This window comes from Ixodes scapularis, unplaced genomic scaffold, assembly GCF_016920785.2.
Source record: "Ixodes scapularis isolate PalLabHiFi unplaced genomic scaffold, ASM1692078v2 PGA_scaffold13__105_contigs__length_92229423, whole genome shotgun sequence".
Taxonomy (NCBI): domain Eukaryota; kingdom Metazoa; phylum Arthropoda; class Arachnida; order Ixodida; family Ixodidae; genus Ixodes; species Ixodes scapularis.
The window spans coordinates 48,790,250-48,862,338 of NW_024609839.1; the positions used below are offsets into that span (position 1 = coordinate 48,790,250).

The following is a 72,089-nucleotide window of genomic DNA, read 5'->3' on the forward strand; positions in this document are numbered from 1 at the left end:
TAGGCAAGGATTTCGACACACATGAGAACGACACTTCGCTGCTTTGCAAAGGTGGCCGTTCACCAGCCGAGTCTCTTTTCGGCGGTGCAAGGCCTTTGTGCTACATTTTGTCTTTACACAAATGCGACAGTGCCAGATCAAATGAGATAGATGGCTACAGTTGAGCCTGCTGCGCGCGAACTTTCCATTGTCTGTCTTACCTTGCTTTGCCGACCAACCGCCCTCACCCCTCTTCCTTTTCAAAGCCTAGCGGAGGCTTTCGTCCACTTATTTATTTATACTGTATAATCTCTCTAAGTATGTCTTAATGCGGACACACTGAATAGTGTCTTCCTTTTGTAGTATTATGTCAAAATGTCTGGAGGTGCAGTCTTATTTCTAAAACTGAAACAATGTGTGCCATGTGCGCGTTCTGTTTATTGTTTGCGGAAGTAATGGCAGATCTACACATTTCTTATTGCCATGCTTACAAACCACAGGTGCTTAAAACATTGGCGACCACACAGAACCGACAGAGAAGCGGCCGGCCATCGGCAGTCAGAAGATGGTGGTTCACAAGCCCCTCCGGTCGTAAGCGGTTGCAAGTGTGTCAACTGCCAAAATTGGTTCCTTTATCTCAGTACTCTCATATTGGGCCTACCAAAACTATCCGCAGACGTGTTAGAAGCGCACATATATGAGTGCTTCGAACATGTCTACAAACAGTTTTGGTAAGCCCAATATGAGAAGACACGAAAAAAAAAAAAAAAAAAAAACTCGTCTCAGACCGCACACTGTCTTTTGTTTGGTGTTCGAGCAGTGTTACCTGGACTTGACGGAGCGAGTCAGAAAATGTCAGGAGATGATTAGTCTGGTAACGTAAGTGAACAGTAAAATTCTTCTGCTACGAAGCGTCATTCGCAGACAAAAAGAAAACAAGAAAATACTTTATTCCGTTAACGGACCGGAATAAAGGCAGCCCTCTGGTAAATGGCGAGTACCGTGACGAAGTGATACGGGACTCAAGCTGAAACTATAATGGTCCGCTACACTTCCCGTTTGATGCGATCGACAACGGGCGCTCCCTCTGCAAATCTGAAGCTCTGCTGCCGTACAGAGCTCAAATTCTCCTATGTACACTCGGAACAAATATTACTGCGAGACTCCTGTCATCATCCGTGTGTTAATGAGTAGTTCTCACCAAAAAAACTTGGAAACCAACTTAAGATATATCATTGGTCAATAACTCTTGCCCAGTAAAACGTTGGGACATCACGTTCGATCAGCACCCGAGAATTCTATCGCTCTCACCATGGACCAAACACCGACCGCAAAAACTGGTTTTGAAAAGAAAGGCGTTATCTTATAGCCTAGATGGTAAAACAAGCCTGAACAAAATCTGTATTAATCGCCATCTTCCAGCCTGAACCATTTCCTCAACACGGTCCGGGAGGGCGTTACAGAGGAGATCGATAGAAGGTGTTGAAAATGCGGCCGAAAGATCCTATTATGACTTTACGACTAGTCGGAGGCTTTGCGTGTTTTCTCGCGTTTGGTTACATTTTCGGAGAAAACGAACGCAATATTCAGATTTACTGAATAAAACTACGCTGGAATTAACCTCTCTCATATTTTTCTATAAGTTTTTCAGATTCTCTTTAATGGGGACGAAGCAGAGGGGAATGCCTCTCTAAGCTCGTCTTGAGTGAGAAGAAATGAGAAAAAAGATACTTGTCTTGCAATAGGGACTGTAAACTCTATACAGGTGATGAATGGTAATCAATTTATACTAGTGATCAATTAACCAAATTATAACATTTCGTAATCAACTTCTGGGTGATCTAAAGGGCTCTTTAGCAATGCGAGTCTCTGAGAAACTCGTGAACAAAGTATCTCAGCTAAAACCCATTTTTCCTAAGTGAGCCCCGCTTATGTTAGTTTTTGGCGAAACGCGAGTCTGATTGATTAACCTACACTGCATTTCATTTTATTAATGATAGCATTAGTCGCGTGGATGCAGCACTGATGGAACCGGCTAACATTTTCCTTCCCCCTAGCTCTTAGACGTTGCATATATAATGAAACATTTCTCGCCGAAATTTGAAATTTGTCGTTGGTATTTGGCTAAAACATACACACTTGGAAATGGTATAGTCTCATGGGACTTAATTTTTTCGTGTCCTTCAGATTGAAATTTCGCGCAGGTACTCGTACTGACAAAGCGTGCTATTATCCACGCCGCGTTTAATTCCGAAAGTGGCCTTCAGTTCTTGACTTGATCAAACTGAACTGCAGATGCGCGTTTTCCCTTTTTGTTGCCTTTTTTTTCTTCTCGTTTCTGAGTCGTAGTTCGTAATCATTTACTCCGCAGTTTGATCAAGTAATGAATAGCCAACTAGACTGGTTCCCAGCACTGGTACCCTTCAGTTTTAGATTTGCTCATCGAATGTGACGATATCTGATGGCAGGTAAAGTAATTTGTGTTGGCGCCTGTTTATTAATACTCATTCTTCTATACTTTGCAGGCCGAGCTAACCGGAAATGCTCTTAACGCGAATGTGATCGACCCTTCGCTGCCTAGGAAGGACGGCCAGCCGCCAGCCAGCTACACTTCGGCAGTGCCAGACCTGCGGGCTACATTTTCCCCCAGATGAATGGAACCAACTAGTCCGATCAAATAGGGAATGGCCACAGCTCAGCCAACTACATGCGACATTTTTATTCCCTTCCCCACCTTCATTCGCCGACACACCGTGTCCGTTTTGTTAACGTGTAATTCCCAAAGCCTGCGGCGGTGATATACCGTGCAGTTGTTGGTTTTGTGGCATGCCTGCCTTTTTTCAGCACTACGTAGCAAGAGCGATGTGACTAAACCACGCTCCTTGATCGTACCCAGTTTTGTCTTTGTCGATTTTTGTGAAACTCATCGACGTAATCCTTTTTAACATGTGTTTAAAGGTGAAGTAAAAACCTTTGAATCTCGTGCTTAATAGAGAAGGATCGCTTTAATGTTTGATTCGCGTGCATTTTTTACAATCGACTTTTTCGGGATTCTCAGTATCCAGTTGTGATGCGCGTGTTTGATCGTGATATGATTATTTTACTTTTTGAATTACGTCGCAATATCAATGCAAACCCCTGAATTTCTCTACTTCATCAGCATGATGTGTTTATGTTTGCTTGTTCCTTAAGTTTCCTTAAATTGGGCTTCTGTATTGGTGTAGTATGTATAAAAAAAAATGATACTAAAGAAAATTTGATCTTCAGTCCTAACCGAACTTGCCCATGCAGCATTCGACTCCGAATGGCAGAGAACGGACTGCGAGGACAAGGGGGCGGAGCTCTCCTTCGAAGGAGCCGATTTGCAGAGGCAACCATTGAAGATGGACCAGGAGGAGAGGACGGACGGCGGTGCGACTTCTGCCCCCAATCTTATGGTGCCCAGAGAACTAACAACACCAGGTATGCGAAGACGCACACGGGACAACACTCATCCAGCCTCGTACCCTCTTAGCACACCCTCACAGATTCATGAACGGTCCCACACGGATAGAAAACCTTTTTGTAGGCTCGGTTTTTTAGAAGGTGGAAAACGTAAGGAGTCTGATGTGGTACACAAAGTTTTTCCCACGTGGAAACTTCATTAAGTTTTAACTAGCAGCCTGCACCAAACCGAAAAATTATTCCGCATACATAGTATTTGATATCAGAAAAATGTACCATGCTGAGTTGTTTATTTATATTATAAAAATCAATTTTTTCCTTTCAGTTCCGGTTGATCGAGTAGCTTTCACAAATGCTATAATTTTCGACGCATGAAATAGCACGTAAGATGTTTGGCAGTTCCAAATGATTGAAGCTTTAGAACAGGGGTGGCCAAGCTGCGGCTCTTCGCGTGTTGAAGTGCGGCTCGCGGCTCCACCCCCCCCCCCCCCCCCCCCCATAAAAAGTGAAATGGACCGCGTTTTAAATCGAAAGACAGGTTGCAGTTTGGTAGCCTTGTGCTACTGACTGCTTTTGACTTGGATTGCTTGAAAGTTGCTCGAGTTTCGTTTACTGCACTGGACTAAAGTTTGCCTGCCCCCCCCCCCCCCCCCCCCCCTGCGGCTCTTGGAAGTTTGGGGGTTTTCGTTTGCGGCTCTCAGGCCGGGTCAGCCTGGCCACCCCTGCTTTAGAAGTTTAGCTTTAGACTGGCAAATGTCCACATCATTGTCGATATAGAACCGCGCTTTTTGCTGTTTCAAATCACTCGTAAAATAATCTCTGTGTTCCTTAGCGATTTTTCAAGTTTCTAAGGTGCACAACGATTATTCCACGAGCTTATTGAATGCTATTTTGTGTAACCTCATAATCTGTGGGTGTGTGAATGACCCTTCCAGCGTCACTTAATACACAGTCGCGATCATTATTAATGTCAACACGCTAGCACCCAGCGCTCCGTACTCGCAGCGGTATGCAGCCGCAGTGTTGTAGCCGTTACCGAAAAAAAAAGTAAAGAACTACGTTATTTGCGAAATAAAGTAAAGCGATACTGTCGCCGACAAAAAGTAACGCACGTTACTTTTGCGTTAGTTTTTATTTATAAATTGACGGTAACAGGGCTTTTGTTTTATTTTGGCGACAGCGTGTTTCGACCTTGGGATGACAAGCGGGGGTTGGGGTTTTTAGAAAGCGGAAATTTTTGCGTGGGGAAAAGACAGGCAAAATTTAGAAAATATCTAGATTTAGAGAAGTAATGACTACGGCACTACATTACTGAAAAAAGAAAGGCGCTACCGGTAACGGCATTACTTGTAACACGTTACCGCCAACACTGTGCAGCAACGGCCGCGGCGGCTTCACTTCCCTTCCGCACTTGGTTAGGAGAACGCGCAAGCCACCACAGCTGCCGCAGCATGGGGCTGCCAGAGTCAAGTCTTTAACGATCGCCTGTAGACCTTCACAAGCATCGCGAATGAACCTTTTCAACGTCTCAAATGAATGAGTACCTACTTTAGGTCGCACGGGATAATGTAGGTATCCTGGACCATGTTCATCTAGGCACTCACAATTCATGTTCAGAACATTAAAAGCAGCGCCGACCTTTCTTGCTCTGTCGTGTCATCCCAACCATAGAGATCGTACATACTAACTCTAGAGGAAGAGGTCCGCCATTTTCCCATGCATTCTGGCTGCCGCAAGCGGCGGAGCATGCAGGCACACCCTCGGGGTCACACATTGTTACCAACTGCCTCCGATTTCACAAATATAATTATGTCATCAGAGCAGCTTCATGAACTTCAACAATCCGCGAACTTACCGGTGGAAAGATATTCGCGTTCTTTTCGAAGCTTTCTTTTTGCATAGCGCGCAGATGTACGGCCTCCCGTCAAAACTGAACTAAACCAGATAAACGTCCTCGTGGGCGGAGCGCGAGTAGGCGCGCCCCAGGAATACGAAACCGAGCAAAAACCAGATTTTGGAGATTTTAACAGAAGGGAACTTAATGCAGCGTAATGAGTACACTGCTTTTTATAAGCGTTAAAATAGCTCAGAATTCAGTTTACTACGTTAAATTATCACTGTTTATATTGCTGAGTGTTTTCAGTCTTCGCGATTACCATTGGCGACTGTGGTCCTTCAGCTGGCAACATTGGTTTCTTTCTCTCGTGTTGTGTCGCTCTCTTTCGCGTCTTTCACTCGGGACCCAAAATGTCGGCGCACGGGATTCGCCACTCCTCCTCACCCACCTTTACCCCCCTGATCCCAACAGAATTGATCGAAGCAAACTCTGGCGACAAAGTGGATACCTTCGACCGTGACCGCTGCAGGATTGACACCTCTACCCAGACCAACAATTCAGGCCCACTCAAGCAGCAAACGCACCGACGGCCGGACAAGCACCCGTGCCGCTTCTGTCCTTACTCATGCTCTTCCGCAGCGGATGTCGCTGTCCACGAGAGGACACACACTGGCGAGAGGCCCTTCAGTTGCGATGCCTGCAAGAAAACGTTCGTGCGGAAGTCACACTTGACAGCTCACGATAGAATTCACACCGGAGAGAAGCCGTTCAAGTGCAACACGTGCAGCAGGGCGTTTAATCAGAAATGCAGTTTGGCGGTTCATGAAAGAACTCACACGGGAGAGAAGCCGTACAGGTGCGAGACCTGCAGTAGAGCGTTTGCGGCTTATAGCAGTTTATACTCTCATCGGAAGATACATCACAAGTGATCGAAGCAGCAACGTGCATCATAGTTGTGGAGGGTACCTAAACGAAATACTCGGGCACCGACGTATGTTCATTTCGTTTGGCGATAGACCTGCAGGAGTTCTACTCGCGAGCAGTGCAGGTTTCGAATGGTTCGAAAATATTTCAGCCTATTATGTATCCTGTAAGCACAGATGAAATTGTGAATTTACCTTAGACGAAGCGGGCCTGATTCTTTTTTGTACACGAAAAAAATAATTACCTGAAGTTTAGTATTTTTTATTCATTTAGAGTCATTTATTCATTTAGAGTCACTAATCTCGTGCTGCACCTGGAGTCTCTGGGTTCTCTGTAGGGCCACTTATGTTCCTCACCAGTTGGCCTACTGATGACCATAAATATTCTAATTAATAAAATAACTAATGTCTTTCAATAGCAGCAATCTTGGATATTGCAAAAGTTAAGAAAGTTTTAAGATCTAAAAATAAAATAATATTCCAAACTATTTAACACACCAAGCTGGAAACTAATGCTTTAGTCATAGGACAGCAACAGAGTATACATGTGTTATTAACACATGTATACTCTGTTGCATTAACATTAACACATACAGTGTTATTTCCTATCTCATTTCTTAATTATCTTCGTCCTTTTTCATTTTGACCGGTGTCAGTTGCTGAATTCCCATGACATCATTCAATGTGCTTGCTACATGAAATACTTGTATGTATGTCTTTCTTTTGCATGATTTTATTATTCTGTGTTTGTTTTTTCACGTTCATGAAAACGGTTTTGATGATTTGGGATATTCGTACTTTTAGTGCTATTTATTTGGTATTCATGTAGTTTCACTGGGATTTGTCAGGCCCTTATTTATTTGAGCTTCTTTTTGTAGTAGACGGATCATATATATTTGTTTTACTAAAGGCATAATTAACTCCACTGTGTATAATCATGTATTTAAACACTGTATCGGCATAATTCATCTAAATATGTCTTAATCTATGCTGACTGTACAGTGGTTGTCACTATTGCCTGATGCGCCAGAATCGCTGCAGGTTGAGTTCTATTCCAAAATTTCCAAAATATTTCTTTTGACATAAAAAGGATGTTTCCGGGAAAACGCGCAAACTCGTTACTGCAAAAACGACGCATAGCACAAAAAAGAAGCTTGATGCCGTAGTGGTCTGTGTCAAAGTGAAATTATTAGAGTTGAATATAATTGGATAATTAATTAATTCCGAGTTGTTAAAATGTTAAATAATAGTTTTAAAGGCATGGTTTCCATTATAGTCTTGCTCGGCATCCTCGTGAACTATTTAATACACCCACGTTACAATGGTATGAGGCATTTGAAATTATGCCTTTAAGATCAATAATTAGCGATTTATTCAGTCAAAATTACTTACCCAAATAGATTGAACGCTAAAAAATGTTTCTTTGATGGCAGGTGCAAAGGGCCAAAGCTGGCAGGGCGGTGGATGGTATACGAGCCCTCCCGGACCATGGTCCTTACCGTGACGCTGTTTACGTGCCATGTAACGAGCTTCTAGTGGTGGCATGTAAACAAAATAATGCCCGCGTTGCCTTTATTGACAAAATACATCGGAAATGGAATCCCAGAGTGCTTCCGTTAGCTTAAATTTCCATTTCTGGCGAGAAGGTAAATCGATCACTTTTACGTCAGCTTGGTCTGCTTCCCCAACAGCCTGCCATTTTGCAATGTCCCACCAGAAAAAAAGAAAAATAAAGCAACCGGAAGCTCATATAAAGGGCGCCTACTCCATCCAGAGCTGTTTTCAACGTCCGTTTAGTAGCGACTGCGACGGAGTTACCCGAACCGTGCAGTCACAACGCGCCTAATGAGGCGATAGATGGTGCAGTCGTCCGCCAAGAGCCGCATGCGTGAGGAAAGCGTAGCCGCGCGCACGGCTACGCTTGCACGCTGATTAACATTGACACGCAGCGACACATGGCGATATACATACGCTGTAAAATGTACCCTCTAAACTATACCACTGCTAATTGCCGGTGGAAAAAAAAAATTGAGCAGAAAAGCCCCCCTCCCCGGAGAACTTTTCAGCCTGCCCTCCCCCCGTGAAGATGGAAAGTCTACGCCGCTGGTCAATACTACAACCGCAGAAGGGAGTTACTCTTTCAAATTAGCCCCAAAGAAAAGAGGACATCGTATTTTTTAGACTGCCCGGGAGGTCGCCCAGAGAGCCATCAAAAGGGTGGCGCCGCTGCGCCCCCATGTGAAAAAATTTTTTTAGCTTACTAATTTAACACGGCGGTTCTCGTCAGAAAAACAAAAACAAAATAAGCGCTCGTGTTAGGCCATTATTCACATGTTTACTGACAACGTGACGTCGTAGAGAGGGGCGTATAAAAAGGCGAAGGGGACGCCGGGGGTGTTACGGCAGGAGTTCGCCTAGGGCGCTTGATAGGGCCGGCCCTGCTTTATGCCGTCACAAAAAGAATTAGACCACCTAGCCTTACATTAATTTCAATTTAGGTAGCTTACTATTTAGCTTCATATCGAAAGCAAAGAAAAAAGACTAGTTGTTTTCCCCGGCCTCAGGCTGTAATACAAATAGAAGAAAATAGAAAGTGTAAATATACCAGAGAGTTGTCAGCCAGCGCTGCGCGTCTCTCTCTTTTGTGTGGGTGTAGACTCGAGTGACTGTTTTGCGGGTGCGCTGTTCCCCCTGTACATAATTAGATCATTATCGCGTTCCACAACTGCTAGCTTTGCGCCTGCTTCACGAGTGGTAACTTTGGCACGCCCCGAGAGCTTCAAGTCGTTCTAAAAAGAGTTGATTTAGTGTTTCTCGATGACTTTCTCTAACTTTCTAATTGGAACCATACGTCTATTTTCACCAACTAAAAAGTTAATTAACGAGTTTCAATTAATTAGCCGACTTATCGCAAAGATTAGCCACCCACATAATGTCCCCCTGGCGGTATAACTCACCTGCACAAACCGCATACGGATTTTTTTTTTCTTTTGTAATAAATATGTCTGAATTTGAAACAAATCGCCCGGTATATTTCTACGCGACATATGTGTACATGGGCGCCTATGTAGTAAAACGTACATAGCTCCAACTATATTAAAATACGCCTAATTACGTTTGCTACTATACGTACTTCACTAGATCCGATATTTAGTAGCACAGATGTCGCGTGGCAATATATCAGCAGTGAAATCATAGTTTGCCTACGCTCGGTTTCATCTTCGAATATGGCATCTAATAACTGTAAAAGAGAGAAACGAGAGGAAATGTAAAATTACGTAACGGTGCTCTTGGGCTTTCACAGTAATAGACGATATGCGAAACTGCTTGGCAGTCTGGCAGCACTGTGCTCGCCGCCTTTTTTGTAACGTCAAGTGTCTCCAGTTTCGATTTCTCAGCATTTCCAGAGCATGGAAATGCTGAGAAATCGCCACGAAATTCGGTTCGGAAACGTTATTGTTTTCTGTCTTTCGATCACGCAACGCGCACAAGGGACTAGGCCGTCATGCCTTTCATCTCTGAGGACACTTTCGAATCTTTTATCGACGCGAACACGCATGGAGTCGTACGGTTTAGCGGTAGACTGCTCCACGACAATACATGCAACTCAAGGACAATTTTTTTTTTTTTTTTTTTTGGCGAAAGTATTTTTGGGTGGAAAGTTCTGTGTTGTTCTAAAGGAAACTGTGCCGTGGGCAATACTTTTCGGGCATTAGAAAGAACTCAAATTTGTTTCAGATAGCATTGACCTCAAGCACAGTTGTCGGATGTTGCGCTGTTAATGAAGGTTTGTTCAACCCTGGCAGAATAACTGCTTTGACTTTCTCAAAACTACCCCCAAGCTTCGGCACTAAGCAAAATGGTTACCTCAACTGTAGCAAAAAAGAAAAAAAAAAGAAATGGAGATTGTGAAATGAAGTTCGCACCGCCCGTATTGCTCCACTCAACGTCCGCAACGTAAGTTTTCACCGCCGCCGGCATCGAAGTTTTAGCCACTGCCATGAACCGAAGTCGAACTCCACGTTCGATGTAATCGAACGTGGCGTTCGACAAAAAACGCAGCAAAATCCCGTCTCTTTGAGTGTTGAGCAAACAGACACGTCGTCCGTGTCTGTTTTGTTTTCTATTCTACTCGAACGGGCTTTGAATATGAAGAATATTTTATCAAGGAACTCTCCTGTTTAGTTTAAGAGGTGTTTTATAAGCCTACCAACGCCAAATCAAGAGTTATGAAATTGCTGCAAAGCAATAAAATGGCTTTGTGGCTTTCCACATTATTATTATTATTTTTTTTTTAATACTTGAAGATAAAATGAGGTCTCTCTGGTGCTTTCAGCTTTTGTTGTTCACTGTTAACTATACGCATCTTCAAATATGGTGGGCGGCGGAGCTTTAAAAAAAAAAGTACTCTTTTCGCCTCGCTTAGCAGTTTTGGTCTCGTCCGCATCCAACAAACAAACTGCTCGCGCATCAAAAATAAAAAACGCAGGCCGACGGTAGAATTTGCATAAAAGAAAAACAAAGCAAAACTTCCGGAACAAACTTGGTGAAATGATTAGGGACCAGTTCAATAGTTGTAAATGGCTTCACGCCGCGCGATAACGTCCGCATGTTCCGTCGCGTTGACACCGATTGTTTTTGCAAAAGCTGCGTCTCAGCAACAAATAAAAGTAAGAAAAAACTGTGAACCCTGTTCACGTTTGCGTTCCCGTCAAACACGAAGCGAAGGTTAATCGCTGCATTCCCAGTGAAGCGCAGCAACGCAGTGGCATCGCATCTCTCGCACGAAGCGCGTTCGCTTGTTTACGCCGGGCCTTTGCCGGTCGGGTGACTGGTTTCGTTTTCTCGCTGCGAGCAAGATGGCGGACGTAGCGCTACTAAATGGCGCTCTACATTTCGCATATAATCTATTGCTGCAACGAAACTTGTAATATTGCACAAAATATCGTCCCTCATATTTTCCAGTACTTGATATAACGGAAATTGTTATTTTGCATTTTTTTTTGTACCGGAATTTTTGTGTGATTGGTTTAACAGAACTTGTGAATTGACATAAATTTATGTTAGTGAGGAACTGAAAACTTATGTTAAGTAACAGAACAATTAAAAACAGAAAACAGAGCTTTATAGAAATTTTCTGACTGGTCAGCTGCCAGACGTTTTCTGGATGGATGGATGTTGGACGGATGTTAATGGCTATACCCTCTGTAACGGGTGGTAGCTAGCGCCACCTAGCTTAAGTCTAAAAATACGAACAAGTGATACCTTCTAAGACCAATTTTCTCACCCTCACTATCACCCGGCAGTGTGGGATATCGCCAGGATGACCATCGGGGGATCCGTAAAAAAACTAAAAACAACACCCCCACCTTTTCCCCCCGGGGAGAAAGTCGCCAATTTTCCTCAGGTCAAACCTTGTCGGCGTTGCCCTAGCACCGTGACCAGCTGGGAGACAGGCTTGAGACTTTGGGCCGGAGCCACGCGAGAGAGAGTCCCAATTTTCGTATTTTCCGCCTGTCCACAGCTGTGCTAGTTAGTCGTGTATCATTCAAGTTTCCCTTGATAATTTCTATCAATCTTCAAATCACCTCTTTGTGACTCTAAACCCCCCCCCCCTTTTTTCCCCTTTTATTTAGACATACTGCAGGCCTTGAACAGGCCCCTGCAGGTGTGGGGTACATACAAACATCAAAACTATACATCTTCTCTTCCGTCATTTCATCTTCGCCAGCAAAAACCAGAGCTAGGTCAAATCCGTTATTCCTTCAGGAAGGGCAGGGCGAAGCCCCGTGTACGGAAGTGGTTATTGTGGTATTTCCTCTTCGCTAGCCGTATTTTTGAACTTACCTACTTTATTTCTGATTTCCCTAAAATCCCTGCGTAATTGGGTATCGTCAGGGTTTTGTTTGCAACGACTCCACAATCTATCTTTTGCGTAACACAATTCTAGTATTTCTTTATTTATCCAGTTATTTGCTGGTTTCCGTTGCCTTAATTTTATTTTCCTTTTGGAATCTCTGTATATGCGTCCAAATCTATCCACCATCAGTTCGTAAATTGCAACGTGGTCATGTTCGAGTAATGAGTCCCAGTCATATTCACGAATAAGGCGGTCTATACTTTTTGAATCTAAGACATATCTAAAACCATCTCCATCACTATTGTATATGGTATCGGTACTCAACACTTTTATGGTTATGAAATAATGATCAGCGACTTTCTGTTTTATAACCCCAGATATCGTTGTCAGATTACTAATTCTGATAATAGCATGATCTATACAGGTTCTTGTTACTTTGTTTCCTAAGTACTCTTCTCTGATGTAGTCACGAATCACATTCTGTAAACCATAACTGGACAATAGATCAAGAAAGTCTCCAACTTTGTACTTGCTGCGGTTCATTACATCAATGTTCAGATCACCTGTGATTATTACTTGGTCATTTTTGTTATATCTTTTTAGTAAATTTTCAAACTCGTTGTAAAACAAATTCACATCCGCACTGAGTGGTCTCTATATGGCCACAACAAGAAACGAAAACTCATTTTTGCTCACAAACATAACTATAGTCTCAGCGTGGTCTAATGATACTTCAACTTGCTCTGCTATCCAATCCTTTTTTATATAGACAAGTATCCCTCCTCCTTTTCCATTTTCTCTGCATACTGATACCGAGTGGAAACCCGGCAACTGATAAACATTTTCATCTGATGTTTTTAGATGAGTTTTAGTTATAACTAAAATATCAAGACTGTTAAATCTGCTTTCCAGGTACACATTAAGTTGATCCCAGTTTCTTTTAATGCTCCTTACGTTAATGTGAATTATGTTTAGTACTTCTTTGGTTTTTTTCTTCTTTCATCAAACGCCTGGCGTACTCGTCCCAGTGAACAAATTCGTTAAAAGAACCTATGTCACTGACATCTTCACTAATTTACCTCAATTTGTTCAGATCTGCTTCACTTTCAATCCGGATCACCGCAGCGCCTTCTTTTTGTCTGACAAAGATCTGCCCATTCTTCACCCAGATAAATTTATATTCCTTATCTCTGGCCTTGTGCTTTCTAACCCATAACAGGTTCTTCGTAGTCGCCATTAGATTTTCGTTTCGTTTAATGCCACTCGTTTTTTGATGCATAGGTCTCGTGTGTTCCTTTCCGTTTCGTTCGGTTACCTTTCGTGACGTCATTACCTTGTGAACAACAAGTTCGATGCTGTTTGGAATGGGCATGGTGGAAGCCTGAAATCATAGTGCTCTCAAAGCAACACTGCCACTACCGTGAAAATTGAAGTTCTTACATTCCTCTTATTTCCGTCGATGGAAAATCCTTTGCTGACGTCATTGTCAGCATTCGGCCAATCGTGGCAGCCGACCACAGCGACGCTTTTGATCGCTCACGTCGCCAATATTTTTTTTTTTTTACATTGTTTGCGCGCGCTTTGAGATAACAAAAGCGAAGAATTCGTCGAACTTCCCACCTCTGCAAAAGCGGATCTAAAAAAAAGCATCCCCCTCCCTCTTACAATAACCCACTTTTTTTTATTTTTTTTTTCAAGTGCACTTGTCAAACATGAATAGCCGATATCATTTTGGTGATCAGTTTGTTTTCAGTCCGTCGCCGTGTTGAAGACGATTCATGGTGTCTGAGAAATGTTTTCCGTGCAAGTTGGCTGTAGTTTGGCTGGTGTCATCCGCAGTTGCTCGACGCAAGCTGATGCTCGTTCTCGTCGATTTAATATGCTGTTCACTTTTACAAAGACAAGATATAAAACGCCGCATGGATAACCTTTCCTCGTAGGGTAAGTACTTTTTCTTTAAATTATTTCTTGGGTAGACTGTTTTATCGCACCTGGAATGAAGTTGGAACCGTGTAGTCATGGGTCGAAATAGAGCAACCAGCTTGGGCAGCTACGCGATCATGCTAAAGGCGCAAACGAAAGACCGTTCTGCAATCGGCAAAGCGAAGAAAATGCTCACTTAGGTTTTCAGTAACTACGCTCAAGCGTCCACAAAACGTTGTTCGATCAAGATGCGTTCGCGGAGCACACAGCACTGAGAGGGCCAAAAGACTGATCTGACTTCGCATCGAATTCAAGGACAACGCCGGGCTTCGAGCGCGCTAAGCTTAAAAATTGGGTTGTGTGTATGTTCATACGGCCTAGAACTTGGTCTGCCTCAACGGGCAACGAGTCTCCCAGCTGTAAATGAGACATTAGCCAGTGCAGTACAATCCCTAGCCTGGGGCCTTTAACGTGCATCACGCAGAACCCAGCATCCTGGGTTCTGCAGCGCGAGCTTTCGCTCCACGTGCTCCGCGAGCTAGTGTGCGCTAGCCCACTAGGCCACCAATAGACCGATCTCACCAAGCGTTCCACACATGCGTGACGCCGCCATAACTGTAGTTCGTCGGAGGCAGACGCCAGTTCACGTGACAGCTCATGCTGCCTCGTGGTCTGCCCGTGCAGACCTCCAGCAGGGTTGTCGCGCGTGCAGAAAGACTACAGCTCCCACGATGCATATCGGCAGCGGTGGCGTACTCAAACTAGCTGGTGAGATCGGTCTATTCCCTGCCTGCTAAGCTTCCGGTGTTGCGACAGTCCGGTACGCAACATGGAGGAGCAAACCTGTCTACTACAGTTGCCGTTTTTTCCCTTCGCTACGCTATAACCGAAGAAAACGCCGCAGCTGCGCATGCGCGCCCCCAGCCTTGTCTGCATAGTTCAAGGTCTTGTGGCGGATTACGGAGCGCTATCCGGGTGCTTAGCGGGCTGCGGAAACGGCCTACTACAATTCCAAGCTCGAACAGCCCTACGAGAAAGCAGGCTCGCGAGAGGGCCTTCCCATTGTTGCAAATATTTTGAGCTGAATGGCGCAACGTGTCACACCAGACTTGACTGTCCTGAGGGTATAAATATGGTTCCCAAATACACCTATCCGCTGTGTAAGCATCTGTCTTGTTTAGTTTGTTTGTGTTTAAATTCGGCTTCTAAGATTGTACTGAACTTTTAGTACTGCAGTTATTCAACGCGGATCTTTCTTTTTTCTTTTTTTTGTCAAGTTGATGACGCACGCTGCCACGCTCACCCTCGGACGTGTCAGTGTGTTACCCTCCTTCCCCTCAGAACTGGGAAAGGGAGGGTGAAAACTAAAAAAAAAACAGTTGAAAACGAGCGTGTTGGTTAATATATACAAAACTTGAAAGTATAAAACAGAGAGGACGAGGACGGGAACAGGACATCTTTCATTTAGCAACAACATAGAATCGCACAACGGGGGGCGGTTTTATCGTTGTGCCATTCTATGTTGTTGCTAAATGAAAGATGTCCTGTCCCCGCCCTCGTCCTCTCTGTTTTATACTTTCAAGTTTTGTAAAAAAAACAGTTCCCACTCCTTTTTTTTTTTCTTACCGCAAATAAGGCGAGGGCATTCTTTCCTCCCCATCCGCGTCGTCTCCGCGATTCCTTCAAGAGTTTGAAGCTAACAATGAGCGTCGAGTGCCTCGTGATCCAGGGACCGAAGAAGAAAGTGAACGGTGACTGCAAGTTGAGGGACGTTCACAATGCACTCCTACAATCGGACTTCAGAGGCCTTGTGACACCTGCCCTGCTGGTACAGGTAAGCGCAACCATTTTTTGATTATTATTTGGTGTTTGGTCGTTTTCATCGAGCATGATTTTCTCGACGTTGAAAGGAAATTTCTGAGTCTAAACTGCAATCCCCCTGAACTTTTTTTTTTTTTTTTTCTTTTTATGTACAGTCGGGGACAAAAGTCCCCAGGACGCGCGAGCTGCGACTGAGACGCATTGCTCTGCCATCTGCCGGCGGGTCGCCTGGTTTCGAGATCACAAAAAAGCGCATGCGCGTCCTACTGTGCCTGCAACATGTCTGTTTTCCCAGGAGATTCTGCAGCGCAAGATATGCTTGAGATAGAGTACTATGAATAAACAAACTTTTAAAGTACAAATACTTTCTAACACAATCTTTTATGACGCCTTTTCATACCGTATTTTTCTTACTATATTTTATCTAGTATGCACTGCTCCAAAGATAATCGAAAAAGCATCAGTTTTTTTTGTGTTTTTTTTTTTTGGGGGGGGGAGGGGGATAGCGACAAATGTTGGGTAAAGTCAAGTCGCCACGAAGTATTTGTTTTACTCTCGCTTACAGACTATTTATCACAAGGCACTTATTTTTATCGGTCTTGTGCCTGCCGTTAGCTCACTCAGAGTGATTATCAGATGACGTCTCGAAAGGCGATAGCGTGTTTTCACATGACGATACGCCATTTTTTGTTTCCAAATTTGGGGAATGAGAATTTTACATTCTTCAGAAATTACCAGAAAAAATACTGCTGTAAAGTACAACTTCATGATTAGAGAATGTACTTGAAGCCAAGTACAAATTTTCTAATCCTACTTGAAATTGTACTTTAAATGCCAAGTTCTTAAAATACCTCCCAGATCAGTTTTCTTTTTTCTTTTTTTTTTCAACTTTCGTTGGGGGAATTATTAAGCTTCTCGAACGGTATTCGAATCGTGAAAGACCTGCATATTCTGAGTTTTGGGAGGAAAGGCAACGCAAAGTGGTCATCTTTGCGTTGCCCTTTAGCACGCTATCCTTCAAGTACAGCACAAACTACTGGAGCACCAGATGGGCTTCAGAGCGGGCGCTCCATTTTGTTGGCCCCTTTGGGGGAGGCTGCAGTGTCTACACCTCGTGTGGTGGGTGGGAGTTCCTACGTTGGGGAGAAGCTGGGACAAACCCTTTCTTTAAATACGGCGAGTCTCCTTGAGCTTCGGAACACACACAAAAAAAGTCAGGCTTCGGTGCTAATCCCGCATTTACTGGGCCACAGTTGCGACGTGTCTGTTCGCTCCCCGCGCCTCGTAGCATGATTGTTGCAGTGGGGGCTCGTAAAAATGTTAGAGGGACTAGGACCCTCAAAAACCGCACTCCCCCCCCCCCCCCTGCTTACGCCACATTCTTCCCCCTCTTTGCAAATATCAGCGGACCTTTCAACATCTTATCTATTTTTGTGCAAGAGTGTTTGTTGACCAACAAACCTCCTACTAAAATGCGAAAGTAACGCTGCGTGTTCTTTAGGTTACCCGGTGTCTTTTCACGAGGGGTAATGTTCAATGAAAATAACAGCGTGACGACCTCATGAAAGATTGAAAACAGGATGGTGGCTCTGTTAGCAGACGCCAGAGATGTCACCACTCTGTGAGGGCCGTCCAGCAACATTCAGGCATTCTACTCTGGAGCCACACACTTAACTTTTTTACACCCTTTAAGGGTGCTACAGCACCCTTTAGGGGTGCTGCAGGGGGTTTGCACCCTTCACTTAGCCGTCTAGCACCCTATTTCTTGCAGGGTTAGCACCCCTCACGACGAGCGCGAGGGTGCTTTTGCGCGAGCACCCTTCCGATTCATTGTGAGGGGTGCTGAGAGCTGGAAGGGTGTTGGAACGGTGCTCAGTTATTGGGTCAAGGGTGTTCTTTATTTTTAACAGCATAATTTAGAAAAAAAAGGAAGCGATAGATATCTGTATGTCGTCTTCAGTTTATATAACTAGGCTCAGCGTACATTAAATTAATTGATGAAGCACAGTATATTTTTTTATTCATTTTATTTTTTTTTATGGCTAATCAACCAAAATCTGTATACTCCGAAAATCCGATCGGCATCTATTTCAAATTACGACCAGCAAAAATAAAGCTCAATCAATCAATCAATCAACTAGTATTTACTGCAGAGTTAAAGGACACATGCAAAGGAAAAAAACATTTTTTTTAAACGGCTTAGATGGAAAAAGGACGCCATAAAACGATTTTACAACGAAGAAAAAAAATTTTTTGAGCTATATTTACGGCGCAAAACGAATTTGTAGTTGGCGCCCGCGGGCACCGCGGAAAAGTGGTCTGTATTTATCACGTGACTGGTCTTTAATTATCACGTGGTGCTTGCGCTCTTTCGGAAGCTTCCTATGGCCTCTAAAAGTAACTTATTCATCTTTGTTTGAAGTATAACAAAAAACCAAGACGAATAACTAACTTTTAGAGCCCAAAGGAAACTCCTGAAAAAGCGCAAGCAGACGTGATAGACCTGTGCGCCGGTCAGACGACGGCGGCGGCGCCCCGAAGCAGACGAACTTGTGCGGCGGCGGCGACGGCGGCTTGGAGAAACGCGTTGAAGCGGCGTTCGCACAACGCTCAGCGTGCGGCGGCGACGCAGCGCGGCGGCGCGCGGGCCTACCACGTGACTAGCGGCGGCTCCCGCGAGCGCCAACTACAAATTCGTATAGCGCCGTAAATATAGCTCTAAAAATTTTGTTTCTTCGTTGTAAAATCGTTTTATGACATCCTTTTTCCATCTAAGCTGTCTAAAAAAAATTTTTTTTTCCTTTGCATGTGTCCTTTAAGGAAGAATCACTGGATTTCACGCTGGCATAGTTCAATAATAACAATAAAAATAAAATCATTTATTGTTTTTTGCAGTGCCCAGGGACATTCAATAGACCGATCCCACAGCTAGTTTGAGTACGCCACCGCTGCCGACATGCATCGTGGGAGCTGTAGTCTTTCTGCACACGCGACAACCCTGCTAGAGGTCTGCGCGAGCAGAGCACGAGGCGGCATGAGCTATCTCGTGAATTGGCGTCTGCCTCCTACAAACTACAGCTATGGCGGCGTCACGCATGCGTGGAACGCTTGGTGAGATCGGTCTATTGGCCTTCTTGCTAGCGTAGTTCAATAGAATGCATAAACAGATATGCTTGCGCGCGCGCACACACACACGCGCGCACGCGCGTACGCAAGCATGTACACGCGCAAACGCACGCAGACGCAGACGCACGCACAAACAACCACGCGGACGTATCCACACGCGCACACGAGCACGGGAGCATGCACGCACACACGCACGCACGCACGGAAATGAATACGACGAACGAAACGTGCTTGAGCTATAGTTTCGGTTTCGTGTATAAAAAGAAAACCTAAAACTTAGATAAAACCTAAGATAGGCTAAATTTTTGTTAACTTTCTCCAACATTATAGTGACACTATTAATAGTAATATAATACTTATTTGCTTAGTTTTGTTTTAAAAAAAAAAAAGAAAGAAGAGCCTTTTGAAGACTGCGCAAGGCCCATCGCTATTGCACTCAGCTACCGTTGGCAGCCGTTGGAAGTAGGGGTGTCGCGAACTTTTGTCGAACCAGATTTTTTGGTCGAACTTTCGGGGTTCGACTGGGTCGAACCGGTTCGACGAACCTTCGAACTTTTCACCCTTTTCACCAGTTTCGACCGGTTCGACTTTGTGGACAGTGTGGCCAGACTTTGATACAAGCATGTCTAGGTTTGGATAATTTCTTTTTTTATGCAAAAGGTTATTTTATTGTGTGAACAACTGCAATCAAAAGAAACTAATTCTATTCACTGAAGAAGTTAATAACTTAAATTTTAGTACTGTATTGACTGAAATAGCCGATCAGCGTTGCACTTAATTCATCTCTTAGCCATTACCATCCAATCCGAAGCCAACTGGCCGGCCTGTCGCGCATGCGCACACGAGTCGAACCTCAATACAAGGTTCGACGAACTTTTCACTAAAAGTTCGAAAAAGTCGAACCTGGTCGAACTCGAACCGCGGCCGGTTCGCGACACCCCTAGTTGGAAGTTAGGCAGGCTTCGCGGATCGCTTCCTTTTTACGTTTTGGCCGATATTTTAGATATCTTCCTTACGAATAACGTGTTCAAGCGTAGCAAGGGATGACTGAGAGCTGGGAGACGCTGCGTCTTACCAACGCAAGTTGCGGACAGTCCATCAACACTGCTGCAAACGCCGGTGAGCACTTCTGTTTTTGCGAACTGCGTCGCTGTTTTGAAACTTTGTCGTGTACCATGTGCTTGCTAAGCTATGCTTGATTCTAACGATGCTTCTGGCCGGTGTTATTTCGTTAATTAAAAAGAGCGTACGTTGTTCAAAACCTATGGCTTGCTCCGCAGGGTGAGAAAGATTCGTGTGCGACGGAGCCGAGAGGCTGTTCTGGGCGCCGTTCTACGACGTTCGTCCGATGACGCATTTTGCGGAGCGTTCAAGTGCAGTCTGACGGCAGTTCAAGCAATCACAGGTCATGCTAGTTCTGCCGTGTGGTCTCAACAGCCGCTCGCCACCGATTCGTTTCGTAAAGCGGGGGCGAGAAAAAACGTTACAAGAGCGAGCAGCATGATTTCTTGCCTATGCCTGTGCCGCAGAGACGCGCTGTCTCTTCGCGTATGCCGAAGCGGCACGCTTTCGAAGTTTACGATTGTGCGATGTAAATAAAGTGAGTTTGGACGTCGCGTTTTTACGGGGCAGCGAAAGCCGCTACAAAAAGCAAAAGTATGAAAAAATGCGAAAAGGTCATGAATATTCGATGGTGTTGAAAGACTACCAACGTACCGACTCGCCCAGTTATTCTTTCTGTAAAAAAATGATAGCCAATAGTAATAAATGAAATAAATACCAACTTCTAATTGGTTATAAATCATGTGTAATTCATGCAGTACAGTCTTCCCTGCTCTGTTGCTTTCATGATATCAGGTAATGTGTAAATGTATAGGATAGTTCACAGGAACAATTTATGTCCGACCCATTATATTGTATGTTTTCTCTAAATGCTTGAAGTTATAGAAAAAATGCTCATCGTAAATTAAGCCGCACCACTGAATGTACAATAGCTTGTGACTTATATGTATGTTCCGAGCGAAAGAAAAAGATGCATTCAAAAAGGGCTAATTATTTTGTTTCCTCTCTATTAAAGCTTTTTTTCAGGTACACTCAAAATGTGGGCGTCTACGTCTAAAAGAGTGGAATTGACATTTCCCGCAGGCCTGACTCAGTTTGGCTGGCAGCTTGCAACCTATGGGAACCTGGAGAACTGCACCACAAGGGTGAGAGTGACGCCCACCCTGCACTTCCTCTACGATGGCACCATAAGGAAGAGGGAGCAGCCCCCAAAGTGAATGCAATGGCAGGTGGGTCGTTACAGTGAACCCCCATACAGATGATACCAAACAGAAAATCATTAAAAATAAATTATATTAGAAACAAAGAATGGGAGTCGCACAGACAAGGAGGAGGAGATGAACACAGTGCTGTGCCATGTCCGTATGCTCTGTTCCCATATTCTTCACAATTTGTTTTTAATAATTGTCTACCAACTGGCCCAATCATCAGCACTAGCCAACAAGAGTATGCTGCTATTTTTTACTCTGCATTAACACTGTGCTTACAGTTAAATCCTACAGTAATGAACAAACAAAAAAATGGGAGCAAGCCAGGCACGTAACCAAAATCTTGATTCGGCGGCACCCATGACAAAATGCTGTATGAGGGGGATGGGGGAGAAGAGGCCCCAGCAAAATGGAAGACTTTGGGGAGGGGGAGGGGGGGAAGCGGAGAGGGGATGGGCTTTCGTTATCTTTTGAGTAGGACAGGCGCTGGCAATGCCTCTGTGCCACTGGGAAAGCTGGAGTTCATATCCTTCAAATTAATTGGATCCAAAAATCTATAATATGTATTAGTGGCCGAGAAATTGCCCTGGAGGAATGCAGGCAGAGGATAACAAAATTGAATGCACACACGACAGAACAATAATACAGAAAAACAAGACGGAAAGAATAATCCACTACCGATGGAGTTGCCATGCAGTTGCTTTCATTTTGTGCGTTGTGACGTCGTTGGGCTCCCTGAAGCAATTAGCTAGACATGTCAGTTTGTACTGGGCAAAAGATAATGAAGGAGCATTTTTTTTTGTCGCTATTTATGACCTTCCATTTCAGCTTCTTCAGATAAAAAGAATCCTTAGAATCCCTGTATTGGTGGTTTGGGCAACCTAGGCAATAAGGAGAGAATTATGTTACTAGTGCATTATGTTTTAATTGAACAAGGCAGAACCAGCTTGTGCTGCAGTGGCGTCACATAATGCCAAATGCACGTGACTTGCGACGCATTGGCGATGCCTCATGAAGCAACTACGATGGGTCAGACCCGCTATGTCTTTTTTAAAGCAAAATGAATATTATAATCAGGGAGCTGCTCCAGTTATTTATTAAGGTACTTTTTATTTAATATTGCAGATAAACAAGGAACATCTGAAAGCAACGAAAACATCAAATCATCAACACACCCGCCATGAAGCGGTGGAACAGGGGGTGCACCACAGTAGCTCTCAGCAGTAAAGGCGCACTTGAGTAGTTGTCACAGCTGTGCAGTGGCTGCGATTACACCTGTGTGATCGCAGGAAACTTTGCTTAGAACCAAGCTCCTTAATTTTGTGCAACAGGTGGTTATGGGACTAATGCAACAAAAGCTCGCCAATCTGTGCCTTTGACTCGCCGGGCGCTGTAAGTAGGCATGCTCGGAACATTAGCATGGTCTTGGTCGTCTTCTGCTGCCCCTGATATCGGCTAGAGCCAAGAGTCTTCGCTAGTGCGCTTTAGACGCTTACAAGAAGTATGCTTGTACAGCACTGCATCCAGCTCCACACTCCTTTTAGTGCCCGAAGCTCCAACTTCGATGGACCTTGCAAATCATGTAGGCAAGCGCCGTGGAAGGCGAGCCCTCCACGGCGCCAAGGGCATAAAAACTGTGGAGAATTTCTACTAACCTTATACTGGAACGGTGCTACTATTTTTCAGACGTCTTGGCAGTAGCGGCTACGATGATCGTGGTTTACAATGTCAAGGAAACCATGGCACTGTCACATCTGTTTGTTGGAGAGGAGGTAAGCTCTCAACTATCCTTTCTAGCATAGGTTGCAAAATGTAACCTAGCGCTTTTATGAACTCCCTTGCGCACAATCTTTCTAAGCAAATGTTTAGGCAACATTGGGGCACATATGGGTGATTCCACGTCAGTTCATGCAATGATGGTCCGGGTCATAATTTTGATATTTTTGTTAAAAATATATATGAAAGCCATGTTCTAGGGAGGAACATTAAGCTATATATGAATGCCGTAACAAATTTTTTCGCTGAGATATAAAATAGAGAAGCTCGTGGTGTGGAAATCGAGAAGATTTCACTATGCTACTTTGCGCAGTCGTCATTTTCTCATCAAAGCTTTCACGTCACCATAACTTTTTTAATGCATTTTACAAAAGATATACAACACACACACAAAAAAGTAAAAATATCAATAAATTATTTCTATGCAAACAAAACTATCAAACATGGCATAAAAACGTGTTTCAGAGACATATTCACAATTTTCTTTGCAAATAAACCATTTGTCATAATACTTCACAAAACATATCAAAATGCGCGCCTATAAATAGTCTTTACGAATGTATAGAGATAATATGTCTACCCTTAATTGTCTTCTTGTTATTAATGCGGAAATGCAGCTGATTTCTCGAAATGTGGCAAGATTGGGCGTCAATATTTCAAAAACTCCATCTTTTATTTTTTTTAAACTTTCCTTGGCACTTTGCAGTGACTTGAACTAACTTGTGATGGCAAAACATTGAGTAACATATGACCTCCAAACGGGAAAAGCTACGACACAGCTTCACTCGGAGCGAGCCGACGTCTTCGTCATAGCGGCTTCGCCGCACAGCGCCAAATATTTTCAGCGTTAGTTATGGCATGCATTTTATATTTTTCAAATTCTTTTTTTCAGAAGGGGTTAGTATAACTGACACGAAAATGTACTTTAGGCTGGAATACCATTACTTAGTTTACAATTCACAAAAACAAAATGGCCCCACTCTGCAAATTCGCTAACTATGCATACCTAAGCTTAAAACTCTCAGTTGCGCAAGTGGCCATGTATACATCCGGCCTCTCGGCATATGATGACTTCCACAGATGAGATGCCTGGATTCCTCTCACAGGTTTTACGGTGGCCCACTCTACTTGCTTCACCACACGAAATTCTCGAACCCGTTCCGGAGACAGGTGGAACATTCAGACATCTCTTACTTTTTCACGCAGCACTTCCACAAAGTCTTTAGCGGTGACAATCGTTGAGTTGAGCGAAGATCTCAAGTTGGTGAGCGTTGCGTGGTGTTTAAGAACACCACCTACTCCATCACAAGCGCTTTTTCCATGTCCAGTGGCTGAAAGGATCCATCTTGCCAAAGAATACGGCTTCCGAGATAATTCGTGCAATTGGAAGCGATTCTTGAAATGCGCCGCCGCTCCGTCTGATACAAAAATTATTTCAGAAAAGAGCGGGTAATGTTCATCAACATACTCTTCTATGGCTTTTGTGGCTAGAAGAGCGTGAGCTGTGTCGTGTATCGTGTCATCGCTGACAACGGCAAAGCTTTCCGTGCCTTGCTTGGACGTAACCACACATGTGAGGAGAGACACTTGAGTTTTTTTCCAATGAAAACTCTGCACTTCGGTTGGGAAGATGACTGTCCAATTTTCCGCAAAATCGAAGTGGAACATCACTGCCTTGGGTGGTAAGGCGGTTCTTGTGTCACGTATCAGGCTTCGTTGAAGGTCACGGATGTAAGAATGCCTCATATACTTTTCGCTCCATGACTCCAGTTCCTTTAGGAAAGCAGAAGTGTCCATAACCTTTTTGACGAGTTCGCCGGCGTCCCATAACGCGTAACAGATCTCTTCGTCTTCATCGAGATGGAGCGACTGCAGCGAGATGCTCTGCATTTTTGGGCACTTTTCGCAACGGCGCAGGAAGCAATCGTTTTGTGGAGGGCTGCAAAGGTAGATGCGCTTGAAGTCGTCTTCAGTAAATGTCTCCTGTGAGGCATTTGTTATTGCCGTTAAAAGCAACTGAAAATTGACGCAACATATGCAAGCGCACACCTCATGCTCGGGACTCTTTTTTACCCATTTTGGTCGTAGGGAATAGAACTTAGAGATGCCTACTTCTCGATGGGGATGGTCCTTCCCAAACAGCTGGTAAGTTTCCTTAACAGAGCGGGTCATAAACCTTTTTACGACTTTGGTCTTGTTGTCGTTGATCATGGCTTTGACGACGTCCTTTTTGTTGGGGCTTTGAATAGAGCATGCGAGGTCGTCGCGTGTGTAGTACTCAAGTGCAACTCTCATGTCTTCGGCATTCACCTTTTTCCCCATGTAGGGATCAGGCGTTGCCCATACACCACCTTTACGCTTCAGTTTTTACGTTTGATCAATCATGTAGGCAGTCGCTTCTGGCACCAGACGCAATATTTCTTTTTTCGAGATGCTTGGTGGCAGAAGCGTGTACAATAGCTTGCGTTCCTGGTGGGAACTGCATGCCTTCAGCGCTTCGCGGAATGCGTCAAACCACTCCGCGCAGTGCTCACAACTGTCTTCGCCGGTTTTCATGCCATAAACGCCTGACAGCTTTCTTCTAATGGAAGAACTCACTTGAGCTTGTTTTTTCTTCAAATACGCTTCGCGCCTTTTTTTTTTAATGGTTTTACGTGGTTTCAATGGAGTTACCGACGGACTAGCAGCACACAATTCTTGACTCACTTCAGCCAGAACTTCATCAGAGTCCCGGAAAGAAGAGTCTGATGTACTCACGTTGTGAGGAGAAGCAATCTCATTCTGGAGGTATTTGTAGCAATGTTGGCATAAAAGGTCAGATTCGTTCACTGTCCGTGGAGCCAGTAGCTTTTCCAACCGCACTTTGTTGAGTCTCCCTATTGATACGAGGTGCTTATTGCTATACACTTTCTTCTTGTGTCTCCGTAGATAGTCCACACAGAACAATCGCACGGTGCTGAATCGGGCCATGGCTGTTCGATTTGACACTAGACTCTTACTCGCTTTGTAAATGACAGAACTTCAAACCTCCTCGCAAACGCCTATTTGAGGGGTTCTGAATTCCTCTCTACCGGCTCCCAATATCCGGTCAGAGTTCGGAAAGAAAATGTCCTTGTGGTTATCAACTTCTGTCTTCCAGTGTAGATATAATCGGTGCGTCGCGCATGGTTAAGCTGGTGTTGTTTGTTTGTAGTACCACTTATTGAGCACCAAAGACACCGAGTCTCCTGTAAGCATAGCGATAGTCAGCCGTCTTTTTTTCTTTTTTCTTTCTTTTCTAAAAGTTTTTTATATTGTAATGTTTTTGGGGTTTTCGGTGTTGCGGAGTGTAGTGTAGTGTGTGTGTGTGTGTGTGTGTGTGTGTGTGTGTGCGTGTGCGTGCGTGTGTGTGTGCGTGTTTGTGTGTGTGTGTGTGTGTGTGTTGGGGAAGGGGGTTGCTGTCCTTAACCTTGGAGTGATTTAGTTTGTCTGGTTAGGTTCGGTCAAGTCTTTGCGGTCGCATGTCTTCATCTTCCCTATTTTATTTCTTTCCGCGTGGACATGCATTTATTGTCGTTCTTGTTGTGAATAAGTTCAGCTGCGTTTGAGAGTTTGTTTCGCACTGTCCGTTATTTTTGTTTTTCCTCGTCTCTGGGTTTAGATTGAAATGTTTCCTGACCAACTGACATGCATATTTTTCCTTACAACTACTCTCGCCTTATTTTGCCGTAACTGACTCTTCACAGCTTTGGGTTTCAAGGCAATGTGATGTGCTTACGATTACTAACTACCGCAAGCAGTGACGTTCGCAGGCGTTTCTTGCTCATGTTAAGGGGCGGGAAGAAGAGGGCGGGGCGGGGGAAGGGGGGGGGGGGGGTATAGTCACACAACGATAAAGCAATGCTCGGAACAGCACGACTTTCCGCTCTCTACGACAGAGTCCCGCTTTCCAGCTTTTGACGCTTCCATCAAGGGGACGTTATGCGGCAAAGCCGCTATAACGAGACGTCGGCTCGTTCCGAGTGAAGGTTTGTCGCAGCTTTTCCCGTTCGGAGGTCATATGTTACTCAATGTTTTGCCATCACAGGTTAGTTCATGTCACTGCAAACTGCCAAGGGGAGTTTTAAAAAAATAAAAGATGGAGTTTTTTTAAATATCGACGCTTAATCTTGACACATTTTGTGAAATCAGCCGCATTTCCGCGTTAATAACAAGAAGACAATTAAGGATGGGCTGATATTATCTTTATACATTTGTAAGGATAATTCAAAGGCGCACATTTTGATATGTTTCGTGAAGTATTATAGAGGATAGTTTATTTGCAAAAAAAATTGTGAATATGTCTCTAAAACGTGTTTTTATGCCATGTTTGACTTTTTTGTTTGCATAGAAATATGTTATTGATATTTTTACTTTTTTGGGTATGTGTTGTATATCTCTTGTGAAATTTATTAAAAAAGTTATGGTAACGTGAAAGCTTCGATGAGAAAATGACGACTGTGCAAAGTAGCATAGTGAAATATTCTCAATTTCCACGCCTCGAGCTTCTCTATTTTATATCTCAGCGAAAAAAAACGTTACGGCGTTCATATATAGCGGAATGTTCCTCCCAAGAACATGGCTTTCATATATATTTTTAACAAAAATATCAAAATTATGACCCGGACCACCATTGCATGAACTGACGTGGAATCACCCATATGCAATTGTGAATGTATCCATCTTATTAAAGTTTTCCATTTTCTTTTTTTTAATGGCAGCCAAGCATGCAGTACATTACAAACTAGCACCTTTCTTGCACAACAGATAGAGCCATGTTCCATGCTTGTACCTAGTTTAGCCTTCATCTAGATCAGAGTTTAGCAAAGTTATGCAGTTGGAGGTGATGTGTAGAAGTCGCATGGTCTCAGGGGAGCCAATATGATGCTGATGGCACTGCTTCACATGTTTGACTACAACTTCGACAAACAAGCTTTCTAATCACTGCACGGCACACTCTTCTAGAAAGGTACAAAAGATCCAGTGGCTGTCTTTCCTGACACACTGATGGTTGGAAATATCATGGCCAAAAGTAGTTTCCACAAGATTTCTAACCATCTAAAGCAAAATATTTTGGCCAAAATGTACATGGGAGGTGAAGTAATTGCAGATCAGGAGATCATACAAGGAGAATGTGGGCTCCTGTTGACTGATTCTGGCTTTTTTGCAATGAGCAAGCCAAAGCAACGTTTACGTCTCTATGTGGAACCAGACTTCTGGCTAGCATTGCCGAAATTTTACTAATCGCAGAGATAATGCAGGTGTCCCTGTTGCACTGACGATTTTGCATATTTTTCAGTGCTGGGAAAGCATGATTTACTGCCACTTGTCTAAGTTGCGTTCTGCACAAGTGTAATCAGGCCTGCAGGGGGTGGGGGTATTACATATTTAACATAGATCAAGTGACTATAGCAAATAACAGTGGACTAGCTCGCTGGTAGATAGTAATATATTAACCGTGATGATTTAGAGAAGACTATCACGCATGGTGCCTGCCTTACATTGCATTGATTTTGTTTGCTAACACAGGAGCAAGACATCCCGGCAATGCCGTGCGTCGTGTACTCTGGCAATGACGCCGAGGGGGCTGACTTTTTGTACCTCGCTGTCGATAAGCAGCGGTTTTTGTCCGTGAAGAATGCAGAGGACGACATCACTGCCATCATGGTGGCTTACTGGCTTTTTAATATAAGTACTTGAAAAAGGCAGCAAACACAGTTGCTCTTCTAGAACGGTTGTTTGTCGGGCTCAGTAGCACTACTCCGAGGCCAGTTGTGATGAAATTCCTGAACAAGGTTGCAAGAGCGTAAAATCAATGAGGCCGACAAACGACCGTTCTAATACCAAAGGGATGCTGAACCGAGATTTGGATGGCACGAAACCAGGCAGGAGCACTAGGTGGGATGCTGCAAACCTTAGAACATAACTCATATGACGGTATCTCTAATGGATGGCAGTACTTTTTGGAAAATATGAGCATGATTGAACAAAGCTTGCGACATCTGTATTCTCTTTTTCGAAAATATGCCCATCCAGTTGAGATACTGCTGCATGAGTGGTGTTTTGGGGTCTGTAGCATCCCACTGTGTGCTTCTGGTGCCTTGTTTTGTGAAGTCAAATTTCAGTACCAGCACCCATTTAACTTTTAACTTTCTAACTCTAAACTAAAATAAATGTACCATACTTTCCAGACTATAGTGCACAAACTATGCATGTCTAAAAGTTGATATTTTACATTCGTACAGTCTATCTACAGGTGTGGACTCTACAATTTTTGTTTCAAGATTGTTCATTATTACAAGACTGGTTAGGCCAGATTGCCGTGTTTTAGATATTTTACGCTGGGATAAAGTAATCAAGACAACCTCCTACTGTCAGTCTGTTTCCCAGGCTTTCGATACCTCGCATCTGACATGTTTGCTTGGGAGCCTGCAAGCAACCAACTCGGGTCAAGCTTAATCTTGAGGAGCTCTGCGATTGGCTGACGAGCGGATCACAGAAAGGCCCCTGACATTCATCCGCAGATATCCCTTTTGTGGAGTTCTCCAGCCTGAAGTTTTCCCCGAGGATTATACACCGAGTGCAGACTATCTAAGAAAATACTTTTTCTTTTTAGCCGAAATTTACCCTTGCGCATTGTACAATGGATTGTGTACTATGTCTGGAAAATATGGTAGCTTGTTTTAATGTTTTAAGTCCTAAACTAAAAGAAGTGTAGCTTGATTTTTATGCAACTTTAGGGTCCTGAATGAAAGTCGCATGTGCAATGGAACAGAAAGTATACACTCGAAACGGAAGGCATCTATACTCCGTTTCAAACATCGCGTGCAACGCTGGGAAAGCTACTGAAGTAGTGCGCATGAAAAAACACACAAAATTGTGTTACTCCGCGAGATTTCGTGGACGAGCGGTACAAGGCGCTGCTCTGGCGATGCCGGCCATGCCGACATCTCGGTGGCGGTGGTTCGAATCCACTTAGGGCGCAAAGGATTTTTTTTTTTTTTTTTTCCTCGACCGATTTTTTGTGCAAGATTGTGCGTATTGTTGAAGTGCATATTTTATTTATAAGAAGGTAGACCAGGGGCTGGTGTTCCGCTCGAATTTGCGCCGGCCTCGTCAAAACGGAAGAACGGTCGAGATCCAGGGCGTCTCTATTTAAAGCCGTTTATTTACATGGTAGCGTGAAAATCAGAGAGTACCTTGAGAGTGTGGTGGACGGTCCTTTATATAACGAATATTGTGATTAGGGGACCGCACTGCCATTGTTCAGACGGCTTGGCATTCCCTCACGTGATGTGACTTCATGGAAGTTTCCTTCAGAGTCAGAATACTCGCCGGTGTATGGAAGAAGTCATCCAGACGGCAGTATCTCGGTGCTCTGGTGCCGGCGCCCCCATGAACCGGGAGTGATTCACAATAGACGCGTACACAACACACGGCACTCGAGATCAGGATCGAGTGTTGTTTCCTTTTCGAGGAAAGCAGGGGCCTCGGAATACAGGCACGGGCATGTGCGTCGTTTACTTAGCCGACCAAGGTTAAGCTGCCTCAGGCAGACGGAGCCGACCATGGTTACGGTCCCGCAGGCAAAAGAACCCAGACACTTCGGAATGCAATCACGGGCACCGCCTGCTGTAAGGTCCCGCAAGCAGACGGAGCCGTAGGCACGATTCATCACCGACACAGTTCCTTCTAGAGGCTTCTTTCACTTTGAAGCCATAAGGCCGATTTTAACACCAGAAATAACAGGTGGCAGTTCACAACACTGTCCGCGTGCTCGGAACTTTCACGTTGCGAGGTCTTCGCTTCCGGGACGCCACCTTGCCAGACACTCCGGTGTCGTTACTGACCGTCTCCAGGACCTCACGGACCGACGTCTCCGGGAAACACGTTCTTGAACTCGCGTACACGTTGGCGATCACCTGCTTGCACTTTTGCGAGATCTTTACACGACGAATCTTCGAAAATATCCGAGCAGGAAGAGAAAGCTTCCCGCGTAAGACGCCATCTTCACGAAACCGGCGAGGCAGGGGCAGCCGCACAACCCGAAAACCCGAAGCGAGTGCGAGTGCCGCACGAACGAAAACGGAAAATAATTTAGAGTAGTTTACATTATCTTTTTCTTTTTATTGAAAAAGAATCGGTGTTCCCTCGAAATCATAACGCCACTATTAGTTATTAGCTCCAAAGATGTACACTTTTCTACTTTTTGTTTTTTTCAGGGGCCGCACTATTTTGTGGAGCGAACGTAGTCGCGGTCGGCTGTGCAAACCGGCGCGCTAGCTTTGACTACATTGCACGCTATGTTTGAAACGGAGTATAGATTGTTCTTCTGTTATAGTCATTTTTATCAAGAACCATTGTGATGTACTGAGGTAATCTGTATTGATTTTTGTTTTTTTTCTTATTTTTACTAGCATCTTAAGCCTATGCTGTGATATTTAAAGAAAATATATTTGTTTATTTGTATGGAGGACATAGCTGGTTATTTTGTTGTGCTCACATAATAGTTCAATAAATGAGTATTCATTTAATTTGGCTTTTATTGACTCAAACCCCCCAATTGTTTCTCGATTTTTACTAGCATCTAGGCCTATATATGCTGTGATATTTGACGGAATGCCTCAAGTATTGTATTTTGATATGTGTGTGGAGGACATACCTCATTATTTTTTTGTGGTCGCATAGTAGCTCAATAAATAGTTGTTAATATAGTTTTCCTTTCAGTTTTTTGTTTCTCATTTTATAACAACTTTTATTTACTTGCAGCTTAATCACATGCAGTTTGTATGCAGCTGATGCCACTCGCCATGCCTTGGGCGAATGTGTAAAGGTACTACGGCATACCAAGTATGACAACTCGTAACCACCTCATATGCAAGGCAAATGACCGACGAGCCAGAGTGGGATGCAAGGACCAAGTATCGGGATTGAACAAGCTAAGCTCCTTGCTGTTTATGTTTGTACCATACACTTTCTCACATTGCATAGTTTGCATGAGCAAGTGCTGATCATGCATGTGATGCATATCACACTTCTGTGTTGGCAGTTTGACAATTGGACACTTTTAATGACACATTGAGATTGGTGGCAGACTCCTTCTTTAATATGATGTTTGAGAATATCACCCACTGATCTTTTCTAGTATACGAGTATTAAGACCATCGAGCAATTAATAAATTCAGAAGCTTTAGCCATGGAACAAATTCTGGGATTTTTTTTTATTTTCCTTCCAAATTTTGTGGGAACTAAAATTTAAATCACGCAAGATTTTCCTGTAACTTCCGTTTGCACATAAGTTAAGCTTCACATTGAAATATTACCTTTTCTGCCATGCACATCTTGCCTTCATTATCGGACAGTGCATCTAGGCACAGCTGCTTCAAGTAGCATGTGTGCCGATGCATTGCACACATATCAAATAATGAATCCAGTTTCTGTAACGAGGTCCTATGCTGGCACTGTACTTTTGCATCTCCTTATTTCATCACTTATCTGGTCTGCATACTTCGTGGTTTTCTGGTTGCCATACCTGGTATACTGAACCCAGTTTGACAGGTGCTGAGATACAGGGTGATTCATTCTCATTGGAACAGATTCTTATAAAATAAAACTTCAGTTTTATGCAAATTATCTTTTTACAGTTGAGTTATAGTGGTCCTGGCAGACACTTTATAGAGGCAAGATGACAGCTAAAAGTGGACTTATTGCATAAATTCCATGGATTAGCTATTTAGTGACTGGTTTGATGACATCAGCACATATCGTGAAAATGGGGCACAAAACGGGTTGTGAGATACAGTACTTTCTGGACCGCTACATTACCGCTGCCTTTGGTGAAATTATATTTTCTCTTATTTTTTTTGGCCTGTGTGCTCATTTCAGGATTTATAAAAAATTTACTGGTTTAAGGAGGTGATTGTCTTTAAGTTCGAAACAGCTGTCGAACCAGTAATTGAAAAAGTTAATCAACTAATTTTAGATAATAGTCCACTTTTAGTGCCAGCCTGCCTGTACAAAGTGTCGGCTTGGCTAAGTGCTCATCTGTAACGAGATCATCTGTGTAAATAAGATAAGTTTTGTTTTACAAAAGTCTATGTCGATTAGAATGAATCATCAATAAAATCAGCATCAGCACCCTTGGATTGGGGTGCATTGCACCTAGCACCCTATACACTTCACACCCCTATAGACCTTTTCCACAAGGGCGCCGCCATCTTGAATTGTCGTCACTTCCAGTATGGGCGAAAACATTACTTTGCCGTCGCCACGCCAATAGAACACATTTAGGATATAAGCCTAACCGTCACACATTCTCGTTTTGGCTCCGCTCTATTTTTTTACTGGTTACAGGTTGAAACGTTTTACTATTTTGTCGTCGCCCATACTGGAAGTGACTACAATTCAAGATGGCGGCGCCCCTGTGGAAAAGGTCTATAGGGTGCTTTGGTACAGGGCTGCTCGTTTGCACCCTCAAAGGGTGCTCGTCCTGGGACAAGTGCTTTACACCCCTAAGGGATGTAAAAAAGTTTAGTGTGCACCGCTGCCTCTTCAGCCTTGCTGTCATGTTGCTCAGGACTGGAGCTATGAACCGGCAGAAGTAGACGCCTCAGGTTGTTCCTCAGCTAGAAAACACTACAATATATTAATCTCATACGTGATGTGTCTCTTTAACAGTTGGCCAAGGCAGTGCAGAATGACGAGGGAAAGAAGATTGACACTGCAGACATAGAAATCTCAACTACTTCCAAGAAAAAGAGAAAACTGGGATGGCTGACACCCGCAGACGCACATGCAGCTGTACTCTGTGCACCTTCATTAATCTGAGATCTCATTGATCTCATCCTTATTCGCCTCAGCCCCTAACCAAGTTTAAATACTGATCCCGTTTTCAAAATAAGGCGTGTCAAATTCACGTGAACAGGATTTCAATCACAGCATAATATAGCAGGGGTTGAAATGGACGGTAAATATCGTTTACCGATTCGCTGGGCGGTCTCTTAACATAACCGGTTTGGGCTGATGAGTGCATAATCATCTCATTCAAATGTAAAGCTTAATTGTGCTCCTTTATGTTTTATTTGACATACCTGTTTCCAAATTTCGCACCCAGTTTCAGTATTGCTGAATATGAGTAGTGAAGGTTACAAACAAGTATTGTCGCCTTCCGTTCTTTACTGTTTATTAATCGTCGTCTTTCTAAACCTCGCAGATCAAACTAGGCAAGGATTTCGACACACATGAGAACGACACTTCGCTGCTTTGCAAAGGTGGCCGTTCACCAGCCGAGTCCCTTTTCGGCGGTGCAAGACCTTTGAGCTACATTTTGTCTTTACACAAATGCGACAGAGCCAGATCAAATGAGATAGATGGCTACAGTTGAGCCTGCTGCGCGAGAACTTTCCATTGTCCGTCTTACCTTACTTTGCCGACCAACCGCCCTCACCCCTCTTCCTTTTCAAAGCCTAGCGGAGGCTTTCATCCACTTATTTATTTATACTGTATAATCTCTCTACGTATGTCTTAATGCGGACACACTGAATAGTGTCTTCCTTTTGTTGTATTATGTCAAAATGTCTGGAGGTGCTGTCTTATTTCTAAAACTGAAACAATGTGTGCCATGTGCGCGTTCTGTTTATTGTTTGCTGAAGTAATGGCAGATCTACACATTTCTTATTGCCATGCTTACAAACCACAGGTGCTTAAAACATTGGGGACCACACAGAACCGACAGAGAAGCGGCCGGCCATCGGCAGTCAGAAGATGGTGGTTCACAAGCCCCTCCGGTCGTAAGCGGTTGCAAGTGTGTCAACTGCCAAAATTGGTTCCTTTATCTCAGTACTCTCATATTGGGCCTACCAAAACTATCCGCAGACGTGTTAGAAGCGCACATATATGAGTGCTTCGAACATGTCTACAAACAGTTTTGGTAGGCCCAATATGAGAAGACACGAAAAAAAAAAAAAAAAAAAAAACTCGTCTCAGACCGCACACTGTCTTTTGTTTGGTGTTCGAGCAGTGTTACCTGGACTTGACGGAGCGAGTCAGAAAATGTCAGGAGATGATTAGTCTGGTAACGTAAGTGAACAATAGAATTTGTCTGCTACGAAGCGTCATTCGCAGACAAAAAGAAAACAAGAAAATACTTTATTCCGTTAACGGACCGGAATAAAGGCAGCCCTCTGGCAAATGGCGAGTAACGTGACGAAGTGATCCGGGACGCAAGCTGAAACTATAATCGTCTGCTATACTTCCCGTTTGATGCGATCGACAACGGGTGCTCCCTCTGCAAATCTCAAGCTCTGCTGCCGTACAGAGCTCAAATTCTCCTATGTACACTCGGAACAAATATTACTGCGGGACTCCTGTCACCATCCGTGTGTTAATGAGTAGTTCCCACCAAAAGAACTTGTAAACCAACTTAAGATATATCATTGGTCGATAACTCTCGCCCAGAAAAACGTTGGGACATCACGTTCAATCAGCACCCGAGAATTCTATCGCTCTCACCATGGACCAAACACCGACCGCAAAAACTGGTTTGGAAAAGAAGGATGTTATCTTGTAGCCTAGATGGTAAAACAAGCCTGAACAAAATCTGTAATAATTGCCATGTTCCAGCCTGAACCATTCCCTCAACACGGTCCGGGAGGGCGTTACAGAGGAGATCGATAGGTGTTGAAAATGCGGCCGAAAGATCCTATAATGACTTTACGACTAGACGGAGGCTTTGCGTGTTTTCCCGCGTTTGGTTACATTTTCGGAGAAAACGAACGCAATATTCAGATTTGCTGAATAAAACTAGCTGGAATTCAACCTCTATCTCATATTTTTCTACAAGTCTTTCAGATTCTTTTTAATGGGGACGAAGCAGAGGGGAATGCCTCTCTAAGCTCGTCTTGAGTGAGAAGAAATGAGAAAAAAGATACTTGTCTTGCAATAGGGACTGTAAACCCTATACTGGTGATGAATGGTAATCAATGTATACTAGGTGATCAATTAACCAAATTATAACATTTCGTAATCAACTTCTGGGTGATCTAAAGGGCTCTTTAGCAATGCGAGTCTCTGAGAAACTCGTGAACGTGAACCAAGTATCGAACTAAAACCCATTTTTCCTAAGTGAGCCCCGCTTATGTTAGTTTTTGGCAAAACTCGAGTCTGATTGATTAATCTACACTGCATTTCATTTTATTAATGATAGCACTAGTCGCGTGGGTGCAGCACTGACGCAACCGGCTAACATTTTCCTTCCCCCTAGCTCTTAGACGTTGCATATATAATGAAACATTTCTCGCTGAAATTTGAAATTTGTCGTTGGTATTTGGCTAAAACATACACACTTGGAAATGGTATAGTCTCATGGGACTTAATTTTTTCGTGTCCTTCAGATTGAAATTTCGCGCAGGTACTCGTACTGACAAAGCGTGCTGTTATCCACGCCGCGTTTAATTCCGAAAGTGGCCTTCAGTTCTTGACTTGATCAAACTGAACTGCAGATGCGCGTTTTCCCTTTTTGTTGCCTTTTTTTTCTTCTCGTTTCTGCGTCGTAGTTCGTAATCATTTACTCCGCAGTTTGATCAAGTAATGAATAGCCAACTAGACCGGTTCCCAGCACTGGTACCCTTCAGTTTTAGATTTGCTCATCGAATGTGACGATATCTGATGGCAGGTAAAGTAATTTGTGTTGGCGCCTGTTTATTAATACTCATTCTTCTATACTTTGCAGGCCGAGCTAACCGGAAATGCTCTTAAGGCGAATGTGATCGACCCTTCGCTGCCTAGGAAGGACGGCCAGCCGCCAGCCAGCTATACTTTGGCAGTGCCAGACCTGCGGGCTACATTTTCCCCCAGATGAATGGAACCAACTATAGTCAGTTACAGGTTAAGAAGGTAGCGGCAAATGCCCCTCAAAGGGAATCAGATATCCCTCCGCCACCTTTGCATCCAATAGCGTCCCACCGTTTCCGTGACGTCGCGGAAAACGCGCGAGGAGGGTCTTGCCTTCCTGTACATATTTGCTTTATCTTTCGACTTTGACTTAGCATTGTGGAAGCCATGAAATAGAGATTAGAGTTCTCCCCCACCGACGGAAACAAATACGACTTTGGGGGATTAGCTTCCCCCCGATGGATACAAAGGCTGCTTTCAGGGCCTCGGTTCCCTCTCCGATGAATACAAAGGTCGCTTTCTTAAAAAGTGGGATCGGAGACAAGTGGGAATCCATTGAAGCGGAACAAGGAGCGTTTCCAGTGAACTCTTCTTTCGACTGCGGAGAGATTTGAAACGGGCGCATCACACTTGTGGGAGGAGCTTCTCCTACCTTCTTGACTTGTAACCGACTATAGTCCGATCAAATAGGGAATGGCCACAGCTCAGCCAACTACATGCGACATTTTTATTCCCTTCCCCACCTTCATTCGCCGACACACCGTGTCCGTTTTGTTAACGTGTAATTCCCAAAGCCTGCGGCGGTGATATACCGTGCAGTTGTTGGTTTTGTGGCATGCCTGCCTTTTTTCAGCACTACGTAGCAAGAGCGATGTGACTAAACCACGCTCCTTGATCGTACCCAGTTTTGTCTTTGTCGATTTCTGTGAAACTGTATCGACGTAATCCTTTTTAACATGTGTTTAAAGGTGAAGTAAAACCTTTGAATCTCGTGCTTAATAGAGAAGGATCGCTTTTATGTTTGATTCGCGTGCATTTTTTACAATCGACTTTTTCGGGATGCTCAGTATCCAGTTGTGATGTGCGTGGTTGATCGTGATATGATTATTTTACTTTTTGAATTCCACCGCAATATCAACTCAAACCCCTGAATTTCTCTACTTCATCAGCATGGTGTGTTTATGTTTGCTTGTTCCTTAAGTTTCGTTGTGATTGAGCTTCTGTATTGGTATAGTATAAAAAAATTAACAAAACGAAATTTGATCTTCAGTCCTAACCGAACTTGCCCACGCAGCATTCGACTTCGAATGGCAGAGAACGGACTGCGAGGACAAGGGGGCGGAGCTCTCCTTCCAAGGAGCCGAATTGCAGAGGCAACCATTGAAGATGGACCAGGAGGGGAGGACTGACGGCGGTGCGACTTCTGCCGCCAATCTTATGGTGCCCTCAGAACTACCAACAGCAGGTACTAGAAGACGCACACGGGATAACACTCATCCAGCTTCGCACCCTCTTAGCACAGCCTCACAGATTCATGAACGGTCCCCCACGCAAAGAAAACCTTTTTGTAGGCTCGGTTTTCCAGAAGATGGAAAACGTAAGCAATCTGATGTGGTACACAAAGTTTTCCCCACGTAGAAACTTCATTAAGTTTTAATTAGCGGCCTGCACCAAGCCGAAAAATTATACCGCATACATAGTATTTGATATCAGAGAAGTGTACCATGCTGAGTTGTTTATATCACAAAATTGTATTTTTTCCTTCAGTTCCGGTTGATCGAGTAGCTTTCACAAATGCTATAAATAATTTTCGACGCATGAAATAGCCCTAAAGATGTTTGGCTGTTCCAAATGATTGAAGCTTTAGAACAGGGGTGGCCAAGATGCGGCTCTTCTTGTGTTAGAGTGTGGCTCGCAGCTCCCCCTTCCCCCCCCCCCCCCCCCCCCCCCGTTACCACGAACACTTCCTCAAAAAGTGAAATGGAAGTTTAGCTTTAGACTGGCAAATGTCCACATCATTGTCGGTATAGAACCGCGTTTTTTGCTGTTTCAAATCGCACATAAAATAATCGCTGCGTACCTTGGCGATGTTTCAAGTTTCTAAGGCACACAACGATTATTCCACGAGCTTATTGAATACTACTTTGTGTAACCTAATAATTTGTGGGTGTGTGAATGACCCTTCCAGCGTTACTTAATACACAGTCGCGATCATTATTAATGTCAACACGCTATCACCCAGCGCTCCATACTCGCAGCGGTATGCAGCCGCAGTGTTGTAGCCGTTACCGTAAAAAAAATAAAGAACTACGTTATTTGCGAAATAAAGGAGCGCGATACTGTCGCCGACAGAAAGTAACGCACGTTACTTTTGCGTTACTTTTTATTTATAAATTGACGGTAACAGCGCTTTTGTTTTCTTTTGGCGACAGCGTGTTTCGACTTTAATATGACAGGCGGTGGTTGGAGGTTTTCTAAAGCGGAAATGTTCGCGTGGGGAAAAGACAGGCCAAATTTAGAAAATTTGTAGATTTAGAAAAGTAATGAATACGTCACTACGTTACTGAAAGAAGAAAGGCGTTACCAATAACGACGTTACTTGTAACACGTAACCGCCAACACTGTGCAGCAGCAGCCGCGGCGGCTTGACTTCCCTTCCGCACTTGGTTAGGAGAACGCGCAAGCCACCACAGCTGCGGCAGCATGGGGCTGCCAGAGTGGAGTCTTAAACGATTGCCTGTAGACCTTTACAAGCATTACGATTGAACCTTTTTATTGTCTCAAATGAATGAATACCTACTTTAGGCCGCACCGGCATAATGTACGTATTCTGGACCATGTTCATCTAGGTATTCAAAATTGATGTTCAGACCAATAAAAACAGCGCCGACGTTTCATGCTCTGTTGTGTCATCCCAACAGACTTGATCGAAGCATACTCTGGCGACAAAGTGGATACCATCGACCGTGACAGCCGCAGGGGTGACACCTCTCCCCCGACTAACTGGTCGCGCCCACACAAGCAGCAAACGCACCGACGACCGGACAAGCACCCGTGCCGCTTCTGTCCTTACTCATGCTCTTCCGCATCGGATGTCGCCGTCCACGAGAGGACACACACTGGAGAGAGGCCCTTCAGTTGCGGTGCCTGCAAGAAAACGTTCGTGCGGAAGTCTCACTTGACAGCTCACGATAGAATTCACACCGGGGAGAAGCCGTTCAAGTGCAACACGTGCAGCAGAGCGTTTACTCAGAAAGGCAGTTTGGCGGTTCATGAAAGGACTCACACAGGAGAGAGGCCCTTCAGTTGCGGTGCGTGCAAGAAAATGTTCGTGCAGAAGGCTCACTTGATATCTCACGTTAAAATTCACAAAGGAGAGAAGCCGTTCAAGTGCGAGACCTGCGGTAGAGCGTTTGCGACTTATAGCAATTTACACACTCATCGGAAGTTACATCGCAAGTGATCGAAACAGCAACGTGCATCATAGTTGTGAATGGGGTTTAAACAAAATACGCGAGCACCGACGTGTGTTCATTTCGTTCGGCAATAGACCTACAGGAGCTCTACTTGCGAGCAGTGCAGGTTTCGAATGGTTGGAAAATATTTCGGCCTATTATGTATCGTGTAAACACAGATTAAATTGTGAATATACCTTACCTGAAGCGACCCTGGTTCTTTTTTGTACACGAAAAAATAATTACTTGAAGCCTAGTATTCTTATATTCATTTAGAGTCATTAATCTCGTGCTGCACCTGGCGTCTCTGGGTTGTCTGTAGGGCCACTTGTGTTCCTTACAAGTCGACCTACTCATGACCATAAATACACAAATTAATAAAATAACTAACGACTTTCAATAGCAGCAATTTTGGATATTGCAAAAGTTAAGAAACTATAAGAAAAACTTAGTAATGCGGAGGGGTCAACAGAATTTTAAGATGTAAAAATAAAATTATATTCCAAACTATTTAACACACCAAGCTGGAAAATATTGCTTTACTCATAGGACAGCAACAGAATATACATGACTCGAAGATTTAGAAATGCAGTGCTATTTCCTATCTCATTTCTTAATATTCTTCGTCCTTTTTCATTTTGACCGGTTGCAGTTGCCGAATTCCCATGACATCCTTCAATGTGCTTGCTACATGAAATACTTGTTTCTATGTTTTTCTTTTGCATGATTTTATTATTATCTTTTTTTTTTGGCATATTCACGAAGACGGTCCTGATCATTGAGGATATTCACACTTTTAGTGCTATTCATTTAGTGTTCATAAACATTTAGTTTCACCTTTCATCAAAGCGGTTTTGTTGATTTAGAATATTCGTACTTTTAGTGCTATTTATTTGGTATTCATCTAGTTTCACTGGGATTCGTCAGGCCCTTATTTCTTTGAACTTCTTTTTGTAGTAGACGGTTCATATATATTTGTTTTACTAAAGGCATAATTAACTCCACTGTGTATAATCATGTATTTAAACACTGTATCGGCATAATTCATCTAAATATGTCTTAATCTACGCTGACTGTACAGTGGTTGTCACTATTGCCTGATGCGCCAGAATCGCTGCAGGTGGAGTTCTATTCCAAAATGTATAAAATATTTCTTTTGACATAAAGAGGGTGTTTCCGGGAAAACGGGCAAACTCGTTACTGCAAAAACGACTCATTGCACAATAAAGAAGCCTGCTGCCGTAGTGGTCTGTGTCAAAGTGAAATTGTTAGAGTTCAATATAAGTGAATAATTAACGAATTCGAGTTCTTAAAATATTAAATAATACTTTTAAAGGCATGGATTTCATTATAGTTTTCCTCGGCATCGTCGTGAACTACTTAATACACCCACGTTACAAAGGTATGAGGCATTTAAAACCAGTCAAAATTACTTACCCAAATAGATTGAACGCTAAAAAATGTTTCTTTGATGGCAGATGCAAAGGGCCAAAGCTGGCAGGGTGGTGGATGGCATACGATCCCGTTGGACCACTCAAACGTCGATCTTTCGCCGCATGCCCACTCTGCCTGCCATATCCACGCAGAGGGCGTGGTCAGGCGATGAAATGGAGGCGGTTGTCTGGTCCGGCAAACGTGTAGCTCGCACCGCACTGTCAGCTTCAAGGGGCCTTGCAACGATATTGAGTATTGGGTTTTCTGGTACCTGTGGGGCCCAAGCACTGGTGTGCCCGTTACAAAAAAAAAGTAACGAAATAGCTTTATTTTTAAGATTGTCAAAAATTAACGGGTTAATGAGATTCGTTATCGTCCTAGAAACGTCACGATATACCGTTACGGTTACTTTCAAAAGAGAACGAACGTCACTTGCGCCAATTTGAATTGCATTATTACTTGATTGCGAAAGGCTGAGGATATGAACTTCGAGAACAGTCCAGCTTCTACGGAGTAATTTCTTTGTGTGTTATTAGTTTGTAAGATTTGTTGCATATTGTTTATTATTTTGAAATCTGGTTTTATAGACTGTGCTCTCTCATTTTCTCTTTCTTTCGCAAATAATTCAGTAATTTTTTGCACGACCATAAAGGCTAAGCAATACACTTCAATCGAATAATACACTGGCTTGAACAAACAAGTCACCACGTGTCTGCATACCCCCCCCCCCCCCCCCCCCTTTTCGGAACGAATACACTTTTGGGAGTACCTAATTGTTCCAAAGAAAAAGGGGTGTAATGTATTATATTACTGCCAACATTAACCTTCAAGAAAAATTGGAAGAGCACGAAGCTGGAATTCAAGAACCTCCACTGACACAGAGTAATGACAAGAAAAGCAACAAATCGCGAGAAGAAAATAACTTGAGTGCTTCTCTTTTTATTATTTGTGTTTTCGCGTATTTTTGTGGATTATCTGTCGGGGACCAAATACGTAATCTGCGAACGTGAACAGAGCATTGTGGCCTCTTCCCCACGAGCTATTAGTTGACCCAAATAATAAAAAAGGACTAAACAAACTCGTAAAAGGTATAAAGGAAAACATTGTGACAAAAAAACCTGAAAAAAAAAAAACAAAAAAAAAACGCGCCTGGTGCGCCCCACCGGGAATTACGAATATTCGATGTTCGAACTCTGGGTTGGGCTACGCTTGCGGCTCAGGTCGGTGCTGTCGTCGGCGAGTTGCTCTTACAAGTTCCTTGAAGCGGGGACAACGAAACGATCAGAAGTCGATGGTAGTTGGCGATCAAGACGGTGAGTTTGTGTGAGCTCTATATGCTGAACCTAGTAAAGATCCGCGCTTTTCAAAACTGCCATCCGTCTTGTCGGTACTGACAGATCGTTTCATCGACAAGCAACGTTTTATCGACAGATCGTTTCATCGGCAGCGTCTTTTTCTCGACAGAGCCTTAGAAATTGACTTTTTTGTGGCATTTATGTCGCAGACTTGTGAAGAGGGCTTCATGAGCCTCATCAACGCAGCGGTGGCGCATTCTCCCGATTGCAAAGTCTAGTTTACTTAAAGGGACACTGACAGGGTATTTATGCTCGCCGAGGTTTTTAGTTGTACGTGACATATGAGAGCTCAACTACCCAGAACAGAATTTGCGGCTCGAAATTCGGTTTCTTTCCACCCGAAAACCGCCGATCAAGAACTGGCCGGTTCGAGTCTCGCTCACTCTCTTTTTCGCGGTCACGGGCCGTTTTCTAAGGTATCGATGCGACCACCAAATTTAATCAAAGTCGTGGGTCACTGAAGGCACACACTCAATATTAAAAATAGAAAAAAATATGAACCCCATTTTTTGTGGCTTCTAAAAAGCTGTAAATATGTTGATTGAAAAAAAAAAGTTCCACAGACAACTGGAAGCATTCTGTGCGTTCGTCGTTTCGCGTATCGTGGGACTCGCGGAGACGGCGATGGCAGCGGACGACGGGCGTGGGACCTCTATTTCAGAACTGCAGTTTGCGGTACCGCCGAATTCTGTCGACCGTTAAAAGAGAAATTTGGGACTGATCAAAAGAATTGGTATTCATCCCGTACGACACGGCCGGCCACCAAGCCGATTTGCACGAAGACGTCGCCGAGCCGTCGCTCCCTTCTCGTGACTGAAGACATCGCTCGCGCAAACGTCAAGCACGACGTGTCTACTTCCAGTTGAATATGCACGCGTACGATTTCTTCACTAGGTGCAAATGTCCCCAATGCGTGGTGCTTCCCGACTTCGACCCGGGAGTGCTTTTTGTAGAGAAAAATCGACAGCAAGCTTTCCAACTTACAGTTACCGGCTGAATTATTACTAAGGAAAGAGATCCACCATTGAAGAAATGCTGCAGTAGCTCAGTGGGAAAGACGTCCGGTTCACACGCGGTAGGACCGCGTTCAATCCCCCGTGGAACTTTTTTTCTTTTTCCAAACATTTTCCGATGTTTACATATCTTTTTCTTTTTTTTTTACAATCATCACTGAAGAAACAAACAAAAAAATAACAAACAAATGTTGTGGGCGATACTTCGCTGAAATAAATGGTATGGGATTCCCGTTTTGACACCTCCGAACTCCATGTAATCACTTTCCACAAAATGCAAGGAGCATATAGATCGGGTAGCGTCCGCTTTCCAAGGTGCCCGTAACTGTTTTGCAGGAATTGCAGCCAGCCATTGGTCCCGATCCCGTTGATCTTTCGGAAACTCTGTCGCACAATGCCACTTTTTTTCGGATGCAGGACATGTAAGCCAGCTCTTCACGCAACATCTTGGGCGTATTCTTTTCGGAGCCGATCATGGAAATTCACCAAGGGCACTCACTATAACTCATCTCCAACTCCTCAATGTACAAAACAACTCATCTTGGAGTACAGAACAACGAGCGGAACAAACATAACTGCAAGTAATCGCACGGCGAGCAGTTCCCGCACGCCGCATGTCGTGTCGTCTGCTACGGAAAGGAGAAAAAAAAACGCACGGTCGGGTGTAGCCACGTGACTTCCGCCACTCGCTCTCTTCTCTCCACTTCTCCGACCTCTGTCGGGTTTCGGTTTCGGTTTCGAGCAGTTGCGTCTTTTGGCTTTATTAAAAAAATACGCTACTCTGTTGCAAAATATTAATCGGGCAGTCCTCCGACACCATAATAAAGCGCCTGGCAAAAAATAAAAAAATTTTTTTGGGGGGTGTCAGTGTCCCTTTAACGATCGGCGATTCCGACTAGGTGGGGTGCCTACTCGAGCCTGAGATTAAATTAAAACTCCTTGAGCGAAGCCGAAGTTGCCTTCGGCTTCGCTCAAGGAGAAAAATACCCAAATAAAATGTTTTATTTGGGTATTTTTTCTGTTTCATCAGCTGTTTTTCCCTAAAAATGTTTTAAGTGTGTTTTTTCCTGTTTTTGCTGCTTTATATAACAAAGTTTTCCAGCATGTAACCCACTTTTTTGTTTGTTCATTTATATAATGTTTCTTCAGCAGTTACTACCACCTTGTGTAATGCCAGCAATGGCCTTCAAGGTTTAATAAATGATGATGATGACGTTGCATGACGGGCGCACGACTATGCCTTCGACGCCCAATCGGGCGTCGTAGTAGTAGTTGATTTAACGAGCAGCGGGGAAATGTTGTCGATGAGTCGTGGGTCGATGAAAAGTTGCAATGAAGTGATACGGACCAAGCATGGGCAATTCACAATGCTCCAAGTAAAAAATACAGACTTACCTTTGGATCTGTAATCGTCACAGCCGAGCGTGGTCGTTTTGTGCACACACGAAGGTACAATCAACTCAGGCTGAGCACTCATCCGTGCTGTCACACGGGCGGTACATCAGAATGCCCCCACAATAGACCGATGTCACCAAGCGAACTGCGCAGGCGCGCGCATTCCGGAAGTGGTGCCGCCGCCATGCTACTTGTAGTCATCCCTTTCCGGCTACATACGGCTGCGCGTACGTACATCACCATAGATTATCATTTGGCACGCCCCGGTATCACATTGATTCTCTGGCATGTTTTGACTTCATAGGATTGTGTTGTTTGTGATGCCTTACTTTCCTCAGCAATTGCAGAAAAGCAGTTTCAGTTGTCTTATCGCTTTAGAATCGCTTTGTCGTCTGCTTCGTCGTCGTTGGCTTCTTCGTCTTCGTGAACGCGTGAGCCCACTGCCATTCACGGGGTAATTTCACTGCGGCCGCGGAAAAAACAAAACAAAAAAACAACGGCGCCACTACTCGAGCCTGTGCGACAGGGTACACATGAACCGCGGGAGAAGCCTGCACACAAAAAACTGATCTACAGAAAGGCCATGCCTGACGCGCAGTAATAATTGGCATCTATGAAAAAAAAAAAAGCAACCATGCCAGATACCTGAAAGCTTGGGCTGGAGATGATTTTTCGTGCACAGTTTCTATTCAGTTTTATTTTGTTTGCGCATTCCGACTCCTCAGACGTCTCAATTACCTTGCAAACAAGTGAACATCTAGTGCAATAGCAAAGAACAAGAAAATTCGAGGGATCATCGGCTCGGTGTAGCATCACGGAACAGCATCAGATGGGATGAAAAACTGAGCTTGGCGGTGCTCAGTCTTGTGCCTAACGTTTAATCAGCCATCAAGTAAGAGGAGCTAAAAAGACTTTCTCGGTCAGCGATAGTTTTCTAAAAGTTGTTTCATTCGGGTTGACAGCCTGTGCGACAGAGTACATATGAACCGCAGGAGAAGCCTGCACACAAAGAACTGATCTACAGAAAGGCCATGCCTGACGCGCAGTAATAATTGGCATCTATAAAAAAAAGCAACCATGCCAGATACCTGAAAGATTGGTGTGAAGATGATTTTTCGTGCACAGTTTCTATGCAGTTTTATTTTGTTTGCGCAAGATCCGAACGCTAACAGTCGCCCGACGGAGCGATTGGTGCTAGTGCAGAATGGATCAGTAACACCAGCCTAATAGACCGCCACAAAATGGATGAGGTTCGTTTGTTACATTTTTGGCGGTAAGTACGTGTTGCACTTCTAAATTGTATTATGTAATTTTTTTTTGCGTTGGTATGGAAAAAAAATAAAGGCTGCTTCCGAAAAAAGTTGTTTTATATCACGTGGTGCATATCGGGAATCTCTGCTCTTTTGTAGTGATTGTCCTGATCTTTTGAAGCACAGTTGTCCTCGAAACATGTCATCGCAATAACAGTTATAACCACCAAAATACACCGAGTAAGAAGTGTATTAAAAACGGCCTCCGCAAAGCAGTGCGGAGGTCCTATTTGAGATAGACCAACGAATAGGCCGCTACGGAGCAAATGGTTAGAGAGATTCCAGCTTACGGAACACTTCGGCACGCTCTATGTCTCGTGCCCTGCAATCTTACATATTTTAGCTGACGTGCAATAATTGGATATAAATTGTGAAGCAAATCGCGAAACAATTCGTAAAACGCTATTTTTCCTGCCGCTCTGTCCGGCTCTGTCGACCTTTCTTTGCCATGTTTCTTTCTTGCGGGAAGACATAATATCCGAGGCCTTTTTTGCCTGGTGCTGTTATTATAGCTCCGTGGCATACAACATGTGAAGCCACCGATTGAAAACCATGAGTCAACACCTGGCTAAAAGTCTCGTGCTAACCCGAAAATTTCCAAACCCCGGGCGTACAATGCGCGCCGACGCGGCCGGAAAACTGGGGAGAACTACAGGTACCGAATGCACCGCGGCAGCGGTGGCGTCGCGCAACTTCTCGTGAGATCGGTCTATTCCCTGCGCCATGCGAGTTCACGTGGGGCCTGAGCAACGTTACTAAAACACTCAGTTGGGAAACTCCCATAGAGACAGCTTTGAAAAGTGGTCCCAATCCGCCTCCGAGCACCGAGCTAATGACGAACACAACGCCACCATTTCTCCCGCAGCGGCCACTCGAGGAACTGCACGTTGGACTCCGAACTGTTCTCCTAAATCTGCCGTTTTTATGCTTCGTGTTGTTGGACTGCGTTTGCACAGCGACGTGTTGCGCTCGTCGTGCGGTGTGAATAAATTTGGGCAAGATTTCGTACCTGTCTACACACGCATGAACTGAGACCACTTTTTACGTAGTGAACATGGTGCTTTTTTTATTTTGTGTGTCTAGTTGTGGACGTTAGGTGCGCCCGGTGCGAATCTCGATGGCCTCCGGAGCGATATGACGAGAACGTAACTGGACACGTTTGTCGCTACGGGAACGCCCGATTGCCTCCAGCCAATAGCATTCCTTTCGGGGCGAAATGGCTGCTGGAAGGCTCGCTGTCGGGATCACTCATCTGACATCTCCGAAAAGTCGGTATTTGCACGCGCAAGCAAACAAACAAAAAAGCACGCTAAGCCAGCAAAGAGGAAAACGAAAGAACCGCGCTATGAAAGCCAAAACCCCGCGTCGCTTCCTATCACTAACATCTGCGACAGCTGCTAAACACACACTACTTCACTTCAAGAAGTCTCACTCAAGCACCTGGGTCAGCACGAAAAATGGTTGCCAGGTTGGGCTATAAATAGCCAAATTGGGCTAGTTTTATTTGCAGTTGGCGTGAAAAAATGGTGGTTGGCTATTTGGCTAGTATTGGGCTATTTCTAACCTGTGCGTTGGGCAATTTCTGACCGGTGCTGGATCCCAAATGCCTGAAAGCACTTGCGTTTATAGTTTCGAATGTATTTTTAGAGTAAGTTATGTGAACATTAGGCGCTTCAGTCCCTTAACCCTGATAAGTTTCAGACAGCGAACAAATTCGTCTTCTTTTTGCACGCCTTGTGCAATTGTTTACCTCTGAATTTTGTCCGAATGCAAGCATGTGCTGTTATTCTTTCATCTCAACAAGTGATGGCGCGATTCCTTGCGGCCTTACAGCACCTGTTCTGCGCATTCTTTAGGTTGTCGGAATTCTGCATAGTTCTCCCGTGACGTCATTCTGGTCACCAGTACGGCTTCAGGGCGCGGCCATCTTGCTTGGCTATGGTGCGCTTGGTTATGGTGCGCCGCGCCCAGGAGCGCACCCCACTGAGAAAGATGGCGGCGCCCTGAGACCTGCTGAGACCGGACTTGCAAACGTGTATAGTAAGCGTCCCAATACAGGGGAAGGTATGTTGTCACGCGCTTGTACGAGCGTTTCAGGAAGTTCGCCGAACGTGCAAGGGACGGCATTTCTAGGGCATTTGATGAATAAAAATGTATTATGTGTCTTTTCTGCTCAAAATAAACGCTTCAAATGCTAAGTTTTTTTTGGGCTATTTTTCTGGATCGACATTTGGCTATTTTTGGGCTATATCTCGTAGACGTTTGGCGGGTTGGAGTTCAAACACATGGCAACCCTGGCACGAAACACTGATCACTTCGCCGAAACGATTAGTCGAGGTAGGCGAGACATCCGTGAGCAGAGACTTCGGCGGCCATGAAAGAATGGCGAAGCTTTTGTTTGTTATGGTATGAATCCAAACGGAAGTGCCCGTCTCGTAAACCTTTTGTAAAGAATAATAACTCTCATCATATGGGTTGTTCTTTAAACGTAAAAATATGCCGCTCAAAAGGAAATTGCAACAAATAACAAAGGTTTAACAACCAAGATCTAAGCTGTCAATCAAACTCTTAGCCAATGAGAGCCGATTGGGATCAACGTCACGGAATCCCAACTTCGTGGCGCGCGATTTAAAACGGGCGAAATAGCCGCAAACTAAAATCAGTCTCACGCAATAAATATTGCTGTAAATTTTTTTTTCTCGCGGAAAAATTGTTTGAAAAATTGAAAAATTGAATTGGAAAAAAAAAATTGAAAAAGCAAAAGTCGAGCTTTTTCCCCCACCTGCAGCCCCAAGTGGCAGCCGAAGGAACTACAGCGAAAAGATTACGTGACCTCGCTCGGCTCTGAGCTGCAGCATAACGCCCGCTGATGTCAGCAGAGAGAGGGAGAGGAAGCGTCCTCCGACATAGCACACGGGAAGCTACACGGCACTCCGAATGACGTCACTAGGAGGGGGACCAGGTGTGACCCTGAAGGCTGGGAGTGAGTTGAGGGATGCCCGAAAGGCCAATCTTTATCTTTTTTTTACGCAACAACTAGAACACGCAGGCGAAATCGGTTTTCTGTTCTTTACTTCAGAAGTGTCAGAGGGCAACTTCCAGAAATATTTGACCGAAGTTCGGAAATCGTTGCACCCCCCCCCCCCCTCCCCCCCTTTAAGAACAGATACAGCGGAAGAGGTTACAGGGGCGCCACCCCCGTCTCCCCGGCGGACGCGCCGCGTCGAACTAACGAAGTTAGAATGAACCTAGGTCGGGACGCGCTACCTGAAAGCCCCGCTGAGGCATGGCTGTATAAAAACAATATTAATTGTTCCGCAACCTGTGCATCCTCGTTCGTCGATGCACACCTATCATATTCTCTAATAATGGCGAATTCGACGACAACTCCGGTGCAGATTTGTAACCCCCTTCCCCTTTTCTTTCTCCCTAAAGACAAACCGACAAAACACAAATAAGGTCCAGACTCCTCGGAATGCCACAAAACGATGCTTACCCCAGCCACAAGTGAGTGGACTGCCTCGAATTATCTTTGAGAGTAGCGTTATCCCCAGCGCAAAGAGGGAGCCCGCCCGAAACAAGCCAGAAACCGAAACTCAGCTAATTTTTTGCTGAAATTTTGACTATATTCGTCAGTGCATCGATCTCATGTTTTTAAACTGGAATCGGTCATATGCGAGAAAAAACACAGCGGAGGTGACCGCGCGGTACATGGCTCATAGCTTTACTGATACTCAAACATCACATTTTACCTCAGTTTCGCTTGACATAGAATTGACTCATTTCGAAAAAATTTTTACCTATGATCTCGTAAAAATGATAATCACATGACCCAGAAAGCACCCGCGCCCCTTGACGCTGTTACTTGATGCCACAGCGTTTACTTATTTGAGTGATTTGCGGTGGTGGCGTCTCGTCCGGGCGAACAAAACGAAACAACGACAAATGCGACGCTCGGTAAAATATGCTGGGGCCTCAGTGGCAATCCAGTTTTGCGAAGTGATTAATGGGAACAAGTAATTATGAAAATTATTGTTCGTATTTTTTTTATTGCTTTGTCACATTTCAAGTGCGCTTTGATCAGTACCTATATAAGACGCAACGCTATCTAAACTTCTGGTAATTCATTTTCTGGCATTTCAGAGGTACAACATATGGTTCTGCTTCCGTGCAATTTAGAGATCGCACACGTCTATTTGGATATCAGGGTGATCGTTGGAATAAAACGAAATTCGGTGCTCTCGGGAAAAAAGCTGGAACTCTAATGGCTGCTGACAGTGTCGTACCAACTTGTTTTTGAGTGGGGGGGAAACCAGACCCCCCCACCCCCCGGGTCGCACATTTTTACTAGTGATGGGCCGAACGTTTGCCGAATCTTAGGATTCGCCGGAGCCGAACTTTTGACGAACTTTTCTAAAGATTCGGCAAAGATTCGGCAAAATACACTGTTACCAGACTTAACGTTCATATTTAGTTTTTTCTGACGAAAAAAAAAAAGATTTTTTTAACCTAAATACAACATGTAGTGCCCATTGACACAGTTATTACTAAATAAGGTGATATTCTGCAAGATAATCGTACCGGTGTCGGTTTTGGTATTTACTGGGAATTTAGTGTCTGCTTGCGGAAAGTGGCGTGACAAAGGTGGTTGGGTATTGATTATAATGCAATTAAATGCAAAGGTGCAAGCGAGCTGGACAAGAATGACGAAAATAATCCCTGGAGAAGGGGAACAAGAGGGACAAAGGACAAACATATGTTTGTCCTTTGTCCCTCTTGTTCCCCTTCTCCAGGGATTATTTTCGTCATGGTTGGGTATAGCCGGCGCAGTCACGAATCGCGCTACGAGAGTTTTGGTTTTGAGGCTTCATCAGCGCACGCCTGCAAGTATGTTTACATTGTTGAAATAAAAGCAATCACCGCGTTCTTACTTCCTATGGGAGTTATCGTTTCGTGCGCGAAAACGAATGCAACAGTTGCTGAAACTTCACCAGAAGAGATAACAATATTGTAAATATGCATGTTTTTCGATTTGAGTAATTTGACGTCAGCTTTGCATGAAAGTGTGCGTTCTATATTCGTAGCGTCTCGTTTTCAACCTTTAAAATTCCGGTTGCTGGTGTTAGGACACACACGGACGTTTAGGAAGAGGGGAAGAGTTGGGAATGGTCGGATGTGCAACGTCGAGCATGATAGTTCCGTGTTTGGTTTTATGCAGATACATGAAAATCGCGAAATAACGCGAACTGAAACGCAATATTATTTTGTTTTGGTACAAACTACTTGTGAGCCGAAAACAGGACTGTTATGGCGAGGATGCCAGCTGCATTTTATACATGTCCTGGCCAGCTCTCGTGACTCTGCCCGTTTGACAGCAGTGGGCTGTGCACACTGAGTTGTCAGTCAATGTTTCAACTACCTCGTTGCATCAATGAAAAGGTCAAATTAAAATCACGTTTTCCAGATTGCACCGTATCATTTGTCACTTGCGCAGTGCGTAAATTACTGGTCGATCTTCTGTTCTTGAGGCAGACAACATTGAAGAGAACCACGCTCGCAAAAACTCAGAAACGCACAGTTACCGCGTTGCCTACTCTGCACCTCGCCGTAACCATGGTTGTACTAAACTCTACGATGGTGACCGCACGACTGCACGTGCCGATCTTTGCTGAATTTGAAGTTCGCCAGATTCATTCCATCACAAATTTTTTGTGGCAGACGAGTGACCCCCTAGCAACGACGTTCACGACGGATTGGCTGCTCGGCAACGCGAGGGAACTTAAAATTTCGGATTCGGACGGCGCGTGTACACTCGAAGCGCGTTAACCCCACCACACCGCCTGCGTTCACGCCGCTTCGCGGCGGCAGTATGCGGCTACTAATTACAAAACTTTAACCCATTTAGCCCCCCCCCCCTTTCCCCCTCCCCCTCCCCCCCCCCCCCCCCCCCCCCCCCCGTACATGCCGCGTTGCGGCGTCCAGCCGGCAACCCAAGCTCCGCTGTCCCATACAAATCTTACAAACTAATAGCACACAAAGAAATGACTTTCTTAACATTGCTGCTATTGAAAGAGCTTAGTTATTTTATAAGTTCGTATATTTATGGTCATGAGTAGGCCGACTTGTAAGGTACAGTGCTAATCACACTTGTCTATAACGCGCGGGCGTGCAGCTTTCTCCGGGGAGCGCTAGCCTGGTGGCATTCGCGGAAACTAAGCTAGTCACGTGGCGCAACATGGAACGGCCCGCTCGAGGGGTGTTCTGCCCACTCTATCAGCTGGCGGCGAACGCGGAAGGCTGCTCGCACGCTTTTTACAAACATCATTACTCGAACAATAAACAGACTAAATCATGATGGCGTATCAACGATGTCGTCATCAAAAAACAAAAATATATCATAAAGCACTTTATTTTTATCGCTTATCAAGCTGATAGAGTGGGCAGGACACCCCTCGAGCGGGCCGTTCCATGTTGCGCCACGTGACTAGCTTAGTTTCCGCGAATGCGACCAGCCCAGCGCTCCCCGGAGAAAGCCGCTCGCTTGCGCGTTATAAACAAGTGTGATTAGCACTGTACATAAGTGACCTTACAGACAACACAGAAACTTCAGGTGCATCACGTGATTAATGACTCTAAATGAATAAAAAAAGATAAGGCTTCAAATATTTTCTTTTTTTCGTGTACAAAAAAGTGAAAGCCGTTTACAACTCCCTGTAATGCCGAATTGGACGGCAGCTCTTGAGGCCCTGTTGGAAAATTTCGATGATGGAAAGATGATGGAAAAGGCTCATACAAGCGTAACCGTAATATGGGACATCCTATACAAGCGAAAAGGCAGGTCCAGTATAGTGGATTAAGGCGGAACGATACAGGTAGGCGGAACCATACAAGCGTGTCGTATTATGGGACATTCTGTACCGGCGCAGTGGATTATGGCGGAACCATGTAGGCGGACGGAACCATACATGCATAACGTAATATGGGACATCCTATACCAGCGAAAAGGCGATACCGGCGTGGTGGAGCCATATGGCTCCAACGTGGTGGTTTCGCCTTTTCAGTGTTGTACAGGGCAATTTAGTTTTAAGCTTTACATATATGTCTAGAAAGGTCGTGAAAGCTAAATTAATGCGATTTGAGCAGGCGAGTTATACGGCCAGGCGTACATAGTATAGGGACCTAGTCGTAACGATCAGTCAGATAATTAAATACAATTTGTTAATTAACTTTTTAATTAGTGAAAATGAAAATATGGTTTCTATTAGAAACTTGCTGAGTCACTGAAAACCACAAAATCAACTCTTTTTAGAAGGATATAATGCAGGGGTAGCATTTTATGCGTTCTGTAAAAATGCTTTATTTGGACGAGTGTCTAGGTTTCGGTTTCTTATCAGAGCTCATCTTTGCGCCCACGGTCCTGTTCCCCAGGGGCTTAGACGCGCAACACACGTGCACCTTGCCTCCCTCCATCCTACGAGGGAGGCGAGGGGGCAGCTTCGCACTGCGGCCACCGGGCAGCAGGACCGTACGTGCAAAGATGCGCTCTGGTAAGAAACCGAAGTCTGGAAACGCGTCCAAATTGACCATTTTTTTAGAACACCATAAAATGCTGCTCTTGTCTTGTATCTTCACAAAGAAAATTGATTTAGTGTGTTTTGATGATGCTTAGCAAGTTTCTAATTGGAACCATGGGTCCATTTTCACTGATTAAAAATTTCAGGAACATACTATACTTAGGACAGGCTGAAGCGGTTTTGTATTTGAGAAAACACTTTTAAATCTTCTTCATTTGACCTCCAGAATCTCAAATATGAAAATTATTTGCTAATTTAATTAATTGAGTCATTTTCAGAGTCATTTTTAAAGCGCTGTGAAAGCACTTCCCTAGAGAGCGACGTCACAAGAGCAGCTTTCAAAATCTTTGTTCACGCATCTTCAGCGTCTATCAAAGCTATGCACGCAGATGCTATTTTTTAAAAGGGCAGAAAAATGTGTCGCGACTGGTGCCAATGCGGGAGAATATACCTAGAAAACTTGCGATTGGACGCGCAGCCCTTAAGCGACACACGGTTGGCGGCCGAAGGGTGTTCTTACGATGTCACTATTGGTAGGATGTTTTTTGTGTTTTCTCACGTTTAGTTATATCTTTGTGGAAAATGAACGGGATATTCAGATTCGCGGGATAAAAATACGCTAGAATGAACCTCCATCTAGTTTTCTCAAAGAAGTCTGGCACATCTCTGTAATAAGCCGACTGATCATTACAAATTAGCCTTTTATACTATGCCGCCCTGGCCATATAACTCACGTGCACAGACTGCGTAAATGTAGCTTTTACGGCTTTTTTAAAAAAAAATCTGTAAAACATACAAAAAAACACTCTGTAGAATGTCCCACAATACGATATGATTGTATGGTTCCTTTCCCGCTTGCATTGTTCAAGAAAGACTTATGGATATCCAGCGTTTCATTGGAACGCTGGATGTCAGCGAGTCTCTACATCAGTGAGTGGTTTCGAACAAGCATGATGTTTGCACACCAGTAAGCTCTTATCCGAGGCTCACCGGGAGCATTAAGAGCAGAGGCAAAATGTCGTGACCTGGTAAATTTGGTTGCAGGTATTTATTTTTAGAAGAACTGCATGCAGCAAAGCTTAACTTTGCTCAAAAGAAGATAATTAAAAATTCAATACTGAACAATGGTGTCCCTTGGGCTGTCAGACCAAACTCCCACTCTTGCCACTCAGGAGTTCCTAACTTGTGTGTAGAGGATCAGCACAACCCAGATTTGTGCTGCAAGCGCACCTGCAATATAAAAGTAGAAAAAACATGAGATGAAATATGACACGTTTACAATTCTCTGTAATGTGAAAATACAGTACAGATCTTGAAGAGGAAGATGGGAGGGTATGCCCCTCCTTCCCCTCCCCTCCTCCTCCTCTTCTGCTCCCTCCCATTTAGGGGCAAATTTCCCTGAATTTAGCGGGAAAATTTCTCAACTAAATTTAGCGGGTTAAGTTTCCCACTAAATTTAGCGCGGAAATTGATGTCACATGACCTCAACACAAATGCAGTTTTTCCGCTAAAAGTAACGGGGAAAATGACGTTGCATGACCGTGTCACGTCATCCATAAAAAAATTCAGTTTCTCAGCTAGACTTAGCGGAAATATTAACGTCACACGACCACAACACTAATTCAATTTCCTGCCAAGTTTTGTTTGGCGGTTACGCCGACAGCGACGCCGCGAAACGCGGAAACGGGTGCTAACAGCTGCGCTAAAAACTAAATTCATCAGGTGAAATAAAGTGAACATTAGAGATACTGTAAGAAAAAGAAGAGAATCTAAGATACCGTTCTCAGATCCTTCCTTTTGTCCGTTCTCAAATGTTTTGATTTCAAGAAATGTTTATCTCTTTATTCATACCCAGAGAACCCCTCCCAGTTTCAGCATGAATGCAATAAATCAATGCAGACTAGACCTTGTAAACTATAATCCACATGAAAATTAATGTTTGCCACATAGTCATGTATGAGTCAGTGGCTCAGATCTCTAAATACATTTGTATTGAGGAACATTCTTGAATAAAACTTCTGGGCTTCGAATTCAACAGTTTGTACTTCCATAAGGAACACTGTATGGCACTGATTTTTTTTTTGTGACACATCAGAAACAGCACAGCACTGTCATCCTTGCATACCTAACAAGAATTTGTATTTTTTTTTTAGCATGGCATGTGCTATTCTAATGCCCATACAGCATCCTTTAACAAAATTTCCTTCGTAGAGCTTTTTATTGGTTCTTATTTAGCTCGCACGACAGATTCGGTACCTTGAATTCTCACTCGGCATCAACAGTTTTATATATTAATGTAATAGCGAAAGACAAGATGTATGGACTTGAGTACGGCTCAGCAAGCACAGATGTTGAGAAAAGTACTGAAGAAAACTCAAATGTCAAAATAAAAATAAGCTGGAATGTGGAATTATGGACATGGACATGAATACAGTTAGCAGATTCAATATGAAGAATATGTGTTAGACGCATGCTCAAAGAAACCTGTTGCATCTATATTCATTCAAATTACTTTGCAGAACCCAGCGCTGCAGTCTCAGGTGGGAGTTCGCTGAATGAGTCTACTGAAAATGAGTGTAGACGGAAAAAGCAGTTTGATCTGCGATAATGAACATTACATAAGTGACATGTCATTATTACTGTTACAGTGCCGAATGTTCCAAACTGTCAGTCGCATCATTCTGTGAGTTCCCTCCGTACATTACAGGGTTTGGCTCTCTCGAATGCTTTGCGAGAAAAATGATGAACTGGAAATATCTAGAGTAGTTCTAGAAAAACTATTTCCAGAATCTTATCTCAGCATCGCAAAGAATATAAAAAGTTTCTAAAGACAAAATTAGTGCAGGAGTTGAATAAACTAAATACTTTGTTTTTCGAAACCATCTTGCCGTAGTAAACGTATGAAGTTCCCCTAGGTAGAGCTAGTCATTACGGATGATTGTGCCCATTGCATACCATAAAAATTTAATTTGCGACCTACAATATTTACAAACTCAATTAACTCTGAATAAGTGGACCACTTGGCATTAAAGATTGGCCTCACCATGACTGTCTGCCAACATCTACATAATAATTTTCATGAACCTATGTATTTCAAGAAAATATTTGGTGCGAGCTGCTTAAAACACAATAGCACTTTTTAACAAGTGCTGATTGTTGGGCAAGTTCGTACGGTACGTTAGAAAACATAATTGCGCTTTAAAGACGGGGACATAGGAAGGACAGACACCACCGAGTGCTAACTTTCAACTGATTTAATTCAAGAACCTCAGCGTAAAAACACACCGCGTCACCGCACCACATCTCAACCAATCCGTGGCCCTGCCACGGACCGCAAGTACGCCAACTCCTTATCCGCCAAGTCAATTGACGCCACACTGACACAACACGTGCCAGAACTATTTATAGCATCAGCCTCCATAATCTCTCTAACAGTCATATCTTTGTGCCTAGCAAGAACAGTAGACAAAGCAAATAATGGTTTGCACTCGCAGTTATGATCTGTCGTGTCACTGTCATGACTGCGGGTGCAAACAATTATTTGCTTCGTCTACTGTTCTTGAGAGGCACAAAGATAGGACTGTTAGCGAGATTATGGAGGCTGACACTATAAATAGTTCCGGCACAAGTTGTGTCAGTATGGCGTCAATTGACTTGGCGGATAAGGAGTTGGCGTACTTGCGGTCCATGGCAGAACGGATTGGTTGAGATGTGGTGCGGTGACAAAGTCCGTTTCTACGCTGAGGTTCTTGAATTAAATCAGTTGAATGTTAGCGCTCTGTTGTGTCTGTCCTTCCTATGTCCCCGTCTTCCAAGCGCAATCTTGTTTTCTACCACACTTTTTAACACTAATAGAAAGCCTGTAGTGGGCCACAACTTAAGCAGTTTTCCCTTCATTATGAAGAGCAATTACACATATGTGAACCATGAATATAGGCCTGCACTGAATTTTTTTCTTAAGCTGAACGTGCTATGCTCTGTTTACTGTATAAATCTGATGGCCAGAAGTATCCGTGAATTCAACCCAAAATGCTTCCCGTCCAAGCAATCGTGGTCCGATGGCGTCTGGTTTTTCCTTTTCACGGCACATATCCACGTTCTCGGACGAACCGAGCGCATGAAAACTGACCTTCAAACCTCTCTCGACCCTTTTGGTACAGCCCCAGTCGCAGCATTTTGACAAGAAGGCAGGTTTTTGTCTGGTTCCTTTCAAAACAACGCAGGAATACACGTCTCAGATGGGCACTTCCGCCCACAGCCCCGGACCGGAAATGCGTCCGACGCGCCACCACCGCGCCGTGACGTAACAGAGATGAGTGAAGCATATTACTAGAACTGGTAGAAAAACATGACTTAGTTTTATGTAATACCATTCAGAAGTGTGACGGGCACATAACTTGGGAAACTGGCAATCTGCATTCAACTATAGATTACGTACTCATGTCACACAAAATATATGGTAAGTTACAAGTAATGAAAATAGATGAAGAAGGTTCCAAAAGTCTTCGTAGTGATCACAAACGTATTAAGCTGAATTTTGCCAGAGAAGTAAATGCTGAAACTAGACAACATAATTCAAAGCAAACTTTCTGCAGCGACAAAGAGTTGGAAATAGTTGTTGAAAGAATAGAGGCAGCAGTTTCAGGGCAACGGTATACAGATTGGACCTCTGAGAGCCTAACTAGGCTTTTTGCTCTAGAACTAGACAAAGTTAAGAGTAAACGAAAGGGGAAGCAAGGACATAGACCAAAAAGCTGGTGGGACAAAGAAGTGAAGCAAGCGATACAAAAACGTCAGGAAGCCTCAAGAGAACACAGGTATTCCAAGCGTAGTGGGGAGTCCGAAACGGAAGTAAAAAGAAAATGGGACAATTTTATAACATGTCGCCGTGAGGCATCTAGTTTGATCAATGCGAAAATTCAGAGAAAGGGTGAGGAATGGATGAGTAATGTAAGTAAGAAAGATAGAAACGCTGCCAAGAAGTTTTGGGAGCACTTGAACTCACTCGGTGAAACAACGCAAGCTAGACAGAGGTTCATACTCTCGCATCAGGGAGATCAATTAGAGGCAGATGATGCGATACAATATATAAGAGCAGTGATGGAGGAGAAATTTCGGGAACGGGTACATGTGGAAGATAGGAGAACCGAAGGAAGTAGCAGTCCAGTTTGTGACATCGCGGATTTTGGACAAAGAGAATGGGAAAAGGCGGAACGAAGAGTCCCTAGTGGCACGTCGACAGGCACAGATGGTATCCCTATCAAGCTGGTGAAGAATTTGGGTCCTAAATCTAAGGCAAAACTAAGGGAGGTAGTGAGTACCATGATAACAAAAGGAAATATTCCAGATGAATGGAGACTTAGTAGGATGAGTATGATATATAAGGGAAAGGGAGATAAGTTTGATATTAGGAATTATCGTCCTATAACCGTGACACCGGTTATTTACAGGTTGGTAATGCAGATTATAAAGAACAGACTGGAGGAATGGGTAGATTGCGAGGGCATACTGGGCGAGTTACAGAACGGTTTTCGGAAACAAAGAAGGTTGGAGGACAATTTACTTTCTCTAACACAGTCTATAGAAATAGCGCAAAAAGAAAACAGACAGCTCTGGCTGGCATTTCTGGATATCAAGGGTGCCTATGACAATGTGAACCAAAGAAACCTGTGGGACATAATGGAGAACTTAAACCTAGATGAAGGACTAACAGCACTATTAAGGAACATTTACAAAGATTACAAGGTGATTATAACATGGGAAGGAAAGGCGACAGGAAAATAGAGATAAGACGAGGCCTTAGACAGGGGTGCCCGTTGTCGCCTTTGCTGTTTATGTTGTATCTGAGAGGATTGGAGGATAGACTAGAGAAGAGGGGGCTTGGATTCAACCTTTCTTACAGTAAGCTAGGCCAAAAAATTCAGCAATCCTTACCGGGATTGATGTATGCGGATGATATCGTACTAATGGCTAACAACAGGACAGAGTTGCAGGAATTAATGAGCATCTGTGGTAGGGAAGGAGAGGAATTAGGTTTAGAATTCAGTAGCGAAAAATCAGCAGTCATGATTTTTAACGAGGATGAAGTTGAGAGGCTGAAGATACAGAATATTACAGTCGAAAGAGCTAGTAAATACAAGTATCTAGGAGTATGGATATGTGATGGTGCAGAATATCTCAGAGAGCATGAAAAGTATATAATAGGTAAGGGCAACAGAAATGCAGCTGTAATGAAAAATAGAGCACTTTGGAATTACAACAGGTACGAGGTGGTGAGAGAGATTTGGAAAGGGGTCATGGTGCCTGGCTTGACTTTTGGAAACGCAGTGCTATGCATGAAATCCGAAGTGCATGCGAGACTAGAAATAAAGCAGCGCGGAGTAGGTAGACTGGCTTTGGGGGCACATTGCAAAACGCCAAACCAGGGAGTACAAGGAGACATGGGATGGGCGTCATTTGAGAGCAGGGAAGCGGTGAGCAAGATAGAATTTGAGAATAGGTTGAGGCAAATGTATGGGGAGCAATGGGCACGAAAGGTTTTCAGCTATTTATACATGAGGAGTGTAGACACAAAGTGGAGACAGCGCACTAGGAAATTAAGAGGAAAGTTTTTGAGCTATAGCGAAGATACGGAAGAGCAAGTCTCAGTTAAGAAGAAAGTTAAGGCCACAGAAAGAGATCGGTGGCTAGAGGGAATGCAGACAAAGACGGCTCTGGAAAGCTATAGATTAAACAAAAGAGTTATTGTCAAAGAAAGCATTTATGACAATTCTAGGGGAAGCTCATTGCTGTTTGAGGCGAGGACGGGTGTTCTGCGAATTAGAACATACAGAGTGAGGTACCAGGAAATGGATACAGTGTGCACTGCTTGTGGAGAGGAGGACGAGACGGCTGAGCACTTGATACTCTACTGTATAGGGCTTCACCCTATGCCTACCGAAGACAACATAGATTTAATAAAGTCATTGGGTTTTAGAGACAGCGAAGAGAGAGTGGATTTCAAGACTGTAGAGATTACCAAGCAAAGATTAAGTGAATGGTGGCAGAAATCGAGAGAAAACTAGGTATTTTCTTATTCGGTGATGGCAAGGGGGTTTTATAGCCTCACTTTCTTTGTACTGCGGAGTGAATATAGATTTCACATTTAAATATTCTAAGCTTAAATGGTAAAACAAAATGGCTAGGTGGCGTAAGCTACCGCCCGATTCAAAGGGCTCAGCCGTATTCATCCATCTATCCATCCAAACATGAGTTGGTGTATATTTTTCGTTCCAAACGGTGCACTCAAGCAAGCGCTCAAAGAGAAGCGAACGGAGAGCGCGATGCGTCATGGGATATCCGGCGCAAACAAAAACAGAAAGAAAAGATTTCCCGCGTTCGTGGAGTAGAAAGGCAGGCGTGGTTATGAGCTTTTGCCCTTGGGGGCGTTGTCAGCGTTGTGGTGGTGTCAATAGACCATTCCATTTAGCACTCTCTGGGCGGCACCATTTTGTTCGACAGCAGCGCCCTCTCCATACATCCGGGAAATTCAGCAGGTTCGGCGGGGTAAAACGAGAGAGAGGGCACGCGCCCGACTCCGCTAGCAGACGACAAAACGGGAGGTTGCCATTCTGCATCTTTGGGCTGCGGGCTGTACGGAACATCGAACTCTCGCTCGTGGCTGCCGTTGTGAAGTGGTTCGCATTCTTAGAATAGTTATGGCTACTCCAAAATCAGCCTAGAGCTCTCTTTTGTTCTACTTCGGTAAATGATCAACTGCCATATCTTTTTTCTGTTACTTAAATAGCAGTTGAGTCAGCCGGCAGTACTACCCTCAACTACTGCGTGTATTGCGGCAGGAGAGCATGTGTATTGCGGAAGGAGAACCCTTGCGGGAAGAAAATCGTCATCTACAGTTTTATTTTGGCACAAAACACGGCCTCCGATGAACTGACACCGAAGCTGGTTTTTGCTCTAAATCCCCACTTCTCGTGTCTTTTTTTTGTACGGGGATGTTTTTTTTAATATTCGGGTCACGCGAATGTTCCGCGGTGATTGAGAAATCGCATGCCACATTTTCTTCAACATAATCTCAGATTAAACCCGTTTTCTCGACCAACACCAAATGTTGTCACCAAAGAACACAAAATCTGCGGGATAAAGTAAAGTAAAGGAAAGGAAAAAATTTGTGCGTCGGCTATTATGTGACGAAACATCTGCCAAAAAGCTCTTCACCAGAATGCGTGATACAATAAGGCCTACGAAATAAGTTAGAATATTTTTATCAAATTATGTCCTCAGTACAGTTTTAGCCTGACTTAGTTGTTATAACATATAATCAGAGCAACGAGCACTAAATAAGTTAAGGGCAATATAAAAAAAAGACCTTAAAATTTTCGCGGCGCTGCATGTGATGTATCCGATAAGGTCGAAACGGGCAAGCGAGACATGAATGGCTCAGACACCATACAGAAACACTCTCTAATCACAAATTACGAAAATAAAATTCAATTGCTCGTCGCCATTCAGTGTGGCCATTATCACCTTCGTCTAAACCAAAACTTATTTAAATGTCTTTACGCGGAGACCTGAAGAGATTGGAGTGACAGCCAATAACGTTGAGATTGTTCACAATAACGCTAGCTCCTCTTTTCGCTTCAATGAATGAATTCTCGGAAACGGCAACCAACGGTTTTTCAAGTTGGTAATCCGTAGTCCTTACCACTGGGAACTGCTAATGGTAGCTCGAAGGCAGCTCGCCTAGAAAGGGTGCTCGTAGGAAAGTAATGACCCTCAAAGACCAATCACCCTGAGGCGTGCGGAAGGGTTTCATATTTCTGTCGTGCTTGAATCTCCGTATTTTCGATATTCTTTATTCTGTCCGGGAATGGCGACGTTTAATCCCCTCCAGGTCGGCCGAATCGCTCTTATCAAAAAAATAATAAAAATGCTAGGTTCCGACCGGTGACAAGCCATAGGTCCACGCCCGGTGTAAAGTTGAGAAACGCGACGACAGGCAGAGATAAAAAAAAAAAAAAAAGAACAAGACATTTAATTACAAGCGATAAAAAGCCGCGCACGGCTGCGCACGAAAAACTCGACCAAACGCAACATCCGTTACAAACGCAACACACTGACGAAACTTCGGGCGGTGGGGCCACGAAGAACACAACGCGAAACAACTCGCCGCTCGCGGCACAAATGCAGCCGGGAACAACGTTCGCCTACGCATAGAAAACGGAAGTTCCAAGGAAGGAAAAGCTCCACTGGTGAACCCAAAGTCCAGGGGAAAGTTCAACCGTGGTTCAAAAGAAGTCCGAAGACTCACCGACGTCTTCGGTCCGACGGACGACGAAGGCTTGACTTTCCCGGCGTGGTGGACTGGTTGCTCGGCGGTGGACGCAACGCAGCCCCGCACGCACACTCACTCCCCCGAAAAGGGAAAAACCGAAGCCCGTACGAGTCACGGGAACAGACGACGGGAGGAACGACCAGCCAACCTGACCGGCCCTTCTGGGGGTCCGCCCTTCTCCCTCCACTTACCAGGGTCTCCGAGCTCGAGGTCGGGGGAAATAATTTTCTACCCGGACCAAGCTACCCAAGCAGAACATAAAAATAAAAACTCCCGACGACTGGCCTTGACACAAACGCATGTCTACAATTTCTCCCTTTGAGGAAGGAGGCAATGAGCTGCCCGGCGGCCTTGTCCTAGCGGCAGAGAGGCGGGCACCTCCAAAGATAATCCGGTAAGTGGAAGCGAAAATCGACAGGGATGGATTCCAAAGAGTTCCACATGGGGGTTTTAGTGAGAAAAAAAAAAAAAAAACACGCGCTGAACAGAGACACAACCAAAATAAAGCAACAAAAAGTGCAAAAATTCGTGACAGAAGGTCGCTACTCTCAAAAGCCCATTGTCAAATGGAAACAGGCTCGTTGCTTTTCTTTTTTTCTACTCAGCGTTGTCACGAGGGTGCAGGTGCGCTTTGACGCTTGGGGCCTCTGCTTATCATCTTAATTAATTGGAAATTCACAGGAAGCGACATTTCGAATTGCAGGCGCTCGGATAGAAACGTTCTGAATCCGACAGTTTCCAGCCAGGCTCTGGTTTGCGCAGTCCGCGCAGCATCGCGGGAAGGTAACCGGACAAAAGCTCACCGGACAAAAGCTCACCGGACAGAAGCTCACCGGACAAAAGCTCACCGGACAAAAGCTCACCCGTTTTTTGACAGACCCGGACAAAAGCTCACCCGTTTTTTGACAAAACCGGACAAAAGCTCACCTCGATTTCTTTTTTTTTACTATCCGGGCGAAACACGGGCTGAAATAAAGTGCGGACGCAATGGACATTGGACCATTTTTAAAAGAACTTGTACCTCATCCACCATTGAGTTGAGAATTTTTTTAAAATAATTTGAAAGAACGGGAGTTCGGCCTCTTGGAAAAGTACAAGGCAGATGACCAATTTAAAAAATTGTGCGGTATTTTAGATTGGTTCGGGTTCCTACCATTACAGCCTGTTCCACAAGAACTGACCACCAGGGAAAAGTCTACCGGTGACATCGCTACCCACTGGACTATTTTGATTGCACGTATTTCAACGGCCGCTTCCGTTATGCTTCTGTTCCATCTGCGGCGGCACCCAGAGCGAATTCTTCCCTTCGCCTGCCTCTGCGTCGACGGCGACCGGAGTTTCCCCCGGTACGGTGGAATATGTACGACACCACTCTTCAAGATAAAGACCGGATGAGCAACACCTGCGAAAGATAGAGTACCGGGTTCCAGAAGCCCTTCGGCCACGCCCATCCAAGCGTCTTGAGGCTGATTGAATGCCTACAGCAAAATCAGGCGCTCGTTGCCACGGCATTGACAAAAGCCCGGAGAGGTGAGCCCACCGTAAAGCGGGTGCGAAAAATTACTCTGCACCTGCAGAATCGTCTTAGAAATATTTGCGAGGGCTTGATGTACATCGAGATCTACCAAGACTGCTGGAGCTAGTGGGGCACTGTATTCGCTTCTAACCAATCGATAAATAAACTTGTTTCTATTAAAATCAACAAACCATGCGCCTGTCAGATTTAATTTATCGTTGCCTTTTTGTGTCGCACGCATGCACCTAAGTTGTCCGCACTCGTGTTAAGACCAACATGAAATTTTCTCGTGGTGAGCTTTTGTCCGGGTCTGTGAAAATATGGGTGAGCTTTTGTCCGGGTCTGTGAAAAAATGGGTGAGCTTTTGTCCGGTGAGCTTTTGTCCGGTGAGCTTCTGTCCGGTGAGCTTTTGTCCGGTGAGCTTTTGTCCGGGATTCCGCGGGAAGGGGGGGGGGGGGGTGAGACGTCAGTAGAGAAAAGGGGTTTTATTAACCGCCACCAGTCTAACACCAACAAGGGTGAAACTTGCAATTTAAGGTTATTATTATAATGCAATTAAAAGCAAAGTTGCAAGCAAGCTGCACAAGGAGGATGAAAGCAATCCCTGGAGAAGGGGAACAAGAAAGACAAAGGACAAACACAAATCTCCAAACACAGCTAGGAGACCGGTGAGCGACCGAAAAAATCCGCCTGGTTTGGGTATCGAACCCGGAACCTCTCCATTACGGGTGGTCACTCTCGCCGCTTCCTCATCGTCGAGCAGCGGGATCAGCTGGCGACAATCCGCGGATGAAAAGCTTGAGTATCAACAGCCCAAGTGCACTCGGTGCCGATGCGGGCGATGCGGTTTCTGTCAACCGGTAGCCCAGCACAAGCCGTGACTGTTCCAGCTCTTCGTCATGACACGGTGTTGCAGATAGCAAAGTATAGTACAACTACACGGACCACCGAAGCAAACGCACTGTTATCGTAAATCTTGGCTTGTGATTGTGCCTTTGTAGATCATCTTATTCGTTTTGCTGGAGATGCAAACGACGGGCATAACCAAATCGTTTGAACATTCCGCATACCTCACAAAAGCATTTACCCAGTCACCTTGCGAAAAGCGCAAAACACGGAGTCCGTACCGTCCTGACCCCCCGGTCTTTTACCTGCTTTAGAGAGTTTGTACCTGCTAGTAGGTATGCCTACTAAAATTGAAAGTTGAAACTAGGGGCAGTGCCAGAGACAAAGTTGGGAAAGCTTGCTCGCTCTCCCCAATTTCTCAACTCTCAAGTGATTGTACCATAATAAATGCACCAATGCCTCTTCCCAAAGTAAAGAAAAATCACTATGTTCACTGAGTAAAAAATGGTTTCAGTTCATGCATCTGTGGGCAGGTAGGAAATCTTGCCCTAATTTATTTATACCGCATGGTGAGCGCAACAAACTCACTCGAGATTTACAGGAAAATATCGGTGGTGACTTCAGTTTCCCTGAAATTCTGTATAACGGGTCGTTTGCAGGACCGAATCATCTTCTCGAGCGGTGTGCGTCGCTGTGCAAACACGTCGCTGTGCAAATGCAGTCCAACAACACGAAACATAAAAACGGCAGATTTAGGACAACAATCCGAAGTCCATTGTTCAATTAAAACGACGTAATTTTGTTGAAAACGCCCGCAGATTTTTACTCACGGTATGCGTCGGGAATTTTCCACATCTTGAAACGGAACGAAGGGGGGTTTACTTTTAAAAACGCTCGCTGCGTCCTCCCGGACCAGCTGGACCGGATAAGCTGACGACGACGGGACTGAACCCATTGAACCTCAACCCCACAACCAATTTGAGCTCCGTGTTAGTGTGGGTTTCTACCTCCAAGCAACGGACCACACACCACGAACGTTTCGGCTTTTTCTCGCCTCGCCGGGTTGGCCCAAACATGAACGAGATCGCCGAAGTCAACGCAGCGCTGTCGTGAACCTTGCTTGTGGTTGCATACTCGTGGACCCTGTGACTCCCTTCGCTTTCAAAGCACACACGACGATTACGAATGATACTTTCTGTCTTCCGGGAACATCACAGAGGCACCTCTCCGGTCACGTCTTCGCAACATGTGCTCGCAAACTGCGGAGCTCCTCACGTCCTCACGTCCCTTCAAACCGAAACACTAGCGGCGCCATGCGTTGTAGCCAGATTTTCTCCGGTCAAACAAACTTATGATTTACCGCAGGAAAGGCTACAAGCGCGAGCTCTTTGCTTTAGGGCACATCTTAGCAGCACAAGCTCTCGTGCATTAAGAGGGAGCGCTCCTCGATTTTCATCTCCGATAGGAACTTTTCAAGATTCCAGATGGCGCGCGCGTCGAAGGCGTGAAAAGGCGCTCTCCCTCCGAGGCGAATGAGTGCGTAACGTATCTGGGTCTAGCAGCGAAATGAGAGCTCGTGTCCCTTAAAACTCCTCGGGAAAGAACGTAAACCACATTTTGGTTCGTTACAGTTGCATTTCCTTCAGTGTAGTCGAAACGCAACCAAAACGCCGCTAGTGACAGCCTTCACAGTGCTTCCGTGCCCCGAGAAATTCGCGGACGGCGCTTCACGTCTCCTTCGGTAGGGTGACGTAAACGACACGTGATGACGTCGCATTCGATGCTCGCAGCGGATTGGCGGGTTTGTGAGGCTCGTGCCGAGTCGCTCACGGCGGCGGCGGCGGGCGGGCCGCGGTCGGCAGTCGCCCTGAGGGGCTAGAGGGGTGAGGAGTGCGGTCGGTGAATGTTCGCGGGGAGTGACTTCTCCGGAGGATTCGCAGAACTCTGAACGCCGATATGTTGTCCGTCCGGCGGTGACGGCTGTTCGCGCACGACCGCTTTGTTTTGGTCGTTATTGGTTGAGAAGGCCTAGACTTTTCAGTCGCGATATGTCAGTCGGCTAGCCTTCCCGAAGAGAAGCAAAATCAAGAGGTAAGAACTTTTTTTTATGACGTCTCCATTCAGTTATGATTTCTGTCGCAAGTGATGTACATTTTCACTTTATCAAAATCGTGCGATTGCCACGATCAACTGAGAGTCACTTTGTGTACTTCAGGTTGGTGCGAACCACACACTGAATAAACGTATAACACCTATTGTAAACAGATTGCTTCCAGATTCGGATGTGTTCGTGGGACGAAGTACGTCGCTATCATTAGCTAGTTTGAAATTTTCATGAAAGCTCGCAACTGTTACTTGGTGTCCTGCATTGAACATAATTATTGACTCTGCTTTTAACCAATCTGCTATTTATACATTCTAGCGCAAGACTTGGTCGGCTCGGCAAACAGTCTTATCGACTCCAGTTTGTGACCGCCTCCAGTGCTTCAACTTGGGCGGTTTCGTGCCTGAAGACTGCGCTAATCTGCAATCAAGGGGCATGATGTTATCATTCTATGCACAGGCCTTTCAAACATCAACTCGTTATCGTCTTCACTGTGTTGGCGTTTTGGAGGAAGGACCAAGTCCCGCTACAGTATTCTGAGTGAGGACAGGAAGAACATGCGTTCTTTCAATCGAGAACGTTTTCCACTTGCGTCTATTTTCCAAATTTAGATGAATTTCATAATTGCAATATTAAAATGCGACCGCGCAATGTGAATAAAGTCTCCTGGGTGCTTGTTTTGCACTTGACTGACCACCAGTTTTCGTTTCTACATTTCTTGTCGTGTCTCTATAGTCGTTCCTAAGTTTGATTACTTCTCCTCGACTACTAAGATCCCTCTTTTGTACTCGAAAAAGTAAAGCTACTAAAATATGTTACGTGAAGGGTCCGATTTTCCTCTACCCACTAAAAGAACGCAATAAAATGTGATGGTGCATGCGTATTCTACATAAATAAAACGTACAGAAGTCACCTAGCTTACTGATATTTGTTTGTCAAATATACACGCAGTTGTGTTATGTTATGCCGCGGCAGAAGACGACTCCGTCTTCAGATAAGAACGGCCGACCGTGTCCGGTAACAGTTTTTAATTTTGACCAGAAAAATGCATCTTGCTGCCTCAATGCCCCGAAAAACGGAACCGGTCTTTGTTTTAGGAAAAAGCAAACTTGCCTTCAAGAAAAAAAGTCAGAAACACCTGCTCAATCTGAAGCGTTGTTTGTGGATTTCGCAAAATTGGCATTTCAGGCAGCTCTCCCCCAAACTGTGCTGTGGCTACTGGCCCCTATGGGGATGGTTGACCTAAATTATTTATCACGACGTATTGACGTCGTTATTTTGAAATAGAAAATCGCACAGACGACGGCACATTGAGCCATACTGCCTAAGTTTTAACTTTTTTTTTTTCTCCGCATTTATTCAAGCCCGGATTTTCAAACTTTGCTAGCGTGTTGTCCTCTATCTGACCATAAATATTGTTGTCCTGATTAGCAAGAAAAGTTTACGAGAAACGCTTAAATGGAGGCATTTTACTAAATATGCATACTTTTGCAAATCAATTTAAAAAAAAAAATTGCTATCTTAGATATTTTTAACTCTTCCAAATTAACGCCAATGATATCTATGAGCATGATGAGCAAAAATATCATTGCATTGTTTGCGTGTATTATACATACCCGTAGTTGACAAGTTCATAATTTTTACAGCCCGTCAAAGTGCTCCGGGGTGGTCAGATGGACAGCGCTCGGGTGGGCGATAGTTTCTAAGTGATAATTTTGAGCAAGTCATGTTTTCTTTGTACAAGATTAAAAAAAAAAAATCAGCATGACCCGGAGCAATCCAGAGACGCTAGCCTGTCGCACGCTTCGCAGGGTACGTTTCCAGTAGTCGGCGTGTACGCCAAGCAAAGGAATCAACCGAAGTGGCTCCGATAGCAGATGTTTATCTCAGCGTGTAAGAGAATGGGGCTGCCGAGAACAATGAGCTTGGGCACGTAATCACAAAAGATATATTGTGCAACAATAAACAGGACGTGGACGGGAAGGAATACACGAAGTTTCGGGTGGACGCCCATCTTCTTCTAAGAAACAAAAAATCGGTGAGTAAGAAGCATAGCCCCCTTTTCTTGTGACGTATACAACCCTTTCCTTGTTCCTCACCGTGTTTCGTAACTATCACTTGAAGGACGTTCCCCCGAAACGTCGTATTTTCCTTCCAGTCCACGTTCTAGGCAGTTTAGCTGCATCCTTCGCGTTCTTGATTAATTAGTCACCCAGAGGATCACGTCACAAGAAGGAGTGCGTTGATTGGTGGAAAAGGAGGGGAGGCGAAACCATTAGAGGGCACAAACTCTTCGGTTGCCATATATTATTAGAGAATATATTCACAAGCAACGTCATGCGTAGTGACAACCAAAAAAAGGGCTTGTAGCTGCGCTCCGATCAGTGATGATACCAGCCACGATTCCTCCCGCACATGCTACGGCCTTGGGAAAATTCACGAGTGGCTGAGGACGTTGCTCCTTTCTACGCACATTTTATCTAGGTCAGTGACGGCGGAGCAAGCTACTTCAAGAATAGGTACGAACTTCATGAGCTCGCTAAGACCGAGTACCTGTCGGCCAAGTAACAAGTTTCCGCTACTGGGAGGTAAGAACGCCTGCGATGGGATTGGAGGCCTCGTCAAGCACCATGATGCAACTGTTTACAACCTTCGAGGGCCGGCTACATCAGATATCAAATGTGCGTCAGATATGGAGGACGTCCTCAGCACCAAATTACCCAATGTGGCATTGGTTCGCAAGGGCTGACTTTCAGGAGTTCAGTTGAAATGAAAACCACAGCCTGGGATTCCCTCCATCCCGTGCCTGGAATTCAATTCTGGCACTGCTGACAGTGTATACATGCATCAACCCACTGCGACACGAATTGCTGGTAGCAAGAACGATAGCGTCTGCAAACAAGCCACTCGGACAATAAAGGCACGATTCCACCCAGGCCTGCTGGCAGTCTAGTGCGAAGCGGCTACAGTGAGTCTGAGACAAAAATGTGATGAAAAGGGAGCATAAAAAGTCTCAAGCAAACGAAAGTCTTTCTTTTCTTTTCTTTTTCTTTTTATTCTCTTCACGGTGTGCGGTGTGCGGCCCACCACGAGGCCCTATTGCCGCGCGAAGGTGCCCCCGTTGTACGTCGCCCTGTCCTCAATATCGTGTTAGAGCCCTATATCGTGTTACCTAAACGCCTGTCATCGGAGCCGCACCGATCGTTTCCCCTACGTGGCGTGCGCACAGAGGCTACACGCCCGCTGTAGAAAACGGGCACTGCGAAGCGTGCGACAGGCTAGCGTCTCGCGATTGCTCCAACTTCTGCGCATTTTTGTGACTCTTGTACTAATAATAAGGACAAAAAACAACCGCATCTCCACGTGGTAAATGGTGTTGATTGAGGCGAAGATCTGGTGGTGCTTGTCTGCGTAGACGCTGAGCCGCAGCATGCCCAGCCTTTCGTTCGTTTTCATCCATGTCACGCTGCGATCAAATGCTCAAAGGCGTATATAACCACGTTCGATACCACGCATTCTCTTTCTGACATGGATGAAAACGAACGAAAGGCTCGGCATGCTGCGGCTCATTGTCTACGCCAGGTGGGGTAAAGGTGGGTGAGGAGGAGTGGCAAATCCCGCGCGCCTACATCAAGGGCCTACATCTTGGGTCCCGAGTGAAAGATCGCGAAAGAGAGCGACAGAACATGAGAGAAAGAAACCAATGTTGCCAGCTAAAGGACGGCAGTCGCAGTGGTAATCGAGAAGACTGAAAACTCTCAGCAATATAAACAGTGATAATTTAACTTTGTAAACTAAATTCTGAGCTATTCTAACGCTTATAAAAAGCAGTATACTCATTACGCTGCATTAACTTTCCTTCTGTTGAAATCTCGGAAATCTTGTGTTTGCTTGGTTTCGTATTCCTGAGGCGCGCCCACTCGCGCCCCGCCTGGGAGGACGGTTATCTGGTTTAGTTTAGCGTTGATGCGAGGCCGTACATCTCCGCGCTATGCAAAAAGAAAGCTTCGAAAGGAACGGGAATATCTTTCCACCGGTAAGTTCGTGGATTGTTGAAGTTCATGACACTGCTCTGATGATATAATAATATTCGCGAAATCGAAGGCAG

At 44.5% G+C, this 72,089-nt stretch overlaps 1 protein-coding gene across 2 annotated transcripts; it reads left to right on the top strand.

Annotated features, from left to right (window-relative positions):
- The first annotated feature begins 33,429 nt into the window (after window positions 1–33,429).
- Window positions 33,430–41,347, top strand: LOC115317299 (gastrula zinc finger protein XlCGF49.1). 2 transcript variants are annotated; one of them, XM_040213363.3, is made up of 4 exons: window positions 33,430–34,780; window positions 36,707–36,893; window positions 37,943–38,113; window positions 39,570–41,347. In XM_040213363.3, the coding sequence occupies exons 2-4, from the start codon at window positions 36,881–36,883 to the stop codon at window positions 40,109–40,111; spliced, it is 726 nt and encodes a 241-aa protein (XP_040069297.1). In that variant the 5' UTR covers window positions 33,430–34,780; window positions 36,707–36,880; the 3' UTR covers window positions 40,112–41,347. The 2 variants fall into 2 exon arrangements, with proteins under 2 accessions (XP_040069297.1, XP_040069298.1); XM_040213364.3 differs by having other exon boundaries at window positions 33,430–34,766.
- The last annotated feature ends 30,742 nt before the right edge of the window (window positions 41,348–72,089 follow it).

What these genes read in the sequence shown, in the direction of transcription:
- LOC115317299 (XM_040213363.3), top strand. An exon ending in CTCAGAACTACCAACAGCAG is followed by an intron (nt 38,114 to 39,569) that starts GTACTAGAAGAC and finishes TCATCCCAACAG; the next exon opens with ACTTGATCGAAGCATACTCT.